This window comes from Megalobrama amblycephala, linkage group LG19, assembly GCF_018812025.1.
Source record: "Megalobrama amblycephala isolate DHTTF-2021 linkage group LG19, ASM1881202v1, whole genome shotgun sequence".
NCBI lineage: Eukaryota > Metazoa > Chordata > Actinopteri > Cypriniformes > Xenocyprididae > Megalobrama > Megalobrama amblycephala.
Genome location: NC_063062.1, coordinates 9,977,289 through 10,041,641, shown reverse-complemented (window position 1 = coordinate 10,041,641; position 64,353 = coordinate 9,977,289). Strand labels below are relative to the sequence as shown.

The 64,353-nt window shown below is 36.4% G+C and overlaps 4 protein-coding genes and 1 long non-coding RNA gene across 5 annotated transcripts; 2 read left to right on the top strand and 3 right to left on the bottom strand.

Moving 5' to 3' along the window:
- The first annotated feature begins 13,903 nt into the window (after positions 1-13,903).
- slc6a15 (solute carrier family 6 member 15) lies at positions 13,904-37,689 on the top strand. Its single transcript, XM_048169070.1, is given in 13 exon segments — positions 13,904-14,077; positions 15,470-15,953; positions 20,297-20,316; positions 20,318-20,455; positions 20,634-20,760; positions 20,897-21,078; positions 26,411-26,521; positions 28,556-28,797; positions 28,941-29,130; positions 30,389-30,581; positions 31,523-31,682; positions 32,821-32,983; positions 36,429-37,689. Coding segments are annotated over 12 exon segments (2,226 nt in total). The 5' UTR covers positions 13,904-14,077; positions 15,470-15,643; the 3' UTR covers positions 36,819-37,689.
- LOC125254450 lies at positions 20,040-30,508 on the bottom strand. The gene is made up of 5 exons (XR_007181666.1): positions 30,375-30,508; positions 21,182-21,360; positions 20,998-21,070; positions 20,607-20,735; positions 20,040-20,448 (listed from the first exon to the last, which is right to left on the bottom strand). It is a non-coding gene; the product is annotated as an uncharacterized LOC125254450 (long non-coding RNA).
- Positions 37,690-39,073: 1,384 nt separating the features above from the next.
- On the bottom strand, positions 39,074-49,778 carry ctsd (cathepsin D). Its single transcript, XM_048168690.1, has 9 exons — positions 49,599-49,778; positions 48,039-48,195; positions 46,974-47,097; positions 42,805-42,923; positions 42,520-42,719; positions 42,245-42,367; positions 40,820-40,964; positions 39,851-39,949; positions 39,074-39,615 (listed from the first exon to the last, which is right to left on the bottom strand). The coding sequence occupies exons 1-9, from the start codon at positions 49,658-49,660 to the stop codon at positions 39,448-39,450; spliced, it is 1,197 nt and encodes a 398-aa protein (XP_048024647.1). The 5' UTR covers positions 49,661-49,778; the 3' UTR covers positions 39,074-39,447.
- A 3,348-nt stretch (positions 49,779-53,126) lies between these two features.
- On the bottom strand, positions 53,127-56,964 carry bhlhe41 (basic helix-loop-helix family, member e41). Its single transcript, XM_048168397.1, has 5 exons — positions 56,729-56,964; positions 56,556-56,619; positions 56,317-56,424; positions 56,088-56,199; positions 53,127-55,889 (listed from the first exon to the last, which is right to left on the bottom strand). The coding sequence occupies exons 1-5, from the start codon at positions 56,788-56,790 to the stop codon at positions 54,964-54,966; spliced, it is 1,272 nt and encodes a 423-aa protein (XP_048024354.1). The 5' UTR covers positions 56,791-56,964; the 3' UTR covers positions 53,127-54,963.
- Positions 56,965-58,342: 1,378 nt separating this feature from the next.
- Positions 58,343-64,117, top strand: sspn (sarcospan (Kras oncogene-associated gene)). The gene is made up of 3 exons (XM_048168398.1): positions 58,343-58,853; positions 61,420-61,506; positions 63,358-64,117. The coding sequence occupies exons 1-3, from the start codon at positions 58,599-58,601 to the stop codon at positions 63,715-63,717; spliced, it is 702 nt and encodes a 233-aa protein (XP_048024355.1). The 5' UTR covers positions 58,343-58,598; the 3' UTR covers positions 63,718-64,117.
- Positions 64,118-64,353: the final 236 nt, after the last annotated feature.

Here is a 64,353-nt window from a genome sequence, read left to right as displayed (position 1 = left end):
TTAAAAGCAGGTCCTTCTGGTGGCCTGATTAAAGGTGCTAAAGAGGATGTTTTGTTTTATACATTTTTGCAATATTACTTGAAACTGTCTTTACTAACTGATAAAAGACTATTTATTAGGTGCACTGAAAGTAATAATATTAATATACATCATCTGTGCACGAGGTAGGGCCTTAAAAACATCAGCCAATCTGGCTTGTCAATCACTGCCGTGACGTTCCTTGTGAGAGACGTGCGCGGATTGGCCCTCTGGCTTGTCAATCACTGCCATGACGTTCCTTGTGAGAGACGAGCGCGGCTGCGCGCTCCAGTAACTTTCCACACTCCACAGGCACTGCATGCAATGTTTTTGTCAGGAGACAGGAGTAACAACTGCAGATTATGAGTTACCTGTGGTGAGTCCGACATAATGAATCCACTAACACAACACAACGAATGCCGGTGGTAAACACTCGTGTTCCATTACTCGTGCACGAGTTTTGGGAGGCGTTCCTTTGAAATTAGGGGGGCTGTTCTTACGCATGCGCTCATTTCAAAAACTCAGTAACAGTCTTTGGATTCTCAGTCATTGAAAAAATCCTCTCTATCACCTTTAATCAGTACAAACTGAATGAAACAAGACCAGTCATTAAATTGGAAAATAGTATTTTATAGTTAGCAACTATTTGAACAACCTCACCATACATCAGACACAAATTAATTACACAAGGAGGATGACATTAATCAATTGATTAATAAGAATCACTAGCAGAATCATTTCTGATCTCTAACAAAAATATGTTGCAGATTAACTAAAATGTTTTACAAGAACGTCCCATGAATGATGTATAAATAACATTTTTTGTGCTAATGTTTTGATAATGTTATTAAAGACCAGATAACTTTGAAACAACATTCTATTATCATTACAGGGAGAACTTGTTCATAACTTTGAGAGAAACTTGCCAGAACGTTAGAGAAGTTCTGAGAATGTTCCCTGTTAGCTGGGTCTGAACTGTACTTTTACAGGGTCGATTGACCAGCAAAGTCATGACAGATTGTGTTGTTTATTTACATTCATTCATTTGACATGCAGTTGTTTTATCCAGAGCATTCAAATACATATTTTATTCTCTAGAAACTGGACAAATTTTGATTATAGGTTCCTCTGAAGTGGCTGCAGGAGTCTGCTTTTGAAGTCAAACCAACTGTCTATGTTCCATCAGCATTCACCAAGTTCAATTTCTCAAAAAGGCCCCATCAGCAAGCCTTGTCCGCTTCAATTAACGAGGAGTGGCATTGACCCCTTTGTTAGTGGGCAAGTGTCCGGAGCTTTTGTCTGAGAGCTTGGAACCCAGACAGGGACTAGACAGGCAGTGGCTGCAGATTTACACTGCAGATTAGGACAGTCAAAGCCTGCTCAGCTCTGAACAGAGCTCAAGTTTGGATAGTGCCCCTGTGTTTATACTGTAAAGGGTTTTCTGTTACTGGTCTGTTGCTTTTATCTGGTCATTGCTCTTCAAGCTAATTGTTTCCATTCATTTTTTTTCAGAGTGGGTGAGAGAGAAAGAACTTGTTGAATAAAAGGCGGCTTCAGCTCTGGGCTGCTATCTGTGACTGTAGATTCTTCCTTATAGGCTACTATTATAAACCACATAAAATTACTGCAATCTAAAAAAGAGGGTCCTTTAAAGGTTCTTTACTCAAAAATTCTATTTAGAAACCATATCGTTGATTACAGTTTGTGGCTGTAATGAGCGCACAACATTGGAGAATAAACAAAGTCGTCATTTCACAATCTAATAATGAACATGCAAGAGAATCACTGAAAAACAACCACTTCCAACAAATGCAAATGAGACTGACCACAGAACTGAGGTAACTCAGGAACAGAGTGAAAACACAATGAAACTAAACAGATATAGAACGTTACATTAGTCCCCCCTCCCGGAAGGCGCATCCTGCGCTGTAACAAGTCCAACTGAGGAGGGAGGGGGCTCTGGAGAAGGACATGTAGCAGGCGAAGAGTAAGACACTGAAGGAGATAACAGAGGGAGAGACCAGGGCGGCAATGACGGTGGGAGGAGCCAGGAGCAGGATGAGCCAACTGGGGAAGGCCCACAGTGAAATCAATGGAGGGAGGAGCCATGGTGGAGATTTGGCAGGTATAACCAGGGGGGCGACAGACAGAGCTGTAGCCAATGGAGGTGGAGACCCAAGTGGAGACAGAGAGTTGATGGGACCACATGACACTGAAGGTTCAGGCAACCAAGGCAGAGCTGCAGTGACAAGCATCTGAGGTGCCAGAAGAGCCAGGGTGCCAGAAGACTGAGGTGGAGCTGGTGGGACAGAGGACCAAGGTGGAGCCGGAAGGAAGGTGGAGCCCAACAGAGCAAAAGGGGTTGAGGGTCAAGGAGCAGCCTGAGACTCAGAAGTCTGTGGTGAAGCCAGAGGGCCAAGGAAGCCCAGTGGAGCCGTAAGGGCGATGGTCCCAGGTGGAGCCGAGGGAGGGAAGAGTCAAGGTGGAGCCGACTGGTCGCCAATGGTCGCCTAGGTGGAGTGATAGGCTCGCCGGCTGAAGGCAGAGCCAGGGGATCCTTGTGTTGTGGCGGATCCGCAGAGCAGAGTGGAGTCAGAGGATGAGCCGAGGGACTGAAGCGAAACAGTGGAGGTGGGCTGAGGAACTGGCTGTTATGGGCAGAGGAGGTGGGAGAGGGAGGCTAGCCAGGATCTTTGGAGACATGGAGCTTGACGGGACCAGCGGAGACCCAGGTGACTTGAAGCTGGGCGGAACCAGCGGGGACAGGAGACACAGGGAAATATTGTCTTCCAATTTCTCATTGTAATTCCCAGAGGCCATATGCAGCTCACCCTCATCATCAGTAGTGTGGGCGGGGCTCCATTCCATGGCCTTGTACTCCAATAGCACACCTACTGGGATGCACAGTATTCCTAGCTCACGCACCTGGTTAGAGTCTCTGTGGGGCTCGGGCTCCGGGGCGATGGTGTGCTCAGTCTTCTTATCTGGCTCATGCATCGTGGCAGGCTCTTGCTCTCCATCTGTGGTGGGCTTTGACGTTAACTCCGTGCAGTGTGTGGGCGGTGGCTGGCTGGGCTCTGGGTCCAGAATGGGGCTAGTAATCAGTGGGGCAGATGGTGAAAGCCCATTGTTCACCAGCACCCACTCCTCAAACGGGGCAAAATCTCCCCGAAGACCATTCACTGGGAGGTGCGCCTTGGACCAGATAGTTTGTCGCCGCAAAAATAAATCCAATCTCAGTTCGGTCTTCTGTTACAGTTGTGTGGCTGTAATAAGTGCACAACATTGGAGAATAAACAGAAAGTCTTTATTTAACAATCTAATAATGAACTTGCAGGAGAATCATGGAAAAACACAATCACTACCAACTTAAACGCAAATGAGACTGAACACAGAACTGGGGAAACTCAGGGCTTACATGGGGAAAGTAATCAAGGTAAAACAGAATAGGTGTAGAGCCAGGTTCGTGGTCCGTGTACCTTCGGATAATTAGTTTTTTTCGTTTTTGTCTTCTAAACGGAAAAACGAAGAAAGCATTCATTTATCACATATTTGACCCTCCTCATGAGAATTAATAAACAAATCTCGAGTCGTATTTTCATATTTTTATTTTCGTTTTAATCACACTTTGTTCTAATCCGCCAAATGGAAAACAAAATAAAAACCAAAATGGATAAACGGCTTGAATATTCTATCTCTACATGGGCGGTGTACAGAAACCGATAAGTCCGCTTTAGCGAATCAGCACACAGTATTCAGGTCAGGTGACAAGGCTTCTAGTCACTTCAAAAAGACGCGATAGCTGAGAGAAGTTTTGTCAAAGCTGACTAAAAGTGAAGATACCTGGGAACAAGACCTTGGCATTACTATTACAGAGGATCTATGGCATAACATCTTGAACCAGGTACACTCTTCTTCTTTATGTGCCAGGCATGGCTTAATGCAATGTAAAATACTATTCAGAGCTCACTTAACCAATGCCAAACTGGCAAAAATCTTCCCAGACAAGAGTGCTGTCTGCAACCGTTACAAGCAGTCACCTGCCAACCATCTGCATATGTTTTGGACGTGTCCACAGCTAGTAACTTTTTGGACCAATGTATTTGAAACACTTAAAAAAGCTCTCAACACTAATATTGACCCTGACCCATTCATAGCCCTTTTTGGGGTCTCCCCTAGGCCTGATCTGGTGGCCCGAGATCGTAAAGTTATTGCTTTTACTACAATCTTGGCCAGGCGGGCTATCCTTCTTAAGTGGAAGCATGTTTCTCCTCCAACATATGACCGGTGGATACAGGACATTTTCTACTGCATTGGGCTTGAAAAGTTAAGATGCTCACTCTCTGGTTCACTTAAAACTTTTCACAAGACCTGGAATCCCTTCTTAAATTACATTAAGGGTTTACCTAGCACACCTGTAACTAGCAGTGATACATAATTTTCATTCATCAGAAGGATCTTTTTGGAAGGAACTTTAAGAAATGTATTTATTTTATTTTATTTTATTTTATATATGTATGTGTGTGTATATGTATGTATATGTGTGTATGTATGTATGTATGTATGTATATATACACACACGTATAATTTTTTTTCATGTTTACTTTTTTTTTTTTTTTTTTCTTTGACATTGATTTTGGGGAGGGGGATCATGTAAGAGGTTAATTTTGTTTACTGTTTTCATGATGTCCTATTCTGTACTGTCCCTAAAAACCAATAAAAAAGATTGGGAGTAAAGCTGACTAAAAGTGATCGAGGATTTATAATTTCGACTGCTGTAAGTTCTTGAACACCATACAGGACTTACATGCTGAAATCTTGGTTGTCCTTTTCCGTGTGCGTGTATGTGTATGTGTGCGCGCACGTGCATGGATGCGTGTGTGTGTGTGTGTGTGTGTGTGTGTGTGTGTGTGTGTGTGTGTGTGTGTGAGAGAGAGAGAGAGAGAGAGAGAGTGTGTACTTGTGTGCCGATCTGTGTGTGTGTGCACAGTGAGTGGATGGGTGTGTGTGTGTGTGTGTGTGTGGATCTGTTAGTGTGTGTGCACGTTTGTGTGCACATGTGAGTTTGAGTATGTTTTTAATGCAATAACAAAGCAATTACTTGGGTTTTGTTTAACTCTGAAACATGAAATGTGGAGTTATCTGCTTTTGCCAAAAAACGACTGTTGGAGTTATCTGCTTTTGCTAAAAAACAAACTTTTAATATATATAAAAACATACTTTCAATTAACTTTAATTTTTTAATTTACCTGTATTTTTTAGAGTTATTATTACTTAATCAAAACAACCCAACTGCAGTTTGATTGATGTTACTTGGAATGCACAATTAAAAAAACATGATTTGTGAGAATTAATAAAAATGGAGTTAACTGTTTTTGCAAATGAACTCTTCAACTAATCTTAGGTAATAACTAGATAATAACTAAGTAATAACCAATCTTAGATTATAACTAGGTAATAACTAGGTAATAACTAATCTTGGGTAATAACTAGATAATAACTAGGTAATAACCAAACTTAGGTAATAACTAGGTAATAACGAATCTTAGGTAATAACTAGGTAATAACTACTCTTAGGTAATAACTAGATAATAACTAGGTAATAACCAATCTTAAGTAATAACTAGGTAATAATTAATCTTTGGTTATTACCTAGTTATTATCTAGTTATTACCTAAGATTAGTTATTATTTAGCTATTACCTAGTTATTACCTAAGATTGGTTATTACCTAGTTATTATCTAGTTATTACCTAAGATTGGTTATTACCTAGTTATTATCTAGTTATTACCTACCTAGTTATTACCTAAGATTAGTTATTACTTAGTTATTACCTAGTTATTACCTAAGATTAGTTATTACTTAGCTATTACCTAGTTATTACCTAAGATTGGTTATTACCTAGTTATTATCTAGTTATTACCTAAGATTGGTTATTACCTAGTTATTATCTAGTTATTACCTACCTAGTTATTACCTAAGATTAGTTATTACTTAGTTATTACCTAGTTATTACCTAAGATTGGTTATTACATAGTTATTATCTAGTTATTACCTAAGATTAGTTATTACCTAGTTATTATCTAGTTATTACCAATTTTAGGTAATAACTAGATAATGACTAGGTAATAACAATCTTAGGTAATAACTAGGTAATAACTAGATAATAACTAGGTAATAACAATCTTAGGTAATAACTAGGTAATAACAATTTAGGTAATAACTAGGTAATAATCTAGGTAATAACTAGGTAATAACTAGATAATAACTAGGTAATAACAATCTTAGGTAATAACTAGGTAATAACAATTTAGGTAATAACTAGGTAATAATCTAGGTAATAACTAGGTAATAACTAGGTAATAACAATCTTAGGTAATAACTAGGTAAAAACAATCTTAGGTAATAACTAGGTAATAACAATCTTAGGTAATAACTAGGTAATAATTAGGTAATAGATAGGTAAATACTATAGGTATTAAATAGGTAAAAAAGATAGGCACTAACTATATAATAACTAGGTAATAACCAATCTTAGGTAATAACTATATAATAACTAGGTAATAACCAATCTTAGGTAATAATTAGGTAATAACCAATCTTAGGTAATAACTTGGTAATAACCAATCTTAGGTAATAACTAGGTAATAATTAGGTAATAGATAGGTAAATACTATAGGTATTAAATAGGTAAAAAAGATAGGCACTAACTATATAATAACTAGGTAATAACCAATCTTAGGTAATAACTATATAATAACTAGGTAATAACCAATCTTAGGTAATAATTAGGTAATAACTTGGTAATAACCAATCTTAGATAATAACTTGGTAATAACCAATCTTAGGTAATAAATAGGTAATAACAAATCTTAGGTAATAACTAGTTAATAACTAGGTCATAACTAATCTTAGGTAATAACTAGATAATATAGCTATTACCTAAGATTAGTTATTACCTAGTTATTAACTAGTTATTACCTAAGATTGGTTATTACCTAGTTATTGCCTAAGATTGATTATTACGTAGTTATTATATAGTTATTACCTAAGATTAGTTATTACCAAGTTATTATCTAGTTATTACCTAAGATTAGTTATTACCTAGTTATTACCTAAGATTGGTTATTACCAAGTTATTACCTAAGATTGGTTATTACCAAGTTATTATCTAGCTATTACCTAAGTTTAGTTATTACCTAGTTATTACCTAGTTATAAACTAAGATTAGTTATTACCTAGTTATTATCTAGTTATTACCTAAGATTAGTTATTACCAAGTTATTTTCTAGTTATTACCTAAGATTAGACATTACTTACCTAGTTATTACCTAAGATTGGTTATTACCTAGTTATTACCTAACATTGGTTATAACCTAGTTATTATATAGTTATACCTAAGATTAGTTATTACCTATGTATTACTAAGATTGGTTATACCCTAGTTATAACCTAAGAATGGTTATTACCTAGTTATTATCTGGTTATTACCTATCTTAAGTAATAACTAGGTAATAACCAATCTTAGGTAATAACTAGGTAATAACTAGGTAGGTAATAACTAGATAATAACTAGGTAATAACCAATCTTATGTAATAACTAGGTAATAGCTAAGTAATAACTAATCTTTGGTAATAACTAGATAATAACTAGGTAATAACCAAAGATTAGTTATTACCTAAGATTGGTTATTACATAGTTATTATCTAGTTATTACCTAAGATTAGTTATTACCTAGTTATTACCTAAGATTGGTTATTACATAAGTATTATCTAGTTATTACCTAAGATTAGTTATTACCTAGTTATTATCTAGTTATTACCTATCTTAGGTAATAACTATGTAATAACCAATCTTAGGTAATAACCAAAGATTAGTTATCACCTAGTTATTACCTAGTTATTACCTAAGATTGGTAATTACCTAACTAGGTAATAACCAATCTTAGGTAATAACTAGGTAATAAAAATCTTAGGTAATAACTAGGTAATAACTAAGAAATAACTAATCTTAGGTAATAACTAGATAATAACTAGGTAATAACCAATCTTAGGTAATAACTAGGTAATAACTAGATAATCACTAGGTAATAACCAATCTTAGGTAATAACTAGGCAATAACTAATCTTAGGTAATAACTAAGTAATAACCAATCTTAGGTAATAACTAGGTAATAACTAATAATAACTAGTTATTATCTAGTTATTACCTGAGATTAGTTATTACCTAAGATTAGTTATTGCAATCACCAACAAACTTCTATGTTCATAAACAAACAGTTGTTCATGCTATAAGCCACCTCATTCTTGATTTTCTGGAGCACAACCATCCAACTACACAAACTGTCAACACACTATCAACAGGTTCTTGATATCCTTCTTAAAATGGCCATACATTTTATAACTTTAACAGTATAAGTGTGAGCAGCCCTGTTCAGCTGAGGATACTTCACTTCTCTTCTCCACAAAGCAAGTGACAGATACACTGAATTTATGATTCATATTGTAGGAGTTTTCAATTAGACTTCAATGGGCATGTTTATGCATAAACATGCCCAGTCACAAAAACATTAAAGGTGCTCTAAGTGATCCTGGGTGGAGTAACTTCCTGTTGACGTTCGAAGTGTTGTCAAACAAAACAGAGGCTTTTATTTATTTTATTTTAAGCTTTAATCTGATGTAAAATATTTCCCACCTCCCTTTACACTGCGTGTAAAAACTGAAAAAAGAACTCTTTAACAAAATCACAAGTAAGTTGTGGCTAAACTCAGTTCATACAGTTCAATCTTGATGTCACGATTACCGTCAGTTCCTGGACTCCAATTCCCATAATCCTCCCTGCCAGTCACATGCACACACTCCACACCAATCACCAATTGCCACATACAGCTGATGCTCATTATCTGGACTATTTAAGACTCACACACACACACCACCTCATTGCGAAGTCTTGTTTCACCCTGTGTACAATTCCAAGCATTATTATCCTGTTTGCCTGTTGTTACCGATCCTGTCTGTTACTTGTTTACGATTCTCTGCCGCCTACCTTTGGACTGTGTATTGTTTCCTGACCTGTGAGTGATTTCTGCCTGCCCCGATCTACTGCCTGTATCCTGACCACGATTCTGCCTGTCCCTTGCTGTTCCTGTTTGCCCCTGCCTGTATACGACTACGCTCTTATCTAATAAAGCTTGCCATTGGATCCCTGCCTGAATCCCGCTTCGTTACACTTGATAAAATTTTATATGATTTTCTTCAGCTAATTTCTGTTCATGTTAACACTTGTTTACTTTGATGACTAACATTCATGTTGCTAGTAGTATCTATATATGTTAACCTTAATTGCCTTTTTTCTGGGTTTGCAGAGGTGCAAATACATGACACTGCCCTCTTGACCCAATATTCCATTTCATATGTGAACACTGCAGTTCACAAAGTGAACCTATTGATATAAAATCTTTTTTGTCTGTGGTATGTCTGTATTTCCCATAGGTTTCATCCCTTAAACGATTCCCATCCCTCTGAATATCCCATGACTTAGTTGAACCCAATGACACACGAAAAAAAAAAATGAAAAAGAAAACTTTTAAGACCACATTGAAATTAATCCTCTCATTGTCAAGCATCTCCAAGATCTTGTGAAGGCACCACTGTCCACTCCAATTCCCACATTAATTCCATTATCTTTGAACATGGACAGTTTAGATATGATAAAAGGGTACCGGACAGAAAGAGATAAAGATAAAGGAGAGTGAAAAAGCAGAGGGGAGAGAATTATCCATCTTTTTTCATCAGGATAAAGGTAACTGCAGCATGGGTGGGATTCAATGGTATGTGAATAGTGTCAGAGTACATTAAATGCTGATTCACTCAAGGTCTTGTGAAAAACCTCTTACTGTCCTGTGACTGCTGGACACTCATTCAGTACAGGACTCTTTAAAATGGATATTTTTGATTCAGATGCATATTTATTCACAATCCAATTACATGGCTGTTACATTATGTTCTTTTGAATATATAGGAAGTACCACTTATTTCAGTAAAGGAAATGAGGATCAAACTTGAGATTGGATGCATGAAATACTACAGGTATTTTTATCTCCAAGAAAGCAATTGTTTATGTATTGCATAGTGTCTACAGTTGTATACTTTTAGTTGTCATATAGATTAATTAAACTCTTTGACTCAAAATATTATAAGTTGGTTGTTCCTGCAAGTAACCAAAACAACCACAATTTTAAAATGGACATCTGGTATTGGGGTAAAAATGAACAGAGCAACTTGTGACAGCAGCATGCATCATGTTACTTGACTCATGGTGTAGTTAGGACATTAAATATTTAACAGGTAGATAGAACAACCTGCCATCTGTGACTGACTGTTTGTGTTTGTTATCATCACATGCAGGAAACATTTCCAATATAATGCCCTGGGAGATGTATAATGCACGTATATACATGTATAATGAATGATTCCTATGCAGTTATATTTCAATATTTTAAATAGTTCTACTAATTCTTATGAGATGTCTGTGGCATAATTAGCTTTATGTTTCATCTAATGATGTCATGGATTAAACCTTATCCAAAGGAAACTGCTCCTGTGGCTCATCACAATGTGCTGAGTGCAATGTAACAACACATAATGTTCCAGGACCATCTGACATTATTATCACTTCCAGCTATCAGCAGTACAGTCACATGTCACAAACAGATGATACTGCATGAGAACAAGAAAGCAATCAAAGTGCCCTTTTAAAGAACAAGTTATTACTTTAAAATCAATTACACATTTTTTCAATTAACAAGTAGCAGCATGTATCAGAGTCGCTTTCCAGAACCTTCACACTGACTATTCCTCAGTGGTGCGAGTCACTAAAATTCTAACACAAGCACATTCTAAAGTTTTCTCAAATTGTCTGTATTTTGCTTGTCTTTTACACATGTTCAAATTGACAAATTTTAGGAAAAAACATGAGGCATGAGCTTGCAAAGTAAAAAAGGGGGCTTGTATAAATGAAATCTATTTTATACCTATTTTTTATTATTATTATTTATTTATACTAAACTACAATAGTTGTATGTTTTACAGATAAATACTGTCCAGTCATGCCAATGGACCCTTTCACGGACTGTGATGATGCGTTTTAACGGTCATTAGCATCATAAATCTTGCAAAGTTTTTTATATTTTCTTTTTTTTTTGTACATTTATAACACTAGTATTGTATTACCTTTTCAAGAAATTACAAAAAAAAAACTAGTTAACAGTTAACACTGCTGTGAGGGTGTGTATCAGAGATTACGTGTTTTTGAAGGCCAACCCGAAAGTTAGCGGCACACGGGTTCCCTTGATCGAAAGCCTATGCATTTTTCCCATATATTTTTGGAAAATCGCAAAAAATAAGCTCTGTATTTAACAAAGGGTTATGACACTTACACGTTTTGTCTATCAAGATAATCTTTACAAGTTAACACAACATTTATACATTTTGAAGCCTAAATGAAGTCGTCAGATATAAAAAGCTAACAGTATACTGTTATAGGCTATAAACGGACTACAGCACACCATGGTCGCGGATCAACGTCACCACCACCAAGCTTCCTCAAACTTTATTTATTAACAACTTTATTTAAAAACATGCTCGCTGATTATGATCTGCGCTGTGTATGAATACTTACCCACTTTTTAATGAGAAATGCTGTCCAAATGTCCTGTTTGTCATGATGACGTCTAAAGTCCCCGCCAAAGGAAGTAGTCCCTTTTAGCAACTTGTTAGCAACACAATAAGGGTTTAAAAAATCACAAGCGGGTTATAACTGGTGTGTTTTATGTCATAGATCAAAACGTGAAAATATTTAAAGGGTTAGTTCACCCAAAAATGAAAATTCTGTCATTTATTACTTACCCTCATTCCGTTCCACACCTGCAAGACCTTCGTTAATCTTCGGAACACAAATTAAGATATTTTAGTTGAAATCCGATGGCTCCGTGAGGCCTTCATAGGGAGCAATGACATTTCCTCTCTCAAGATCCATTAATGTACTAAAAACATATTTAAATCAGTTCATGTGAGTACAGTGGTTCAATATTAATATTATAAAGTGACAAGAATATTTTTGGTGCGCCAAAAAAACAAAGTAACAACTTATATAGTGATGGGCGATTTCAAAACACTGCTTCAGGAAGCATCGGAGCAGAATGAATCAGCGTATCGAATCATGAATCCGATCATGTGTCAAACTGCCAAACAGGCTGAAATCACCTGACTTTAGCACTCCGAACAGAAGATTCGACACGCTGATTCATCTGTGCTCCGATGCTTCCTGAAGAATATTTTTGGCGCACCAAAAATATTTGCGTCGCTTTATAATATTAATATTGAACCACTGTATTCACATGAACTGATTTAGATGTGTTTTTAGTACATTTATGGATCTTGAGAGAGGAAATGTCATTGCTTCCTATGAAGGCCTCAGTGAGCCATCGGATTTCAACTAAAATATCTTAATTTGTGTTCCGAAGATTAACGAAGGTCTTACGGGTGTGGAACGGCATGAGGGTGAGTAATAAATTATAGAATTTTCATTTTTGAATGAACTAACCCTTTAAAGGCTTTGTTAACCACAGGCCTTATTTCAGGCGATTTAGCAAAAACCCATTCAAAAAACCCATAGACTTTAGGGCGATGGAACCAGAAGTCCTAAAATGCTAACTCGCTTACAAAAACACGTCATCTCTGAGGTACTCTATACAACGGCTGTGGGGGTGACGGCAAAGTTTACATCTTTCTCTCTTCTGACTGTTACCAATCTCTCTATATTTTCCCTCTTTTTGAAAGTTATGAAAACACTGTTGTCGAGTTTTTCTTTTGCTATTTGAGAAAATGGGGACACAAAAAATATATGTAATGTATTCAACAATGACGATGTCTGCTTCGAGAAACCCGAACATGTGAAAAGGATCTGTTTATTTACATTTAGAATGTAGGCCTACATTTTGGTCACTGTTAAAGTGCCAACCTTTGGCTAAACAGCATCACATTTTGCAGGCTTCCTCAAATTCATGATTAAAATAAGTATAAAGAGGTGGAAATGTGATATTTTGTTCAAGAGTTATTTTGTTTTAAATAAAATAGTTCACACTAATTTACTGAGGAGCCAAGTTGATCTCAAAATCTATTTTTGATAATTATTAACAAAAGAATTCTATAGGCTAAATCTGTCTGGACCAGTTTAGTTGAGCTCAGGTAAAAAGACTATTCCTGACTGGAAATAAATGGGTGTGATATGAAGAGCACGAGCCAAGGAATTGGTGCATATAAAACACTTATTACTATAATAAATTGTTCATAAATTATAATCAGTCTCAATATATTAATTTTGTTTTCTCTAAAGCGCCCCCAATTTACGCGCATTTCTTCATTTATCCCTGATTAGGAGCGCGCATTTTAGATCTTCAGTCCAAATTTCACGTTTTTATCATTTACAGATCCGTACATTCCGTTCTAAGACAAAGCAAAAATTACAATAATAATCCAGACAACAGCAGCGTTTCCAGCACGTCGTTAGTGGACCTTTAATCAAGTCCGTGTTAATCTGTGATTTCAGCCATTTTATTGTAAATCTGATGCAAGATTTCCAAGCACGAGGTTCCATACCGGTACACCCCTAAAAATCAGCTTGTGGGCGCTATAGTGGGTTGTACCACTCTGTTTTATTTAATGGGGGGGTTCGATTTAAAAATATTTTTCAAACGTAAAAAACACATTTTAAAGCAAAATTCTGTTGTCATATTATTTGATCTGTTTAAAGAAATTATATTAATAGCCTACATAAGACACGCCTATTTCAGTTCTTCAGGGAACACAAATCAGTTTCTCTCCCCCATCTCGTGTGGGACGGACGGCACTGATACAGTAGAAAGAGCATCTGCACCTCCTGCATCACATTTACATCAGATTGTATATGAGATGTCCAAACCATCGAATATAACCCGAATTTAGGTCGAAACAGCTAATTTCAAAACCTTTGCTCATTTCATTTTGATTCGTTATAAGGTAAGAATGTTTTTTTCTATTCGATTGTGCTTATTTAACATACAGAATGATGAGAGAACGGCTGCGCAATCACATCCAGTGTGTATGATGAAACCTCGCACATGGGTGACATAGTAAATTTGGGCGGGGGGGTAATAATTAAGCTCTTTACAAATATATATTGCATTTCATTCGTAAATAATAATTGTTATTCGCCTGAACGTAATTACAATTGCAAGTAATATTTTTTTCCTAAAATACGCGGAATTGAAATTAGATCCACACATATATACACAATGGGCTTTGCTAATAACAAATTATTTACTTTAGCATATATTATTGACACCCTATGCGCATGTGGATTTCATGACCTTATTTTAACGATGCTTTTTTGAATGAGCTCATTTTAAAAGAATTTAGCTAGTGTAATTTTAAAATAGATTTTACATTAACTTCAAAGACGAAGAGGCCAAAATGCGTTCTGCTGGAGGCTGATTATAGAAAAGAAAAAAAAAAAGGTGCAGCCTTGAAAGAAATCTATTAATCACATGAGCTGCGACCGAGAGCGGCCGCGCGCAGCATCATTCACATTTGGACACTCGTGGTTTAGTATACAATGTACAAAACCAGAGCTTTTGAGGCACAAAAGATTGATTTAGTAACGTAAAATTACTATTATTTTCTATTTTACTGTCCATCTATTGCGAATCCAGTCTTCAAACCTTTATTCTGGGGCGCTGCGGCCACGTGACTACAGAACGCGCGCTCTTGTCTGTTTGGGTTCGTATGCAAATGAACCGACCTCGTGCTCTGAAGAGGGGCTTAAATTATTTAGATGCGAAATATGATCGTGTTCCGAACGATTCAGTTGGTTTGAATGACATTTGATGTCAAATGGAAGCTGTTACTCACAGCCTCCTGCTATATTGAAAACACTGTATTGAACCTTATTTGCGTTTTGCAATAGCAAGTTTGCTGTTAATGAAGGCGAAATTAAAAGTACTCTCTATGGGTTTTTTCCTAAACATAATGCATTAATTATCCTAACTACATGAGATATTCTTCGAATTACACCTGTCTCGTATATGCAGTCGGTGAAGCAGTCGTTCTCTGCCTGTAAATCACCTTAGCTTTGGTTTGCTTAAATCTGGTTGTCTGATTTGTCTTTAGAGGGTGAAGAGATAGTGAAGGAGTCTAGCAAAAAAATCACAATTAGATAAATTATACTATAATAATATTATTAATAATAATAATTTGTGCCTGATGTTAACTCAGTCAAACAATAGTTTCTAAAATAATTCATATATATAAGTCATGTTTAAAAAAAAAAAAAAAAAAGGCATGCAAAATAATGTCATATTGCATCATTTTAGGGGAACTAAGCTGTCTAGTTTCTGTTCCTTGTTCTAATAGGAAGCCTGTACCGTGAAAATGAGAAGATAAACTTTTCATCAACCCACACTTTTTTTGTCTGTTGACTAAATCCTCCTCTCTGACCTACGCCTGCCCTTTTGAACTAAACCTACCCTGCCGAAAAGGATTTCCTAGAATCTCTCCTTCCCCATCGCCCAAAAAAGACATTTTCAAATGCCCAAAAACAGCAAAACCATCAAGAGAGAGATTGACGATGACGATGTTACGGAATCTGTCAAAGATTTGCTCTCCAATGAAGATACATGTGAGGACTCTTTCAAGAAGAGCTCTCTAATGGTAGGAGATGTTACTCAGAATAAGGAGAAGGATGTTGAGGGGGGCTCAGAGGAGGAGGAGGAGGAGGAAGAGGAGGAGAGACCCGCCTGGGGCAGCAAGCTCCAGTACATCCTCGCCCAAGTGGGCTTCTCAGTGGGCCTGGGCAACGTCTGGAGGTTCCCCTATTTGTGCCAGAAAAACGGCGGTGGTAGGTTAAGCATTAAAGCAAAACATATTCTTTATAAGAAGAGTGTAATTCCAAATTAATGTCTAAAAATGGCCATTATCAGTTTAATATCTAGTAGTCAACATTTGAAGTGGCTCAAAACCTTTCATTAAATTGTCCTAAAACCTTCTTCTTAGGACAATTTATATCTTAGGGCAACTTTGATTAACTTTTTTGATCCACTTCAAATGTTGACTACTGTATATGGATATATGATCAGCATTTTCCATAATATTCCATCAGTAGACCATCATACTGAATTGCAGTCCCTATTCACATTCTTTTGAAAGATACATTTGGTAATGCGCACACACACACACACACACACACACACACACGCACACACACGCACGACTGAATGAAGCATCTTCGAGAGTCTGTGGACCGAAGAATTGAAACTGAAACTGTGAGCTGTTTCAGTTCAGTAACACAAACTTCTGACAAAAACATAAATTTGCAGATTTTATTTTAATTGCGAGAACCCCTTTGATTCCTCTATAAATTGGATAAATAAACCATTGTTTTTATGCTTAAACACAAAGGAACCTCATTTCAAAAACTTGACAACCTAAAGTCAGACATATGCCTGACACCTCATTTGCAAGTTCTCAATATACATTTCCTGTAGACACATGTCTGCAGGAAACAGGTCTCAGTGCCAGTGTATTTTTCTTGTAAAATACACACAATCGAAAGAAGAGAATGGTATTTTGGAGCTTCAATTCTCCTGCATGTGTCTGCAGGAAACCAGACCTCAGTGCCAAAGGTCTTTCTTGTAAAATAGTTACAACTAAAGTTTAGTCAATACAAACAAAGATCCACCATAATAAAGTGATGCACCCGGGGTTTTCAAACCTGTCCTGGAGGCCCCCCAGCACTGCACATTTTGTAAGTCTCCCTGACACACACAATTCAGGTCTTGCAGTCTGTACTAATGAGCTGATGATGAGTTGAATCAGGCATGTTAGATGAAAGACACATACAACATTTGCAGTGCTGGTTTTAAAAACCCCTGCTCTAGCTAATGTGCTGTAACTTCTGTAGAGACCATAGAAAGTCACTTGAAATAAGAGTAGTAGCCTACCACAATTACAATCAACAAATACACTATATGGACAAAAGTATTGGGACACACCTCTTAATTACTGAATTCATCTGTTTCAATCAGACCCATTGCCAGAGATGTATACGATCAAGCTCCTAGCCATGCAGTCTGCATTTACAAACATCTATGAAAAATGGGTCATTCTGAAGAGCTCAGTGAATACTATTTAAAGTAAAGACGACGGAAGACGACAACGTCACAGAGTGTGTAAAAGACACCAACCTCTGCTGATTCCATAGCTGAAGAGTTCCAAACTTGCACTGGCATTAACATCAGCACAAAAACTGTGTGGCGGGAGCTTCATGGAATGGGTTTCCATGGCCATGCAGCTGCATGCAAGCCTTGTGTCACAAAGTACAATGCTAAGCTTCGGATGGAGTGGGGTTAAGCATGGACTGTGGATCAGTGGAAACATGTTCAGTGAAGTGATAAAACACGTTTCCCTGTTTGGCAGTTTGATGGGCGAGTTTGGGTTTTTGAAGATCCCAGGAGAACATTACCAGCTAGACTGCATTGTGCCAACTGTAAAAGTTGGTGGAGGAGGGATAATGGTATGGGGCTGTTTTTCAGGGGCTGGGCTAGGCCCCTTACTTTCATTGAAGGGAAATCTTAATGCTTCAGCATACATTTTGGACAATGCCATGCTTCCAACCTTGTGGGAACGAATGAGTTTCGTGTTGAAGAACTTGAATGGCTCACGCAGAGCCCTGACCTCAACCCCACTGAACACCTTTGGGATTAAATGGAACAGAGATTGTGAGCCAGGCCTTCTCATCCAACATCAGTGCCTGACCTCACAAATGCTCTACTGGATGAACAGACAAAAATTCCCACAGAAACACTCCAAAATCTTGTGGAAAGCCTTCCCAGAAAAGTGGAAACTGTTATAGCTGCAAAGGGGGGACTACCTCAGTATTGATATCTATGTTTTTAGAATGTGATGCCAATGCAGTCCCTGTTGGTGTAATGGTCAGGTCCCTATACTTTTGTTCATATAGTGTATATCAATCAATCAAAAAAAAAAAAAAAATTAGAAATAGTTGTTTCAATGAGAAATCTATGTTCCTACATTAGTCGGGCATGGCATTGAAATGAAACGTTTTGCATGTTGCAGGATAATCACAGGTTATATTACCCATCTGTGATTATACAAAGCTGTTTAATGTCAAGAGAAAGCAGATTACAGCTTCTTACCTTGGTCTCCCTGAGAGCAATGACATACAGTAGATAAGATTACCCATGTCTCTCTCCTTGTTCTCCTTATAACATTTGCAGAAGACACTTTCAGAGTAAGTGAATGATTTCTGTATTAGAAAGAAAAACAGAAGTGAAAGCAACCTATCCAAAAGTTATCATTTTTATAAGGAATGCTTCGGTTCTTCCATTTGGGTTTCATAAACTGTAGTATGACCACAACCCTGCCGTGTCTTCCTTTCCAGGTTATAATAAGTGAGTGTTGTGACCTGCTGTGCAGATCTGTAATTAGATTAAATAGGCCACTGTGTGTGGGCCGTCTCTGTCTTTGAGCAAGAGCAAGCACAGAGCAAGCACAACACCACACCATCTATAGTATGTGCCATCAATGACAGCATATTTTGTCCTCATAGAAACACACCTATGACGTTTTGCTGCCCCAGTCTGCCAGATGTCATTTTACGCACAACCTGTAGAGTCATACATTTTTAAACAAGTGTCTCACAGCGCACCAATCTGACCTACATTTCAAACCTTAAAAAAAAAGCAAAAATGCATCATTTTGGTGAAATTCTACTATTTTAAAGTTGCTTGGGCACAACACAAGATCTAAAGACCCCTATTGCTGGCTACAATAAGGTTGCTAAATAAATTTAATGTTAAAACATTGAAATCAGTGGCGGAGCTCAGCTTTTTCATTTTGGTAGAGCCTGGGTTAGGTGCTCCAGAAATTGGATTAAGCATATATGACAAAGGGAATCAATACAAAATGGCTTGAAATTGTTAATGGCATTTCACAATATCCCAAAGCCTGTACTGTATAGTTGCCACCCAACAAAATACACAGGTTGAAGACATAGATAGTACAAACCAAGCTGTTATGAAATAAAATGTAGCGCAGTTTACAGAATAGCTTGAGAAATACAGTACCTACTCTCTCATTTCATTTTTGTAAATGACACTGTAGTTTATGTTTCCAATTATTAGATTCATTTCTCTAAATATACCAGATGGTAGTGTCTAAAAAAATCCTACTTGTCTGTGAATCTCAGTAGGTTTCTGTGTGTTAAAGCACATGACTGCAACATGTTGAAAGAGCAACAGACCTACAGTACTATCAAAGCAATGCCATTGTATTAAAGTTGTTCCCCATAAGGCATTGGGAAAGAATGTTCTATCCTGTGCCATGGGCAATGCTTAAACAGTTTTAAAATGACAGTCTCGCCCTTATTTGGCTCTGTGTAATGATAGTTTAATTCAAGAGAGAAAATATTTGCAAAAAATTACAGTGAGTTAACCAATTCTTTCATATTTTACAAAAATTACAAGATGTTGTTATTGTTAACTAAAACTATTAAAATTTAAAAATAGTTTTTGTTAAAGCTGAAATAAAACAAACTAACTTACTAACTGTAATAAATGTTGAATTACTAAAAATAAAATAAAGATAACTTGAAGCTAAATAATAATAAAACAAAAGCACATAACTAAATTAGTAAAACTTAAATTAAAATGAAACCTGAAAATATTAAAATAAAAGTTCATTAAAAATAAGATATAAATAATGCCAAAATAAGAGTGGATTGGACTAAAAAAAATACAGAATTAGCATTATAAATAAACCAAGAACCAAGAAAATATATTAATAAATGTAATTAATCAATTAATAAGAATAAGTTAATAAATAAATAAAAACAAACAAACAAACTAATAATTGGACAAATAAATAAGCATAAAACCAAGGGGGAAAACATTCCCCTATCAGGGGGAAAACAATCAATACAGTGTAAAATATACAGTAACTGATTTAAAAATAAAATGTTGTGAGATATATGACACAAATAATCACAGTTCAAGAATTATCAAACATTGACCTTGAAGAATGGTTGATTACAATGGGTAATTGCTTTAATTGCATTTATATACCATCACTTGTGACATGAATACTGACATACTGTAAGTCCTGTGTATACCATTGTGGAAGTTTGGTTCCTAAATAAATAACCATAATTTCTCCTCTTTGTAGGAGCGTATCTGGTTCCCTATCCTCATTCTGCTGATAGCAATTGGGATTCCTCTCTTCTTCCTGGAGCTAGCAGTGGGCCAGCGCATCCGACGGGGCAGTATCGGGGTGTGGAACTACATCAGTCCACACCTGGGTGGCATCGGCTTCGCCAGCTGTTTGGTGAATAGCAGTGCTTTCATGTAGACATAGGTTATTTTAAGTGCACTATATAAAAATAACCAAAGACAGACACTGTCTTTGCTCAAGGGAGAGGTGACTAATTAAACCATTTAAAGACCTGGGTAGACTGAGTAAAGTGTGTAGCCCATACAGTTAACTGCATTCTCTCTTATTGCAGGTGTGCTTTTTTGTGGCGCTTTACTACAATGTCATCATCGGCTGGAGTCTCTTCTACTTCTCACAGTCCTTCCAGCACCCTCTTCCTTGGCACGAGTGTCCCCTGGTCAAAAACAAAACGAATACATGTAAGAAGACCATGAAATGATGCTTTTTATTTTTAAAATACATTTAGTATATGACATACTGTATGTAGACAGAAACAATACATTTTATGCATCTTATAATGCTTTACAAGATTATAAGTTTCATGTTATTGTGTAGATGTTGAACCAGAGTGTGAGAAAAGTTCAGCTACTACATTCTACTGGTATCGTGTGGCCCTGGATATCTCTGATTCCATCTCTGAGAGTGGAGGACTTAACTGGAAAATGACTTTGTGCCTGTTTGTTGCGTGGACCATGGTGTGTCTTGCTATGATCAAGGGTATCCAGTCTTCTGGAAAGGTAAGAAAAGTGTTTTGTATTTTGTTCTAGGAAAGTCTGCCTTTAGTCACACAATAAAGACCTCAAGGGATGTCTTAAAAGTAGCACAGAGAGAAACACTGACCCTTCCTATATCAATGAGAACCATCGGCCTCTCATGTGATTCATGTCTGCATAACTTTGTGAAATGCGATGCAGCGTCAAAACGGATAAGACCACATGTGGTACTCTGACATCAGTGTACTTCTGACCTGGTTCCCTTTAGACAGCTGATTTTCAAGTCATGTGGGTATTAAACCCCTCCTAAAGAAGTTAAAACAACAGATTGAGGGTTTTTCATTTTTTAAAGGCATCCATTATTATAGTGTATATGTAAAAAGAATACATATAATTATACTTACATTTAATTACATATACAACAACGTTTCAGTACCCACAAAAATTTGATAAAAGAGTGCTCTAAATAGATGTTTGATCATGATAAATCATCTATAGAGGTGTCTGATCAGCAGTTAATGTTGGTATGAAATGGAAGTTGCGATAGTCTTGTCTTCCCTATTGTGACATACAGTGGGTACGGAAAGTATTCAGACCCCCTTAAATTTTTCCCTCTTTGTTATATTGCAACCATTTGCTAAAATCATTTAAGTTCATTTTTTTTCCTCATTAATGTACACACAGCACCCCATATTGACAGAAAAACACACAATTGTTGACATTTTTGCAGATTTATTAAAAAGAAAAACTGAAATATCACATGGTCCTAAGTATTCAGACCCTTTGCTCAGTATTTAGTAGAAGCACCCCTTTGAAGAGCTTTCTCTGAGCTCTTCAGGCAGTTCCTTTGACCTCATGTTTCTCATTTGCTCTGACATGCACTGTGAGCTGTAAGGTCTTATATAGACAGGTGTGTGGCTTTCCTAATCAAGTCCAATCAGTATAATCAAACACAGCTGGACTCAAATGAAAGTGTAGAACCATCTCAAGGATGATCAGAAGAAATGGACAGCACCTGAGTTAAATATATGAGTGTCACAGCAAAGGGTCTGAATACTTAGAACCATGTGATATTTCAGTTTTTCTTTTTTACTAAATCTGCAAAAATGTCAACAATTCTGTTTTTCTGTCAATATGGGGTGCTGCGTGTACATTAATGAGGAAATAAATGAACTTAAATGATTTTAGCAAATGGCTGCAATATAACAAAGAGTGAAAAATTTAAGGGGTCTGAATACTTTCCGTACCCACTGTATGTCAGAGTGAAATGGCTTCAATATATTGCCAGTTAAAGGACAGCAATCTCTTCTACTGTAAGTGTGGCCCCTCAGTCAGTAAGGATATTATAGTATGGAATATATATGCTATACTCTGAAGGGGATAAAGACAGTCTTTGAAGCCTAATCTGGGATTTACCTCACAAAAGAATACCAATCTCTCATTCAAGATTCCCACAAAAGCGTATTTCACACACACACACACACACACAAAAAAAATCCCACACTGCCATTCTTTTTTTCTTCCTTTTTTGTCATTTTGTGTGCACAAAAGCATGGCAATGCTGGTTGCCATGGTTTTATGTGCACCATCCCCATTCACAGTTCTGTGGCACTGTAACCAGTAACCTTACTCAACTACAATTATTGGTGTTTGAGGATACTGTACTGTAGAATTAGAGCTGTGTCTGCAGGAAGAAGGGTAGATTTATTTAATGGATCTTTGTATAACCTTCTTGATGCTTCATTTTTGGGGAACCACAGAGAAGTTGTGGGATAGTTAAAGTTTAAAGTCCGGTCCGCCCTTGATGAATCAGAGATGAGTCAGTAGCCTTTTGAGCTTTGTGGTTATAAAGTAAAAGCAAGATTACAAGATAAACGTAAATATAAAATAGCGTCTATTGAGTGATCGGACACATGGTCCACACATTCTCAGGGAGGTTTTCATGATCATAAAAAATAAAATACACAGTAAAAATTAATAATATGAACCAATTTAAAACATGTCCATAAAATTAAATATATATATTATTTAAGGATTAAGTTAAGAATTAATCATTAAGTCCCCAAATTATCATTCTTGTAAAGTAGAACATTATGAAATTATGTTTGAGGTGTGACTTCATGACTGTACTGAACTCATAAAGAGAAGCAACTGTTCTCATTGCCGCAAGGTTCTGAGTCACACCAGTATTATTGTAAATACACCAATTAGGCATAACATTATGGCCACCTTCCTAATATTGTTTTGGACCCCTTTTGCTGCCAAAACAGCCCTGACCCGTCGAGGCACGGACTCCACTAGACCCCTGAAGGTGTGCTGTGGTATCTGGCACCAAGGTGTTAGCAGCAGATCCTTTAAGACCTGTAAGTTGCGAGGTGGGGCCTCCATAGATCGGACTTGTTTGTTCAGCACATCCCACGGATGCTCGACTGGATTGAGATCTGGGGAATTTGGAGGCCAAGTCAACACCTCAAACTCGTCGTTGTGCTCCTCAAACCATTCCTGAACCATTTTTGCTTTGTGGCAGGGTGCTTTATCCTGCTGAAAGAGGCCACAGCCACCAGGGAATACCGTTTCCATGAAAGGGTGTATATGGTCTGCACCAATGCTTAGGTAGGTGGTATGTGTCAAAGTAACATGCACATGGATGGCAGGACCCAAGGTTTCCCAGCAGAACATTGCCCAAAGCATCACACTGCCTCCACCGGCTTGCCTTCTTCCCATAGTGCAACCTGGTGTCATGTGTTCCCACACGCACCCGGCCACCCACGTGATGTAAAAGAAAATGTTATCCATCAGACCAGGCCACCTTCTTCCATTGCTGTGTGGTCCAGTTCTGATGCTCACGTGCCCACTGTTGGCGCTTTCGGCGGTGGACAGGGGTCAACATGGGCACCCTGACTGGTCTGCGGCTAGCCCCAAACTGCGATGCACTGTGTATTCTGACACCTTTCTATCAGAACCAGCATTAACTTTTTGAGCAATTTGAGCTACAGTAGCTCATCTGTTGGATCTGACCACATGGGCCAGCCTTCGCTCCCCACGTGCATCAGTGAGCCTCAGCCACCCATGACCCTGTCACAGGTTCACCACTGTTCCTTCCTCGGACCACTTTTGATACATCCTAACCACTGCAGACCGGGAACACCCCACAAGAACTGCAGTTTTGGAGATGCTCTGACCCAGTCGTCTAGCCATCACAATTTGGCTCCTTGATAAACTCGCTCAAATCCTTACGCTTGCCCATTTTTCCTGCTTCTAACACATCAACTTTGAGGACAAAATGTTCACTTGCTGCCTAATATATCCAACCCACTAACAGGTGCCATGATGAAGAGATAATCAGTGTTATTCACTTCACTTGTCAATGATGTTATGCCTTATCGGTGTATATAATCAATATACTTTTATAGTATTTAAAAGTATTTTGAATGAGCTTTTATTTTTATATTTTAAGATTTCAATTATAGTTTGTTTTTGTTCTAGTATCATTTTTATTAGTTTTTAACATATTTCTATATAGCTTTATTTTTTATTTCATTTACTTTTAGTAATTGTAATACTTCAACTTAATTGTGTTTGTATCAGTTAGTTGCCAAGGCAACGTTTTTAATTTTCATTTAAGTTTTATACATTTAAATTTTTTATCAACTATTTAAATTTTATATTATTTAAGCTTTGTTTCAATTTTCGCAAACTATTTGTAATCATTTTATTTTTCATTATCAATAACAGCACTGAGTCACACATGATCTCACTATCTGCAACAAACAAACATACAGCGATTGTTTCCTGCTCCTGAAGCAGATTTATATTCTTTCACATGGATTTAACACCGACTTAATCCAGACTGAAAGCAACTGGCTCTGACTGGACGCGTTTGAGCGAATTTACATTCATAATCGGCCTTACAATTGTTAAGCCGCGCACACACTTAGTTGATTCATTATGTCGGACTCACCGCAGGTAACTCATAATCTGCAGTTGTTACTCCTGAAACAAAACATTGCATGCGGAGTGTGGAAAGTTACTAGAGCGCGCAGCCGCGCGTCTCTCACAAGGAATGTCATGGCAGTGACTGACAAGCTAGAGGGCCAATCCGCGCACGCCTCTCACAATGGCAGTGATTGACAAGCCAGAGGGCCAATCGTTTACGCGATGATCGCGTAAACGATTGGCTGATGTTTTTAGGCCCTACCTCTGCACAGATAGTATATTAATAATATTCCTTTCAGTGCACCTAATAAATAGTCTTTTATCAGTTAGTAAAGACAGTTTCAAGTAATATTGCAAAAATGTATAAAACAAAACATCCTCTGTACCACCTTTAACAGTTCCATCTCTTTTGATGTACGTTTAGAGGAATAAGCCTTTAGTTACAACATTCCTCGACTATCGGCAATCAGCATTATCATCTTAGTTCTGTAGATAACTATCCTTGTATTGTCAAATCCATATGTCAGATTTTTGGAAATATGATTTAGTCGAATTTTAAGTAGTTTTTTAAATCATTTTGGATGTGGCGTGCATATAGCATCACACACAAAGTGTCTGCAGCTGTGTCTCATTCAGTCATTTATAGTCACATGTTGTAGATGCCTTAACTACACCATCTGGCTTAAAACATCTTTCTTCATTAATGTTCATTCAAAATTAGCTGTGTATTGTAATAAAATGCATTTTTCACTGTAATGTTTGAACAAACATATCTGATTTCTTTTGTAAAATGATGGACTGTCTATGTTTGAAAATGTGAAAGGTTTGGAAAATAAACCAGAATTGAGAGCAATATGAAAAAAGCCTTACAGTCGACTCATAGTTTGTCAGCAAAGTCAGCAAGTGAGGGCATATTCTGTGCAGAAAATGATTTTGCAGCTTAAAGGGTTAGTTCACACAAAAACGAAAATTCTGTCATCATTTGCACACCCTTGTGTCGTTCCAAACCCGTAAGACTTTGGTTCATCTTTGGAACACAAATGAAGATCTTTTTGGTGAAATCTGACAGCATTCTGTCCCTCCACAGACTGCCTTCACAATTGGAAAGACTCAGAAAATGTGGACTAAACCACTCAACTCATATGGATTAGTTTTACAGTCTCTTTATGAACTTTTTGAAGCGTCAAAGTGTCAGTCTATGGAGGGACAGAAAGCTCTCAGATTTCATCAAAAATGTCATAATTTGTGTTCCGAAGATGGATGAAAGACCTACAGGTTTGGAACGACATGAGGCTGAGTAATTAATGACAGAATTTTCATTTTGGGTGAACTAACCCTTTAAGAAACGCTAGCATGGGAAAAGAGATGCAATTTTACACTGACATTATTTGATAATCTGTTTGGCTATGTCTGACTGCAGGTGATGTACTTCAGCTCTCTGTTCCCCTATGTGGTGCTGATTTGTTTCCTGGCTCGTGCTTTCCTGCTCAAGGGTTCTGTAGACGGCATCATCCACATGTTCACCCCGAAGGTAAGACGCTGTGTATATGTGAGCAGATGACACATTATCACAATGGTTTGACCAATTTACTCTACATGCTCTGGTTCACACAGCAGCAATTAATCCAATTTATTGAGAATTACGGTAATCATCCATTACTAATTCCCACGTGTATCACTCGTCTCAGTTCGGTGAAGTCCAGTAGATGTATCTATGGAAACAATACCCTAGCCAGATTTCCCAGCATGCATTTGTGATGTGACTCGGCAGAAGTGAATTAACTCCTCCATCAGCACAGACTGAAATGCAGCAGACCGTCTCATTGTGCCAGCTACTTTACATAATACAACACAACACAGACACAAGATGTGGTCGCATTTCTCCTCAGTGCAAGGGGCTGTCAATGTGTCCCTTGTTGAGTTATATGTCACTTCAGAGTCTTATTAGAGGGTGGTTTGTATAACACACAATTAATTGCCTCTGCTTTAGAATGCTGCTTCTGCTTAACACACAAATGGTAATTAGTACAGAGCGATTACAATCACTGCACTGCTGAAATGGGGGGGGAAGATATTTGGTAATGAAATGTTTTTGATTTTTCTTATTAAAAAAAATCCTAAGAAGCTTTTTAGAGCTGATTTTACATCTATGTTATCAAGGGTGCAATTCAGTAGCTAAAAAAGCTGATTAAGTATGTTTCTATTTATATTTAAAGGGATAGTTCACTCTAAAAATGAGAATTTTGTCATAATTTACTTTCCAGAATTTTACTCACTTATAAACATTGATTATACCAGCATTGTATTTTGCTCCAGACCTCCAGTCCAAATATCTATTATCTATTCAGTTTTAGTTTTAGTTAGATGAAAACCCTGATAAGTCATACAGTTTTACAACGTGTGAGTTCCAAGTTTTAAGTGTGAGTAAATGATGAAAGAGTTAGAGAGTTACTGAGTGTATAAGACAAGGTATTTCTTTAATATGTTCATATGTTAAAATATGTGGTGCAACCCAATGTTTAAAGAAGCAATCGAAGGATGATTAAAAAAAATATTTATCCATTTTGAGATTATTGACTTCTGACTTTAACCATAGGCAAATTAATATATTTTCAGATGTTTTCAGATATAAGACATGTTAAAGGGTTTGTTCACCCAAAAATGAAAATTATCATTAATTACTCACCATCATCGTTCCACACCCGTAAGACCTTCATTCATCTTCGGAATACAAATTCAGTGAGTCACTGGTCAGTGAGGACTCCACTGACAGCAAGATAATTAACACTTTCAAAGCCCAGAAAGCTACTAAAAACATATTTAAAACAGTTCATGTCACTACAGTGGTTCAACCTTAATGTTATGAAGTGACGAGAATACTTTTTGTGCACCAAAAAAACCCAAAATAACGACTTTATTCAACAGTATCTAGTGATGGGCAATTTCAAAACACTGCTTCATGAAGATTCTAAGCTTTACAAATCTTTTGTTTCAAATCAGTGGTTCGGAGCGAGTATCAAACTGCCAAAGTCACGTGAACCATTGAAATTTCAAAACGTTTTGAAACACTTATGTAGTAACAAAGCCTAATTTACTGAAATCACGTGGCTTTGGCAGTTTGATACACGCTCCGAACCAATTTGAATCAAAAGATTTGTAAAGCTTCGAAGCTTCATGAAGCAGTGTTTTGAAATCGCCCATTACTAGATATTGTTGAATAAAGTCATTTTGTTTTTTTGGCACACAAAAAGTATTCTCGTCGCTTCATAACATTAAGGTTGAACCACTGTAGTCACATGAACTGTTTTAAATATATGTCTTTAGTACCTTTTGAAAGTGTTAATTATCTTGCTGTCAATGGAGGCCTCACTGAGCCATCGGATTTTATCAAAAATATCTTAATTTGTGTTCCGAAGCTGAACAAAGGTCTTACGGGTGTGGAACGACATGAGGGTGAGTAATTAATGACAGAATTTTCATTTTTGGGTGAACTAACCCTTTAAAAGCATACCACTGTGCCCGATTGAGCATGTGACAAATAATAAACTACAGTATCTTCTTACAGCTGGAAATCATGTTGGAGCCCAAAGTGTGGCGTGAAGCTGCCACGCAGGTCTTTTTTGCCCTGGGTCTTGGTTTCGGTGGTGTTATTGCCTTCTCCAGCTACAACAAGCGAGACAACAACTGCCACTTCGATGCTGTGCTGGTCTCCTTCATTAACTTCTTCACCTCAGTGTTGGCCACTCTAGTCGTGTTTGCTGTGCTGGGCTTCAAAGCCAACGTCGTGATTGACAAATGTGTAGAAATGTAAGTTCAAAGCAAATTAACCATGAGAAGCAGTTTAGTAGCAAGTTCAAAATATTAATAAAAAAACGTAGTCCGTAAATGATATAAAACTGCATAAAGACCCAATGACCTATCGTTGAATTTCTTCCTTTAATATATCTTAGGAACACAAAGAAGATCATTGATTTCCTTGGCAAAGAGATCAATCCAAGCTTGATCCCACATCACATTAACTTCAGTCATGTTAGCCCAGAGGACTACCAGCAAATTACCAACATTATCCGGGGCGTGATGGAAAACGATTACCCACGCCTAGGCTTAGACAACTGCGACATCAAAGAGGAGCTGAACAAGGTGAGGAGGAGCTTAAAGCGAACCGATACACCACGGGGAAACCTTAGAGACAACTGATATACACAAACTTTCCATGGAATTTAACCCTGGTGGTTACGCTCTCTCTCCAGTCATTTGTTTTGAAAGTTAATACAACACAAGTGAGCACTCTCTATCAAGACGTGACATTTTAAAACCCATAACCCATATGGTCCATGATGAGCAGTGTTGGGGAAAATTACTTTTAAAAGTAATAATAACAAGAACTAAAAAAGTAACTACTTAGTTACTTTTTATGGAAAGTAATGTGTTACGTTACTTTTGTGTTACTTTTTCTCACCTGGGCTGGGCTTACTTGTTTGTATAGAAATAAAACTCAACTGTTAGCAATGTAAAGCCCCTTTAGGCTGAAGGAAATGCAAATTCACACTCTACAATAGAGGGCACAGCTCAAACAAACCTTTCAGCTGTCAAATATTTAATATAAGTATATTTCAAATACATTGTAGAAAAATAATGTTTTTTAAAAAATATTCTTAAAAAATTCTTTAAAAAAAGTGTATGTTTTCTAAAAATTAATTTATTTAAAATAGAATTTTTCTTTTCTCAGAAATCCTTATTTGTAATTGACCCATAAACAGAGGATACATAAATGCTTAAAAGTTTATGACCAAAATAAAGGAAGCTGCAAAGGAAATACTTTAGTGTTGTTATGGAAGGAGGTGTGTAGGAGATCAAGAGGCACTGCATGATGAAACAAACGGAAATAAATGCGGTACATGTTGGTTGAGGTGATGCCATAATCAGATTAAACAACAAACACACTTTCAAGTACCGTCATAGGCTGCAGCCTTCTAGAAATGAGGCTCTTTCTTTACACATGCATCTTTGATGTGTTTTGTTTAACCCAAATCTATTTTTGTAAGTTCCTGCTTGCTTCAAGGTAAACCCTCACCCTAAAACATTCATGCTGAGGCAAAATACAGCATTTTAACAGTACAGATTAAACAGATGTATGTACATTATCACTATAGCAGTAATCTAATGTTAATACCTTGACATTAAAAATGGAAAAAAATATGATTAAGTATACTTTACTCTTTTTGCCTGTGCAAAACAAGCTGTCATGATACAAGTCAAGCCTAATCTTACACTTACTCTTAGTAGTACTCATCCATGTTGTTACTGATCACATAATGTCTTTGCATTTATATGTGCTTTTATATGTTCATGTTTTTGAATGCATGTTAGAATCCTACCCTTACCTTTTCTCTCACAGGCAGTGCAGGGCACAGGCTTGGCCTTCATCGCCTTCACTGAAGCCATGACCCATTTCCCAGCCTCGCCTTTTTGGTCTGTCATGTTCTTCCTTATGTTGGTCAATCTGGGACTGGGCAGCATGTTCGGGACTATCCAGGGCATCCTCACCCCCATTGTGGACACCTTCAAAGTACGAAAGGAATACCTCACAGGTCAGCCAAAGCCAAAAACTCATGACTCTGCAATATCTGAAGTCATATTAGATTGTAACTATTCCCGTAATCACAACAAGGCTTCATAAACAAGGTCTACATAATTCAAGTCATGCTATAGTAACTAATAACAATAATCAAATACTGTGATGTGCAAGTCAAGACAAGAACAGACATTCTCAAAGAAAAATAATCATTTTAATATATTTTAAAATGTAAATTAGTCTGATTGCATAGCTTAATATTTAAACAGAAATCATTCATATTCAGAAATCAATCTAATATGCTGTTTTGGTGCTCAAGAAACATTTCTTAACCATTTTAAACAGTAATACTGCATGGCTGTTGTTTACATTTAATCAGATTAAACCTAAATCATTTCACTTATGCGCACTACATTTATGATCATAATAACTCTTAAGGGGTTTCGTAAACTACTGAGTGGATAAGATCAAAACCCCTCCCATTTCCACCCACATGAAAAATTACTATAGTAATTTATAGTAAATACTTTAGTTTTTTTTAACCATACTATAGTAAAGTACTTGAATTAATTTGTTTTGGTAATTCAATAGTTGCTGTAGGTAACATAACAACTATAGTAATATAAACAAATTACTTTACCTAATACTGTACTAAGTTTTCTACTTATGGTATATTATACTACAGTACACACTACAGTAAAAACTAAAGTATACTACAGTATTTATTACAGTTTATCAGTTCCCTGTAGTTAATACTACAGTATGCTGTAGCATTCATTAACAAAGTGCTGTAAACACTATAATATATACAGTATACTACAATTAACTATAGTATGGTTCAAAAATACTATAGTATTTACTATAAATTACTATAGTATTTTTTCATGTGGGCAGTTCAACTTATTGATTTCTAATACGCTAAATCTCTCACATTGTTGCGCTCTGCTTTCTTTACAGTTGGTTGCTGTGTACTTGCCTTCTGTATTGGTTTAATATTTGTCCAGCGATCTGGGAACTACTTTGTGGCCATGTTTGACGACTATTCTGCCACTCTTCCTCTGCTCATCGTGGTTCTTCTGGAGAACATTGCTGTGGCCTGGGTCTACGGCACCGACAAGTACGTTACCTCCTCAGCCTCCATTAGAGAGCTTACAGCGCCCTCTGGTGGCATGAGCTTCGTAATGATATGAAGAGTTTTTGTTATCAACTGCATACATTATATTAAAATTCAAGTTTGTTACGGGCTTTTACTACCCAAAGAAAAATGTAATTATAATCATGTAATCTTAAAAAGTAAAAAAATACGTAATTACAAAACCCCATAGATTGTTTTCAATCACATAAATCAGAAGCAAATACTAATCTACTTTGAATTGATTGTGGCATTGGCACATTTCTGATTTTTTTCAGAGAAAAAAAAAAAGATATCTGAAAAAGATATCTTAAAATATTTGAAAAAAATGTTTGAGTTTAAAATATGGACATGTATTTGTGGTTTTGCTCAGAGAACATAATGTACAGACTTTATTCATACTTTATTTTGTTCATTTTATTTTATTTCTTTTTACATAAAACCATTTAAAATATTTAAGATAACTCATTGATTTAAGACATTTATATACTAAATACTGAGCTTCATATTGATATGAAAAGTATTTGTTGTCATCTATATATTTATTGAAATTCAAGTTTGTAATGGTTACAAACTAACCAATGAAAAATAAATGCAGTTATAATTATAATTAAATTACATATTGTAGTGGGCAAACTAAAAAGGGCAAACTACAGCTACAGGTTTTATTTTGCTATGCAAAAATAAAAGCATAGAAAAACAAAAAGCTCACAGGAAAAAGCATACATTGAATAAACAATCAGTTATTAATATGTCATTGGTTCTCTCTTGTTTTGTATGTGTTCATAAATTCTTGGTAATGTCTGCACAATTTTGCATGTTTCATTGTGTTATCACAAATAAAACTATTGACAACAAGCACAACTACGCCTTGTGCTTAAAAAATCACATTTTTAATAATTTAAATAAAGGGTGAAGATGTAAATTTTCTCTCAGCCGGACATCACTTTTGGCCACTACTTTATAATTACATGTAATTATAATTAAGTAATCATAAAAAATAAGTAATTACAAAAGCGTAATATATTGCTTTCACAAGACACAAGTTAGCTAGCAGCAGCTCTAAGCTAATTTGTAGTGATTGTGGAACTGATGCCTCTCTGTCTTCTATGGGTTCATTCAGGTTCTTTGAGGATCTGAAAGACATGCTTGGTTTCACTCCATACCGCTTCTATTACTATATGTGGAAGTTTGTCACACCAGTGCTGCTGCTGGGTCTTCTGGCCGCAAGTATCATTCAGCTGGGACTGTCGCCACCTAGTTACAGCGCATGGAACCAGCAACTGGTGGGTAAACTTTAATGTTTAAGATACAATAATGTTTTGAAGTTACAATATGGCCATAATTTTATTCAGAACATTTTTATTCAGAGGTTTTATTCAGAGAGGATTGTACATATTCCACACAGACTTGGTTATGTTAATTATTTTACCTATAGGTGCTCTATCTATTTTGTTTTTGTAAACATGAAACATTAATGTTTAATATATTTAAGACTGACGTTTAAAAATCACTCAATTTAAGATGTAAGATAGATACCAATTTCGGTAATAAATTGGTCTTTTGTCCATCTATTCGCATACTGAATATATACTTAACATTTATTGAGCACTACAGTGATGGCATATTTTTGCAGGCCAAACCTGAAGTTAGCATCACCCTGGTTCCCTCAACAAAAAATCCCAATAGGATTTTTCCATTGGCTTATTAAGGTGGCCCAGTAGTGCACAACACAACGAAATTAAAAAGCAAACATAAGTTCACAACACAACAAAATTGAGCCACAACACCACGGAATAAAGCCACAACACAACGAAATAAAGCCACAACACAACTAAATAAAGCCACAACACAACGAAATCAAGCCACAACACGATGGAAATGCTCCCGACCACTAGGGGGCTCTCAGAGCTCGTTAATATTAGTATTCCTTGCCAATGTTCTATAAAGTCGACAGTCTTACATAGATATCAATACCATGATTAGTTTTAAGTATGTAAACGTTGTACATCGACGTGAAATATTAATTCAAAATCACTTGAGTGCACAATAGCTTCATATTTATACATGTGAATGATTTGACTCGCTACCAAGGATGAAGGGAACGTCTGACAATTCCACCAAGTGGTTAAAACGTATAATTTGTATCCATTAAAATGACTTTGTTTAACTTTTAAAAACAGACATGTTCAAATTCCAAAGCTTGTTACTTCCTGTTGGTAAGACTGACAAGCTTTGTAATTTGAACATGTCTGTTTATACATGTTAAAAGTAATTTTAATGAATACAAATTATACGTTTTAACCACTTGGTGGAGTTGTCAGACGTTCCCTTCATCATTCGCAGCGGTAGGGCGTCAAATCCATAGACAGTAAAAGAAATGGACACAGCGACCCCATTGGAACTCAATTGAGACAAGTGAAGCCCATTTTTAGCGATTTTTAGCACTTCCGTTTCTGACGCGCAGACTCAAACTAAGCTTGATGACGTCCGCAACCTGTCTGACAGATGTAAATCTTCTAGTGCTGTGCGTGCAAACTCATCGTTAATCTTGCAGAGACGGCGAGCTGAGCGGGGAGTTTTGGCGTGAGTAAGCAGGAGTAAGTATTCTGATATTTTTTGTATAGTATTTTAAAATGTAACTCCATACGCCATCTCTCTTGACATCTCCCCGATTGCCTGCGACTTCTCCTCCTGTCTGTAGTAATTTCTCTACTGGCGACAGAGAGTCGAGTGGTTATACGCAATCGTTACTATTTTTACAAAAACTGTTCTACGGGGCCAAATGTAACTAAAGGTAATGGAGCCCTTTATACATTGTGGTATTTTAGAAATAAATAATGGACAAATGGATCTTTAAACGCCTCAGATGTAAAGTTATTCACTGTCAAAGTGACGCCAAAATGAATGGGAGTCAATGGGGATGCTAACGCAAGTGAAGTTCTGCTACAAGATGGCGGCACCCGGCCGACTTCAACTTCCGGCACTTCCTTGGGCACTGGTCAATATTCACAGGTAAAATATGAAGAAATTGTGCACTCAAGTGATTTTGAATTAATATTTCATGTCGATATACAGTGGTTATATACTGTTGAAACTAATCGTGGTATTCATATCACTGCCGACTCTATAAAACATTGGCAAGGAATACTAACAACACCGAGCTCTGAGAGCCCTCTAGTGGTCGGGAGCATTTCCATTGTGTTGTGGCTTTATTCCGTTGTGTTTATGTTTGCTTTTTTAATTTCGTTGTGTTGTGCACTACTGGGCCACCGTAGCTTTTGGATTATTGCAGAAAAATATGCTCTGTGACCAAGAAAAATGTATGATTCTTACATGTTTTGTTCATCATGATAATCTTCACAAATGAATGCAATTTATGAACTTTGAAGACTAAATAAAATCACCAAGAGAAGTAAAAAGCTAAACGTGAACTATAAATGAACTACACCACGGTTGCATGATTTCAGCTTCTGACAACTCTTTCAGTCTTTATTTCAAAAACATTTTCCCTGAAAGTTTGAGTTAGAATAGTTTGCCAGAGCATGATTATAAACACAATGAGGCTGTAAAAGCGGATGCATTTCGGTAGTTCCATTTAGCCACTTATTAAAGGAATAGTTCACCCAAAAATTAAAATTTTGTCATCATTTGCTCACCCTCATGTTGCTCCAAACCTATATGAGTTTCTTTCTTCTGCTGAACACAAAATAAGTTATTTTAAAAAATGTTGGTAATCAAACATTTGATGGTGGCCATTGACTTCAATAGTAAAAATACTATGAAAGTTGATGGCTACAGTCAACTGCATGGTTACCAAAATTCTTTAAAATATCTTCTTTTGTGTTCAACAGAAGAAAGAAATTCAAGTTTGGAACAACTTGAGGGTGGGCAAATGATGACATGATTTTAATTTTTGGGTGAACTATCCCTTTAACAACTGCCTTTTTTAAAAGGCACTTAAAAGGGGGGGTTGGGGGAGAGGGTATTGATGTATTTTATGCCATAGAATAAAACATGATAATATTTTGAGCTTGTGTTAACCACAGACATTATTACAGACATTTTAATGAGAAAAAAAACAAAACAAAAAAATATTAGCTGTGCCTGAAATCAAATTAGATACTTATTTTGAATAAGTACTTTACGGCTGCTAAAAAAGTAAGTTCTATATAGTATGAGTGTGTGTAGTATGAAAGTACTCCGGACGAACTACATTCATTATGTTGTCATTATCATGTGACCTACCAGCGTCGCTACCATTCACAAATCCTCTCCTGTGGCCTCATGGGATAGTAAAGTGTCCAGAGTATGCACACTTCAGAATCTCACTGGAAGTAGTAGGTCATCCGGGTACGCTTTTATGAGTACTGTGAATTTGGTCATACTACTCTGGCACATACTTTTTTTCGCCTACTATATAGTAGGGAAGCACTTATAGCAAACCTGTAACAGTGATAAAGTGCATCTTATTACAGTAATTGTCAGTTTTAAAATGCTTAGGGTAAAAACATTTAATGGTGTGACTGTGACTTGTGCAATTATGATCACTAATCTATATGTGACTTTTGATCTAAATTAATGCCATTACACAGAAATTTGACTGAAAAGAAATGCTGTGGTTCTTTAAGCCCAGGGTCATTCTTAGGCCTTCGACGCACAGTTTCACCACAGGATTAAAGTGGAATTATTCCTTTGCCGGAATAATCCAATTGCTGTGTCTGTTCTCAGGCTCAAGAACAGTCTCTCAGCTATCCGCCCTGGGGCCTAGCGGTCTGCATCTCACTGGTGGTCACCGCCATCCTCCCTGTGCCTGTGGTTTTCGTTCTGCGCTGTCTGAACATCATCGACGAGAACGCAGGAGGCCTGTCCACCGTCTCCTATAAAAAGGGCCGCATTATAAAAGACACCGCTTGTAGGACCAGAGAAGACGATGAAGATGACACAAGTCTTCTCAACACGAAGTCACCGAGCGAAGCCCCGTCGCCCATGCCGGCCAACTACCGTAAGCAGAGCGGCCCTCCTTCAAGTGCAGACATCACGCTCAACGGCAGCTGCAGCACTGGATACGTAATGCCGAATATTACAGATATTCCGGACATGCCCGAATCTGATTTGTGAGGACCTGTCCAGTGTAATCTGTAACTGTGAGGAACAGCGTCATTTCATTTGCCCTATAAGAACCAGCGCTTCAAATGTCAGTCATCTGAGTAACCAATCACAATCTCCCTCTCGTCGAGATGAACAGGAATGCTAACAGACAGCATTCTCTTATTCTCTTTCTAACAGCCATCTTCATTCCACACATGTCCAGAAGAAAAGTTTCAACATTTCTAATTGTATTATATGTGTAGCTAGCACTAACGCACCCTACCCCCATCCCGACCCATTGCCCCAACTGTTTGCACGCACTTACCCTACTCTGTAGGGGCCTGTAGACCCCTGGTTTATGCTCTACTGTAGAATGGCTATTTGTAAAAACAGATTATGTTGCAAGTCAGGGCAGTTACTGTCCTCAAAAAAACGAGATTAGAGGCAGCTTAGCAGCTGTGGAAAAGTCTAGAATGTAAATGTATGCGTAAAACGTGGAAAACATGCAATACTTTTCTTTTGGATGTAATTAAATCATTGTGCATCAGTGTATGGATTGCATTTAATACAACCCCTAACTCATCGTTCGAAAAAAAAGTGTGCCTAATTAATTCTAAAAATGTTAATAGAATACAAAGAGTGAATGTTGTACATTTAAGGTATTCTGTAAATATATTATGAATAAATTTATTCTAATATAGTTTGGAATACAGATCATGTTTTTGGTAAGAAATGCTTAAAAATCCAGTGCGCTGACTTTTTTTGTTTGTTTGTATTTTTGCTGATGTGCTTTCATTGTAAGGAGTGTTGATACTCCTCCCTCTTCCTGTAAATATTTTTCATGAATTTGCCCAATGACGCAGTATTCTCAGTATTGAGATTAAATGATAATGGATTCAGACACACTTTTTTGCTTTACTACTTTGTTGCGCTTCACAACAACATGACCTAGAATGAAATACGAATTGGAAGGGGAGAACTGTACATGGACAAATATCAAGGATGCACCAATATTAAAATTCTGGCTGATATATACAGTGCTTAAAATTAATTAGACTACTTGTCAAATTTAAATTGTCATTTATTAGGCAAATAAACTGAAACAGCCAAATAGGCTTTATTTACACACAATAACCAAAAAATAAATTATAAATTAATATATATTATATATAAATGTATGTATACATACATATATACACACACATGTATGCATATATATATATATATATATATATATACACACACACATACATGTGTGTGTGTATATGTATACATTTTATATATATATATATATATATATATATATATATATATATATATATATACATATTTATTTATACATGTGTGTGTTATACATGCATGCATACATACATACGTGTGTATATATGTATAAATACATTTATATATATATTTATTTATTTATATATATAAAGCATTTATTTATACATATATACACATGTATTTATTTAAAATTATAAAATGTATATATGTATAAATACATTTATATATATATATATTTATTATTTATAGTATTTATACATATATACAAACATGTATGTGCATGTATGAATTTATATATATATATATATATATATATATATACATATTTATTTATACGTGTTTTATGCATGCATGCATACATACATACATACGTGTGTATATATGTATACATTTAATATATACATGTGTATGAGTTTATGTATATATAAAGCATTTATTTATACATATATACACATGTATTTATTTAAAATTATAAAATGTATATATGTATGTATAAATACATTTATATATTTATTTATTTATAGCATTTATTTATACATATATACACACATGTGTGCATGTATGAATTTATATATATATATATATATATATACATATTTATTTATACATGTGTGTGTGTTATACATGCATGCATACATACATACGTGTGTATATATGTATAAATACATTTAATATATACATGTGTATGAGTGTATATATGTATGTATATAAAAAGCATTTATTTATACATATATACACATGTATTTATTTAAATTTATAAAATGTATATATGTATGTATAAATACATTTATATATATTTATTTATTTATACATATATACACACACATGTATGTGTGCATGTATGAATATATATATATATATATATATATATATATATATATATATATATATATATATATATATATATATGAATGAGAGGGAGAGAGAGAGAGAGATTAATCAAATATCCAGACCTGTGGAAAAACCTGCACCCTTATTTACATAAAAAGGTTTAACAAAATAAGTGGGTTTAAAACATCTTTATTGTCCATTTTGATTTGTTCTGTCATTGGAAGGTCATTTTCAACAATAAAAATCGTAAAACAGGTAGTGTTTTAAATCAATGACATAACAATTATAAAATAAATGTTAAAACGTGGTGTTCAATCACAGATATTCAAATAAGCCTCTGCTAAAAACAAACGAGTGTAACTTGTCATCTTTTTGACTTATCCCTGAATCATTTCATCTCCACATGCCTCTTTAAAAACGAAAACATCTGAAAGCTAAGAGCAGTGCAAACACAACAATCATACCGCTACTCTGTCATTTAAGCAGAGATGATATTGAAAGATTCCTAGATTTCTTATTACTCATGACACATCTGAAGCGTTAAGGTCTACTGCTGGGTGGCCTTAGCAAAGCCCACTCGGTTATTCTCTCGATCAAACACTGTGTAGTACTGCCCTATGAACACATCACCCAGAATCCACAGTGGTCCAGCAGGGGGTGGGATATCCAGACCCATGAATCCACTCAGACAGATTTCCTTTCCAGCCTGGCTTTCCTGTAAACACACACGATAAAGAGGGATATAATCTTTAGAATGTCATTGTCACAAGAAAGAACCACTTGCAGTGTTTACAAGCTGCATATGATTTACGAGAAATAAAACACCAGGCACATGATTTTATTCTGACTCATGCATGACCTTTTCTCTAACAACACCTCAACTTCACAGTTCTGCTGATGCAAAGTACCACATCTAAACAGCAGCACTGAAGTGATAAAACAAGACTAACCTTGAGTATGTACTGTTCTCCAGTCAGTGAGTAAGTCTTTCCACCCAGGACGAATGAGATGGTGGGAAGTGTGGGCACTTTCTTACAGTCAACCATATACTAGAGAGGACACATGATTAATAAGAGAACATTATCAAAATGTTATATTTTCAAACATAAGTGACTATGGAAAACAACACATTAAGCATGCATGCTTTGTAATCTTGTAAAAAAAAAAAAAAAAAAAAAAAAAAAAAAAATGAATAATTCAAGTAAATAAAAATTGTGTTCAAATATTTGGGGTCAGTATGATTTTCCTTTTCTTTTTTTGAAAGAAATTAATACTTTTATTCAGCAATGATGCATTACATTGGTCAAAAGTGACAGTAAAGAAATGTGTAATTTTACAGACGATTTGCATTCAAACAAATGCTGTTCTTTTGATCTTTCTAGTAATTAAAAATCATGTATTCTACATGACGGGTGATGTTGATGTCCTGTTTCGATGTTCTGTCGTCTATTTTGTGATTCTGTCGTTTTTATTTTGTACAGCACATTGGTCAACAGCAGTTGTGTTTAATTGTGCTTTATAAATAAATTGAAATTGAAATTGAAATTAAAAATCATGAAAAAAAAATTTCCACAAAAAATATTAAGCAGCACAACCATTTTCAACTGTGATTTTCACCAAATCAGCATATTAGAATGAATTCTGAAGGATCATGTGACTGAAGACTGGAGTAATTATGCCATTTTTAGATTCAGATTTACTGTACCATCACAGGAATTTTAAAATAGAAAACAGTCATTTTAAAATGTAATATTTCACAATAACATGCTCACTGTATTTTTGATCAAATAAATGCAGCCTTAGTGAGCATAAGAGACTTCTTACTGACCTCAAACTTTTGAATAGTAGTCTATATTTGTATTAAATTTAAATAAATAAGATAAGTAAAAAATAAGTATAAGTATTTAAAGTTGCAGTACCTCTCCCTGGATCAGAGGGATTGCTCCAATAGCCTTCTGCAGGGCTTTGACCTCAGCTGCTGGGCCGGTGATCAGAGACGTCCCAGTGTCCACGATGGCTTCACATCCTCCTTTACACAGAGTCAGCTCGCTGCCAATGCTCATGCTACACACACACACAAACAGAGAGCTGTTAACACTAGCTTATTGTTTTAGGGATCTTCCGCATTGGCGGTTTAGTGGTAGAATTCTTGCCTCTCACATGACAGACCAGTATATTACATAACATATTACATATGCATGCATGCTATTTTTCATATGACATATTTGCAAACTCAAGTTTGAACATAAATGAACAAACAGTGCTTCAAAGGCACTGGATTTTTCTGATAAAGGGAAAATTAATATAAAGTTAAGGTTACCATATTTAAAACAGATAGAGCTTTCAAGCACTTAAAGGGATAGTTCACCCAAAAATGAAAATTTGATGTTTATCTGCTTACCCCCAGTGCATCCAAGATGTAGGTGACTTTTTTTCTTCAGTCGAACGCAAATTATGATTTTTAACTGCAACCGCTGCCGTCTGTCAGTCAAATAATAGCAGTAGATGGGAACTTCAACTATAACAGTAAATAAAACTTGCATAGACAAATCAAAATTAAAACCTGCGGCTCGTGACGACACATTAATGTCCTAAGACACGAAACGATCGGTTTGTGCGAGAAACCGAACGTTATTTATATAATTTTTACCTCTAATACACCACTATGTCCAACTTCGTTCAGCTTCCTGTTAGTGAGGTCAAAAAACGCGTTCTGAAGACGGATGTGATGTCTCGCCCATATACTTCAATGAGCGCGAGACATCACTTCCGTTGTCAGAGCGCGATCAGACCTCACTAGCCGGAAGCTGAACGAAGTTGGATATAGTGGTGTATTAGAGGTAAAAAATGATATAAATACTGTTCGGTTTCTCGCACAAACCGATCGTTTCGTGTCTTAGGACATCAATGTGCCGTCACGAGCCGCAGGGTTTAATTTGGATTTGTCTATGGAAGTTTTTTCGACTCTTATTGTTCAAGTTCCCAATCACTGCTATTATTTGACTGACAGACGGCAGCGGTTGCAGTTAAAAATCATAATTTGCGTTCGACTGAAGAAAAAAAGTCATCTACATCTTGGATGCCCTGGGGGTAAGCAGATAAACATCAAATTTTCATTTTTGGGTGAACTATCCCTTTAACAGTGGACAGTTTGTGCACTTAAAATGTGATTCCCACCCAAGGCAATGCATGCTGGAAAAGCTTAAACAGCCAGAATCGATTGACAGTTTGCAATGAGATACTTTCTTGCCTAAAAATAAACCATTTCCTAACTCTGCTTTCTGTATAAATCAACAAAATGTTAAGATGACCACTACATTTCACAGAACCCAAAAATCTCTCACCCATCCATGTGAATCTGCCAATAGGCCTGTCTGCTGATGTCCACATAATTAAAGTCTCCAGTGTAATATTTGGGGTCTGTGCCTCCAAGGAGCAACTCACCACCAGGTTGGGTGTCAGGGTTTCTGTCGGACAAATAAACGGGGACATCCAAAACAATCAGGCCCAAATGTTTTAACTGCATTTAATACATAATTATTACAGACTGACATGTAAATATTTGCTTATTTTATAAACATCTGGGATAACCCAGGATAGCCTAAATAAATTAATTTACCTGTTCAGGTAGAATGAGAAAATATTTTTTTCCACTTTCTTCTGGCTCATCATCATGTCAAAAACAGGAGGAACACCATCCACAGCGATGCGAGGGTAGGCCATGCCGAGAATACCATCAAACTTGGCGGCGATGAAGGCCACTCCTGGCTGTTTGATAGCTTCTCCAAATATCTGCTTCTCAACTGTAATATCCCCAACCTAAATGAGAAGTAACAGATCGGTTTCTTGCTTTCACCATTTCTGGTGACAAAAATGTTCAGACTTGTTACTCGTTCATTCCTACCGTGCATGTGTCCTGGCTGAGATACCCAGACAAGCTTCCGGATCCATACTGTATGGCAAATTCAGTCCCGTTCTTCACATAGGTGCTTGACTTGGCTCCGTTGTACTTGTGATGAAGCACTACATGGTTAAAAAAAAAAAAAAAAAAAATGAAATACTATAGTTAGAACAATCTTGTTCTCTATTAGTGTTGTCAAAAGTACCGGTACTTCGGTACCAAGTCGGTACTGAAATTTTGAAAATGTGACGATACCAGCATTTCTGTAGTACCGGTAGTACCGAGAATCCGGGTATTCGGTACCCACTGATAGGACTGTGGCAGTATTTACGTGAATATGATACGAGTGAAGCACAAAGCTTTGTTTACAGAAGAAATAATAGGTTAGAAATTAAATGTGACATCGCAGCCATGGAAACATTTTGGTTCATGCTGAATGAGAGAGAGAGACGTGAGTCCATTTAAGCTTTGTGTTCTGTTTTGCAAATCGCGATCTGGTCACCTGATTATCAGAGAATTAAACAATATTCCATTAGTTATTCCACTGAACATGGAATCTCTGTTTATTTTCCCAAATCTTCACTCATGCAGGGGATTATAAACGTTTCTTTCTTTCGTTCGCATTTAGGCCTATTATAGGCTATTCGCATTATTTACTGTGGTAAAGTAGAAAAAACACCGTAGGACAGAAACCTTTTTGCTTGCACGTCAATTTCTATTTAACACAGTTTGCGCTTGTTATTAGACTTTATAAGGCGCGTCAAGTTTATTTGTATAGCGCGTTTCACACACCAGTGATTTTTACTTTCGTTTTCTCTGACAGCGCAAAATCAAACATAGCCTGAATGTCTGAAGATAAAACTCGCTCTTCAGACCTTTTATAACAAGTGTCAGTTGCTTGTAACATCAGGAGATAACATGAAGATATTATTAAAGAGAAATGGTCTCTTTAGGCTGTAGTGTGTTGTTTCACTGACGATATAGCTAAAATAAACACGCACGTCTGTTACCCCTGTTGAAAAAACGAGCATATGCTGGTAAGGTAGGTTTTGAAGCTGGTATGGTGGTTTGAGCTGGTTTATGCTGGTCCAGGACCAGCTTAGGACTAGCATGGACCAGCAGGACCAGTTTAGGACCAGCACTTGACCAGCATACAGCTTCAAAACCTACCTTACCAGCATATGCTGGTTTTTTCAACAGTACAAAATGGATGTTTGAGCATTTATTTATTTATTTATTTATTTTATATTTCAAAATTTATTTCATTGAGGTAGCCTATATATATAAAACATTAAATATGATTTGGAGTGTGTGTGTTTGTGTGTGTATATATTATATATATATATATATATATATATTATATTATATTATATTATATTATATTATATTATATATATATATATATATATATATTATATTATATTATATATATATATATATATATACACACACAAACACACACACTCCAAATCATATTTAATGTTTTTTAAATAGGCTATATAAAATGGATGTTTGAGCATTTATTTATTTATTTATTTATTTTATATTTCAAAATGTATTTCATTGAGGTAGCCTATATATATAAAACATTAAATATGATTTGGAGTGTGTGTGTTTGTGTGTGTATATATATATATATATATATATATATATATATATATATATATATATTATATATATTATATTATATTATATATATATATATATTATATTATATATATATATATATATATACACACACACACAAACACACACACTCCAAATCATATTTAATGTTTTTTAAATAGGCTATATAAAATAGTAAAATAGATTTTGCTGTGGTACCGAAATTGGTACCGAGAACCGTAAAATTTTCATGGTATCGGTACCGACTACTGGAATTTTGGTACCGTGACAACACTATTCTCTATTGTAACATATCTGAGTGAAACGGCTTCTTGAACAAGAAAAACTATAGGGTGGAGCTTGATTTTGTCCATCAGGAATTGATTGGCTCGTTGGATGGTTGTGTTTGTAAAAGAGTGCAACAGAGAGGTTCCAGAAGTAAACTCCATTCATTTTCTGCACAGGGAACTGAATTTTTAACACTAACTTAAAAACCTTTAAAGACATCCTTACTGTGAGCTACGAGGTTGTTAATCGATAGCATTTGCTTCTGTTGAAGTCTGTATTATTTCAACTTAATTTTAAAATATTTGTGCTTAACAGTGGAATTCATGATAAAAAAACTACATTACCCATAATGCTGTACAGAAAATTCCACCAATCAGTCAAAACAAGAAAAACAAGCCAAAAGATCTCTTTAGCCCTTCCCACTCCCATGAAGCACTGTGAATGATGTAATCGAGTCGATTTCCCTACAATCTCAAAATACTTAAATGTTTGTATACTTATGCATGTTCTGCAATAAACATACATATATATATATATATATATATATATATATATATATATATATATATATATATATATATATATATATATATATATACACACACATTTTTAAATGCATAGTTTTATATTTCTCCATCGTTTTTAATTAGATTATGCTATTTGCAATGCTTTGTGGGATTGTAGTTCTTTATCTCACTAAAGCCGTTAAAGGGTTAGTTCACCCAAAAATGAAAATTCTGTCATTTATTACTCACCCTCATGCCGTTCCACACCCGTAAGACCTTCGTTAATCTTCAGAACACAAATTAAGATATTTTAGTTGAAATCCGATGGCTCCGTGAGGCCTCCATAGGGAGCAATGACACTTCCTTTCTCAAGATCCATAAAGGTACTAAACATATTTAAATCAGTTCATGTGAGTACAGTGGTTCAATATTAATATTATAAAGCAACAAGAATATTTTTGCTGCGCCAAAAAAACAAAATAACGACTTATTTAGTGATGGTCGATTTCAAAACACTGCATCGGAGCATAAATGAATCAGTGTGTCGAATCATGATTCAGATCGCGTGTCAAACTGCCAACGGCTGAAATCACGTGACTTTGGCGCTCCGAACAGCAGATTCGGCACACCGATTCATAACGCTCCGATGCTTCCTGAAGCAGTGTTTTGAAATCGGCCATCACTAAATAAGTCGTTATTTTAGTTTTTTGGCGCTCCAAAAGTATTCTCATCGCTTTATAATATTAAAATTGAACCACTGTACTCACATGAACTGATTTAAATATGTTTTTAGTACCATTTATGGATCTTGAGAGAGGAAGTGTCATTGCTCCCTATGGAGGCCTCACAGAGCCATCGGATTTCAACTAAAATATCTTAATTTGTGTTCTGAAGATTAACGAAGGACTTACGGGTGTGGAACGGCATGAGGGTGAGTAATAAAAGACAGAATTTTCATTTTTGGGTGAACTAACCCTTTAAGTACACAGTCTTGTATCTTTATATTTTTTTGCTTTAAATCAAAGTTTGTAATGTTATGATTTGTTGCTGGTTGACTTGGTTCATGGCTTATAACGTTTTAATGAAGACTTTTTTGAAATCCCTATGGGAGAAATGAATGGAAAAAATACTTCCGGAACCAAGGCCGCTGAAAAAGTGGGCGAACACTGTTGCTCTCTACTGCTGTGATCTCATGTGAGTGACAGGTTGTCCCGCCCTCATGCCAGTAAACATGTCATTAGAGAAGAAAAGTAATGTCTTGCAAGAGGGAGAGGAAGTTATTTTGATTAAAGATTATTAAGGCCACATGAACTTAGAAAAAAAATGATGTGCACAGATAAATCATTTATAATAAATACTGCAATATTACATAAAACATGAATTGTCAATTTAGATTTCATGGTAACCTTATCTCTTACATATAAAATTTAACTGCAGATACAGAACTTTGCTCACATCATAAAACACCCAAACATTCACACCAAAACCACACCAAGTAAAGTTGTCACTAAGGCTGATCTGCAAGAGTTAAACGCACTCAACTATGTTGAAAGTTAGTGATACAATCTCTCAAAAGTTCTTTTGCAGATTACAGGAACAAACTTGCTACCACTAAAGAGAGGTATCTGACAAACTTGAGCAACATTTGGCCACACCGAAATAACTTCTTGTTTCTTAAAGAATTCATTTAAAATGTACAGTTAATAATTTAAGGACAACACTGATCTGAGAATACTGTATGAGATAAAATTCCAAGGATCTGTGTGGACTTACAGCAAGCGATATCCATGAGGGAACAGTGGACCGAGGGCACCCACAGGTTGGAAGATCCGGTATCAAACACTACAGTGAAAGACTGGACAGGAGTGCCAAGGCCGATCTCTCCATAGTACTGAGCCTGTAAACAAAAACCCTCAATTCATTCAAAATTCAGCACCACAACAGACTATAGTACTAAAAAAAATAACATCACTTTCACACAGGTTTAAAATTACTAGGTTCTCAGGGGGGAATTTTTACAAAATCACTGATCGTTTCGCTAGATAAGACCCTTATTCCTTGTCTGGGATCATGTAGAGCACTTTGAAGCTGCACTGAAACTGCAATTTGGACCTTCAACCCATTGGTAACTGTTGGAAATCCATTATATGGAGAATAATCCTGGAATGTTTTCCTCAAACCTTAATTTCTTTTCGACTGAAGAAAGAACAAACATCTTGGATGGCATGGGGGTGAGTAAATTATCAGGAAACTTTAATTCTGAAGTGAACTAATCCTTTAAGATCTTGCATCAATTACCTAAGCCTGTTTACAAAACTGTTTACTGGCAATAATATCAGCTGTTTACTGGCAAAGAGGATTGTTGTGGCTTACTGTGGTAAAGGCATTGTCAATGCATGACAAACAAACTCATGACCAGCTGACTGAAACAGTCAATCACACCATCATGCTGTCCATTACAACTTATGACAGGAAACAGGGTAGCACATTTAACTGAATAAAGATGACAGAACAAGTTTCAAGTTCTCTTTTCCCCACCGTTAGTCACGTTCCAACATGTCAACATAGCGGTATTAATAATCATATGACATGACTAAGCAAAAAGGACTGCATGTTAAACTAGAACAACTGCTTGTCCTGCTACTTCCTGGATGTACAGTTTGTGCAACCTCTGCAGTTAAAAAGAGACATTCACATGCCTCTGACGTCAAATTAATTAATTAGTGATCTTCCGAAAAAAACAAATAGGGAGGTTTGGTAAATGATTAGAGTGCTTTTACATTAAGAAGAGCCAATTGATTAATGAGCAGGAAATAATGTAAACAAGCCAATACTCACATCCAGGTAGTTCTTGAGGGTTTCTGGAGTAGGGCCATTACTAGCTGGGAAGCCTAGGTTGTATTTCAGGGGCACAGAACCAGCCACAAGCTCCTCTACAGCTCGACCAGAGTCACTCAGCGTCCGTCTGATGGAACGAAACTTCTTTAGAGGAATCCTGGAGAGAAACAGAAACATTTGGGCTTACTAAACTGCACATGGTTATCTTGCGGTCAAACCAAATCACCTGCAGCAAACTACAAACATTCCCATGATAAATGCAAGTCAAGGCTCCTTTCCAGTTTCCACCCACTTCATCATGATGAAATCAAGTTATAATTTGTATTTGTAAGTAGTGCCGTCAAATCAATTAATCGTGATTAATCGGTACACAAGCTTTTATGTTAGATGCGATTAATCATGATTGATCACAGCACTCATTTGTAGACAATGCATGTAATTTGTTTTGAAATGGGCTGAAGAAGGTCAACCCATTAAAGGCATAGTTCACCCAAAAATTTAAATTCTGTCATTTACTCACCCTCAAGCTGTTCCAAACCTTTATAAATTTCTTTCTTCTGCTGAACACAAAAAAGATATTTTGATGAATATGGGTGACCAAACAGCTGATGAGTGACTTCCATAGTATGGGGGGGGAAAAAATACCATGGAAGTCAATGGAGACCATCAACTGTTTGGTTACCAACATTCTTCAAAATATCATCTTTTAAGTTCAGCAAAAGAAAGAAATTAATATAGGTTTGGAACTTGAGGTTGAGTAAATGATGACAATTTTTGGGTGAACTGTCCCTTTAAGTTGGGTAAGAACCTTGCCAATTGCTTACTATAAACATACAATCAATCATGCAAAGTTCAATAAGTGCTTTAAAATGAATTAGTTACATCAATTATGGTTAACAAATATAATATTTTCTCTTTGCATGTTTAACAATATGTGATGCAGTAAAAGCAGCAGTGTTTTGGACTTTGATATGTGAGTCAAACTAAACCTCTTTATGTGTGTCACTGATAAATTAGGTCAATTTATAACATTCAAGTCAAATGTAAGAACAAAACAATGGCATTCCACCATACGGACAAAAAGTCATTAATGATCACGTGTAGTTAAACATATTATTCACGTGTTTTTGAGCCATTTGGGTGAGATCTATCAGCTTCAGTGCATTAAACGAGGTTTCTAAAGGCTGAACCTTAAAGGGCCCTTCATACTGATCTATAAACAGCTCTTATTAGTTTCTGCTGAATCACAAACGATCAGCCTCTTTGTCTAGTGGGAGACCCGTAACGACCTCTGGGTGCTTTAAAATCGTTTTCACAAAGGACTGTCCCTTTAAACCTGGCGAGCTGCCTACCTTAACAGCATTTTTAAACATTTAAAATTATATAGAGGTTAAGAGACACATATAATCGTTTTAATTAACTGGATAAAATAATATTAAAACAAACTAGTAAGTGCAAATAACGTGAATGAACTACAATGACCACGCTGCGAGGTTTACAAGTCACACCGAGCGGATTGTGTTGTTGTTGTTATTGTTAAGTTTGTTTGTTAAACCTTACCGAACAATCGCGTCGGACGTCCACACAAAGGCAGCAGCTAGCAGCAGACAGGCGATTCTCATGTTGGCGAATCCTCTGGACCTGTTAACGCATCTGAGGAGTAGTATTTGTCTGTTAAGAGTGTTGTTGTGTGATCTGATATGTAGGACAAACGGCTGCAGTCAGCTGACGTGATGGTGCTGCTGAGCAACTTTTGCTCACCATCATGTGACGGAGCATTGAAGAACGTCAAGGCTGCGCTCGATTCTGCGCAATTAGTGTTTGAACAAAGGCAGTTTTTTTTGCAGTTTCTCTCTCTTTTTTTATTAACCAGAAATATATAATAATAAACAAAAATTTACATATTAATGTACAGAAAATACATGACAGAGCGTACAAACCATTGATTCATTAATCCAAAACTCTTTAAAAATATGACAAGTCTTCCTTGCTTTTTTATTTATAATGTTCTCCAAACTGGTGCAGTAGTCTTTTGTCTCCTGAAAAAAATTAATAAAATTTGGCTTGGATCCTGACCATTTCTTTTTGTGTATATGAAATTTCCCCAAAATAATAAACAGTTGTACAATACAGTTAAAATTATTATTGTTATTATTTTCATTGGAATAATACATACATATATCAAAATTATTTAATTTAAATATGACATTTGTTTTCCTTCTAATTAAATTTTCCACATCCACCCAAAAAATCGTTGTGTAGGCCTATATACAATTACAAAACAGATGGACAATAGATTCTTTTTCCATTGAGCAAAAATCACATGAATAATCAATCTCTAACTTAAACCTCTCTAACACACTTTTAGCTGTAAAATTTTAAATGTAACCTCTTTTACTTTATTATTTAAACAGTATGCTTCACAAATACACCAAGCTTTTTTCCAGTTTATATTCCTAAATACATTGGTCCACAATTGAATAAAGGCTCTGAGGAAATGTTTATTAGATACGGACGTGAGAAGATTAAACTACTGGTGATTAATCTGACAACTCTTTGACCGAAATAATTAAATCAAACTAATCACATTTTAATTTGATTGAATATGTTAAATATATTTACCTAAATATAGTAGGCTATATTAACTAAATATAACCGAATATATGTATATTAGCAGGCTATGGTGAATACTTCATTTCATTTATACAATTTACATAGGCTACATATTTGCATAGGCTAAAACCATGGCTAAAACTAGGGAGGACTAAAAGTGACACTTATGTAATAATGGAATAATCCATGAAATAATTCAAATTTAAAAAAAATAAAAAAATAAAATGGAAATAAATCACTTTTAAACGGACAAATTGACAAAACTGTTTATTGTTATTTAAAATGTAGTTATTATTTATTTTTACTGGAATTTAAAATGTACATTTAAAATGTATTTACTATTTAACTGAACTACATTTTAAAACATGAAGTAAATAAACCACTTTAAAGGATTAGTTCACTTTCAAATTAAAATTTCCTGATAATTTACTCACCCCCATGTCATCCAAGATGTTCATGTCTTTCTTTCGTCAGTCGAAAAGAAATTAAGATTTTTGATGAAAACTTTCCAGGATTTTTTCTCCATATAGTGGACTACAATGGAGCCCAAACGGTTGAAGGTCAAAATTACACTGCTAAGTGTATTACTGCCCTCCACAGGTTAAAGTTTGAACTAATTGTTATATACTTGCACTAGCATATTGTATATGACAATTTAGTTCAAACTTTGATCTGTGGAGGGCAGTAATACACTTAGCAGCGTCTACACTGCTGGAATTCAAATAGAGAAGAAGAAGAAGAAGAAGAAGAAGAGAGCTAGTTCAAGATGAGCATTTATGGTTAAAACGTATACATTTTTTAATTTTATTTTTTTTTAGAAAATGAGCGATGGTTTCTCTAGATAAGACCCTTATTTCTTGTCTGAGATCACTGTAAACTGTAATTTTGACCTTCAACCATTTGGGCTCCATTGAAGTCCACTATAAGGAGAAAATCCTGGAATGTTTTCATCAAAAACTTTAATTTCTTTGAATGAAGAAAGAAAGACATGAACATCTTGGATGACATGGGGGTGAGTAAATTATCAGGAAATTTTAATTTGAAAGTGAACTAATCCTTTAAATGTCAATTTATTGTTCAATTAAAAATGATTTATTAAAATATTATTTTATTTAACTTAATTTTAAAACATTTGTTAAATAAAAGTTTTAAATGTCTATTAATTTGTCCAAACGTGATTTATTTATTTCCATATTCATGTTTGAATTATTATATTAATAAATCTCAATTACATTTTCAAATAAAACCCTCACAAATAAAAACTAAGATATTTTAGTTTAGTTACACACTTTAAAACCCTATTGAAAATACACTTCTAATCGATGTAGGCTACACACATGATTGCGGAGAATAATACTTTCGTTTCCTCGACCTCGTACATCCCTAAAACGCTAAACCGTGAAATACTTGTGTGCTTTATCACGATTTCCCTTTTCCGTTTTTTTCAATAAAACGATACATAAGGTGAATTCAGCTTGACAGGGACACTTTTCAGCAATGTGTGTCTTCGCAGTTTCACCACTAGAGGTCAGTGTGATCTCGATAATGTTCTCGCTCCAGTCTGAGAACGTGCTAAAGGGCAATCCCGACACTGACATGAGATTCCACAAATTTGCTAGAGTTTTTGTTTTTTTAACTTGTTCAGCATAACAGAATGCTGAAATATAAAAGCGAAAGCCCTCTTATCACTTCTCACATCTAAACATGGGTGTCCTGAAGTAAATATGTAGCACATTTCCCGGTTCAGTACCACCACTGAAATCGCAACTCTATTACATAAGACTTCCAGATATCTATAGCTAAATGTTAATTTAAGCATTTAGTACGTGGGTCCTTGCTGTTGGTATATCCTTTTTATGCAGATTTTTCTGTGTAAAAATTGAATGTACTCTATGTCTGTGGTTACATTCTTTATTTTACAGATTCATATCACATGGGTTAACTTTGGTTGTTTTTACATTCCAACATTATGAAACTCATGTCAGCTGATTTTCAAGCTGACTCATTCTTTGATTCTCAACTAAAACACAAACATTTGCAACACGGAACCCATTATTTAATGTAAAAAAGAGGTCATTTTATAGGTTTTGTTTGTTGGGCCCATCAGACACTTGATTTTAATGACATTTTGATTAATGATAATTATAAATGGGCACATTTTAGTTCATAACAGGATACTTTATAAAGTTATGGGCGACTCTAACTGCAAGTATCCAGTTTCAGACTAAACACTGATTTTTTACTGGTTGATCTGTTTACATGTAGCCTAGCTAGGGTTAGCAGATCTCTTGATGTCAGCTGTAGGTAAGTGGGTGTTTCTGGGTGATTCACATTGAAAATAACACTCGAATTGACTGTCACATGCATACTTTGACTGCAGTGAAGCATGAATGATTCCATCAGTCTGTTTTAGTGTTATACTGTATGAATATCATGTGCATTTCGGTGCTGAAATAAATGAGCGAAGTGATAGCATTTTGTTCACATGAGCTTATGTTTATTTGACAACTGAGCTGCATAATTTCAAACAGCAAATGTGTAAAGCATTAAGGAAATGTGCAGCAGTCGCTCAGTTTATCCTTTAAAAAAATCCATAGATTTCTTCTACAACATGAACATTAAACATACAGCATATTCACAAACTATATACATCCACATGCCACTGTTTAGGCAAATGACAGTTGAGGCAAAGACACTATAGGGCCTATGAAATGTGTTACAATGCAGAAATAAATGGCAGCTGGTACATCACTGTTCCTATGCATTCATAAACCCAGGCCTAGAAAAATAAACACATTCAATGAAACTCCCACGATCTCCTGATCTATCCAATCTAAAAGGTCCGTTTACATGTTTATTCATGTCATGTTACAGTGCTCCACAACATTTGTACAATACACAGCATGACCCGTATGCATTTAGCTTTTACAAGGTCATGAATAGTGACAATGTTTCAGAAAAGGCAAAACACGTTTGATATAATCACATTTCTCTTACCTTACTTTTCAACAGACTAAAATGAGCCAGCTCACATGTTTGAATATGCTAGCTCAAGAGTATGATGTCATACATTTATAGATACATATATTCCAACACTTGCCTTTGTATTTATGAAGATTTCCTTAAGAAAAACATACATCATAGTTTGAGTTCAAAGGGCATTGGCTTAAAAACGAAGAGTGAGGATTGTGTTATAGGAAACTGAGAAGGCAAGAAAAAGTGCACTTTACCTCTGGATTAAATAACTACTTTTATCAGAATATATACAGTACAAATCTACCAAAAGAACACAGATTACATTCAATATCAAAGTTCCATAAGGTGCTATAATACCTTGTACATTTTTGCTAGAGGTGACACAGGACAATGATGTCAGATTGTTGGCGAAGCACTCTCAGTGATGATTGACAGGTGATTGGTCCTGCCATTTTCATTTGGAGTGCTGATTTCCTTCACAAGTGATTCAGACTAATTGTTCGGGAGAGAGAGAGAGAGAGACGGGGGCTGCTGTAACATTACATCAGAGGATTGTTGCTCACACCATTTGTCCAATTAAAATCGCTCAAAACATTTCGTCACCAGCCCTACCAGAGGAGCATCTCTGAAAAAATGAGTCCTGGCCCAAACTCTATGGTATGTTGAGGTATGTAGGTAACTCTTTAAAGCACTGAACACTGAAAAGAGCGAAATAGGACTGAAATCCAGTCATACTATAATAGAAAGTTATATCTGACAAATACTGCAGCAGTCACACCAGCCTGCTTGAGGTCAATATCAAACATTACATCCAAGAGTCCAATATGTGACTTCCATATCTTAAAAAAAAAAAAAAACGCTCTGCTAGGATAAGTGCCGTACTTTAGCTTAAAGAAGATTTATATGTATTGCACTAAACTATATTTCTTCATCAGAAATTAAAAAAAGACAACTACAACAACAACAAAAAAACCCAGAGCATAGTCTAAGATTTCACACATTTTCAGTCAATACTAATATGCCATTGGATGGCGAAACATAAAGGACTTAAAAGTCGCTGATGTCAATTGGATTTTCATTCAAATATCTCAAGGAATCAGTGCAAAAGGCACTGGCTGTTACAACGTCCCCCATTCTCCCCTAAAAAAATGATTTGTCGTAAAATTTTGAGTCCTAATAAGAATTATATAACGCAAACAAAAAAACAGAACAGCCTTTGCTTGGAAATCCATAGAAACACTATACTAAATACTCAATGACAATTAAATTAAGATAAACAGATAAATAGCAATTTTACAAGCAAACTAGTGTGCACTCAAAGGTCAAAAGATCAGCTTTATGTACCATCATTTTCATTTCTTTGGGGCTGATGACCAGCATCATTCTCCGAGCCATGGTCCCCAGACATAGGAGAGGCCAGGTCGGCCTCGTTGGACAGGTCACCATCAGGAGACGGCGGCTCGTTATCTTTTGAGGATGCTGCATCAAATCCGGAGGTTTTATCACCGGACGCACTGGGGAAAGCGATGGCAGCGGCGGCCGCAGCTGCAGTGGAGGCGTGCGTGGGAATCCCGGGGTAAAACCACGGGAACGGCGTGGTCAGCGCCGCCGCCGCCGCTGCTGGATACACCAACTTCTCCAAATGACTTTTATCAAACAAAGGCATGTACGACGCTGCTGCGGACGGGTTTATGAAGTAAAACGGCATGCAAAAGGGAGTTTGTTGTCCACCAACACCCGTCATTCCCATTAAAGAGTTCATAAGCGCCACGTCCGGTCGGGTGTTGGCGGAATCAGACGCGCCGTTCGCAGACCAGTTCAGTTTGGCTTTTTTGGTGACACGTTCGTCTCCGAACTCCTGCTTGATCTTAACTCCTTTCGCCGTGTCGCATCCTTTCTCGCATTTGCCATCGCCTTTCTCTGCCTCTCCTCCGTATCCGCTGTCAGTGTCTGTGTCGTTCTCGTTAAGCTCGAGGTTCTGAGTCCTCTGGATGACAGGGACGCAGTTGGCTTGTGTATCTCTCTGCGCGTCCCGCTCTGGAGCGTCGTCGCCTGGCAACTGCTGCTGCAGGATCCCTGCGCCCGGCTGGAACTGTGCGGAAACTTTGTGCAAGTGGTTGATGAGTCGCGTGCACCTCTGCTCACGCGCCGTCCAGTTCTCCACCTTGTTCAGATACTGCAGGACTTCTTTGGCACATGCTTGAAAGCCAGAGTGGAACGCGTCTAAGTCAGCCTGGAGGGAGGACTTTAATGATCGCTCTCCTGTCATAAAACAAAGACAAAGTCCTGTCATGTACCACAGAAAAATGACAGATAGATAGAAATATACTGTACATAGATTAAAAAGGATAGATACATAGATAGATAGATAGATAGATACATAGATACATAGATAGATAGATAGATACATAGATAGATTTCTCAAATTGCATTGTGTGGGTTGCATATTATGTAATTTACCATTCTGCAAAGCGATGATCTTCTGGTGCTGTTGCTCTGTGACAGCTGTCAAAGCGTTCAAATGCTTCAGCGTCAGTTCAAGAACTACTGCTTTTTCCAAGTGACCTAGAGTCTGTAAGACAATACGAACATTTATAGGATTTCCCTTCTTTCTTGCTTTCCTTATGTGGGTAATATACATTTACGAAACACATTTTAACAAGACTAAACAAAATTCAGGTGACTTTACCGTAAGTTTGAGATGTTCGGGTAATAAATCTTTCAGCTGCCCGATACATTCATTTATTCGGTCCCTCCTCTTTTTCTCGATCAGTCTGTGTGGTAACTTGTACGCGTCCTGCGAATGGGAAGTAGCAGCCATTTCAAAAAGTTCTTAAAGTAATAATTCTCACTCAAATCCTTAAATACGAGGTGTTACGTGAACTTGACGGACATCACGTTTCCATCACGGGTCCACAGTTTGCTTACCTTTCCTTCCTCTCTCTTCATCCCTCTTTTGGATTTGCACATGTAGAGAGACGAATATTCAACCCTATTAAAAAAAAACACATTTTAACCTCAATACACATTTAAAAAAAAACAAAAAAACAATAACAATACTTGCGTTAATTTTAAAACAAAACATCCGAGCATAAAATTACCCCAAGAAATCCGCGTGATCCAGGAACTGTCTGCCCTGCATTCTCGGTATTCTTTCATCCATAACTTTGTCCCACTTTCTTGTGTGCTTCTTTTACAATCAGGTTTCGTTAATCCAGTATCAGCGGAGCGGCAGTGCGTTGTGTCCGGTATCGCGCAGCACCTCTGAATGATGATGTGTGTGCGCGCTCGCCTGAGCTGCCACTTTGCCCAGCACTCTCGCGCACTCATTCTGCTCGTGGCGACTACCGCGCACGCGCGCCTCCACCAGGCAGGAACCGCGCGCATACTCACGTGTAAACTGCACCAGCTCGAGAGTCTGGGAATTAAATGGGTTTGAAAGTTGTCAGTTCATTGCTGAATAGACTCTGAAAAATAAACCACAGCATATCGCTCCAAACTCAAAGCATTAAAATATTAGTATTTTAAGTCTCAAAAATAATATCTACACATCTAAATATGAAATAGGCTACCAGGATATTTCATATATGCTATTATTTAAATGAATACATAGGCTTAAGCATTTATTGTTTCTTTCTATGCCTATATAAAATGATTAACTTTAAGTAAACAAACACTTAAAGGCACATTTATTTACTTGGCTAAATGCCTTCATATAGGCTGTTTATCAGGTTTGCCAAAATATAATTAGCACTATTTTGTCTTTTTTTTTTTTTTTTTAAATACATAATTAAATCAACAAATTCTTCTTCTTCTCCTCAGTAAGTATATTTATTAGTAATCTTTTAAATACATATTTTTAAAGATTTGCAAATAGACAGTTAAGATCGTCTGGTATATTTTACATTAAATAAACGGTATCAATTTGTTTGTTTTTTTATAATAACAAACTGCTATGGAAATATTTGTAGATAATCATTTATCATAAATATTTCCAACTTTATAATGGGAACTTTTCTAGAGTTCTGTGCATCATGTTTACCTTGAATTGACATCTACTGAGATTGCTTTGCTTAAAGGCCTACATGCTATCTGAGACGAGGTGTGACATAACACAACAACACATATATTGAATAAGCTCTCAATATAGTGTGGCTGAAAATAGACTACATTCTGTCAATAACCAGCCTTCAGAACATTTCAGCGGATGAACCCATAAGGTTATAAATCAGAACATGAAATATAAAACAAAGAGGTGAATTCAGACATATTCACTATAAGAAACGTGTCCTGCATGTAGTTAATGAATCTCCATAATTAACACAAAGTGAAATGAACACGTAGCATATCTGCAGTCTCTCATAATATTCATAAGAGATTAACTGTAACCCGCTCACATGCCCGCGGGTCACGTAACTTCATCAAAATCATGTGACTGACTCCAGGCTGTTATGAATAGATTTACACAGTGTGTTGCAGGAGGCTGGCAGGACTCAAACACTCGCCCACATGTTTGCCAGTGACAAGAATTGTTTCTGCTCTGTGAGATCCCTGTTTCCTGTTTAGTTTCAGGGAGACTGGCAGTTGTCGTGTGTTGGAGTCCCCCCTTTATGTCTCCCCTCTCCTTTCCTACCCTCCCTCCTTTCCGTCTCCTTTCCTGTGCTCTATATGTGGCTCTTGTGGAATCTGCTCCAAATGTTTTCCATATTAGTTCAGAGCCCTTTCTGATTCCGAATAGCGGCACCCGAGCAGGGATCGCGTAGGAAGAGAAGCCTCCAGTGAGGAGGGAGGGGAAGGGAAGGGCAGGGCAAGCGGGCGGCATGCAGTGTGAAGGAACAGTCTAGCTATAGAGAGCAAAAGAAACGACAGGCGAGAAAGAAAAAGAAGGACAAACAGCTAGAGGGCGAGAGCAAGAACATCCAGTCGGCCACAAAGGAAGATTAAGAATCTCAGCACGAGACAGGAGGAATTATGGGGTCGGGGACGAGTCCGAAGGGGTCAGCTGGAGGAAGCAATGCAACCTCTGGCAATGAGAAGAAGGGACAAGCAAAACCTGGAGGCCCAGTGCTGGAGGAAGCCCAAACATGTTGTGGCTGCCGCTTTCCTTTGGTGGTCGCTCTGTTACAGCTTCTGCTGGGCATCGCAGTAGCAGGCGTGGCCTTCCTCATGATCACCATTAGCCCCTCTCTGCTGGCCAGGGAGACGCCCCATTGGGCCGGCATCATTGTAAGCTTCCTTTTGCTCTTCATCAACCTCTCCCTCAACTCCCAGCATGCCTTGTTTACTCTTTCATGCATGAGGCCGTCACATCGGATTCATTGGCCACACAGCCTTATATACTGTACATAAGCATAGCATACCATACAATAAGCATGCTGTTACAGAGAGCATGTATGCATCTAAGTACAAAAATAACATACTAATAATTACACTCACACCGCAAGCCTTTTTGTGTCTAAAACGCTTTTGAGACATCATGCAATAACGGAAATAATAGAAATAGGTAAACAGCAGAATAGATAGATACTATTTTTGACATGGAAAAAAAGAAAATAATCACACTGGCTATGGCCTCCTCCGCCATGTTGCCATCAAATTAAACAGTTGCCATGCCAACTCGCTACTGTAAACAGAAGCTCGCAATGCTTGCCCCGCCTCTGAGTTCTTCTGATTGAGCCTCTGTTTTGGAACTGACATTGATGAGCGTGTAAAAGTTGAAATTCTTGACACGGCGTCTTAAAAACGTGGCATGCTGGCCAAACAATGGAAAAGTAGCGCATTGGAATGGAAAAAACGCCTTCTATGTGTGAACGGCCCCTTAGTGTTCAATTTAGAGTTATTGCTCAGATCTGATTTGTTTTGTTTGGCTGTTCACATTGTTTTCTAAAATGTGTTCAAGTGTGAACTGATCCTGATCCTGAATTGAATCGCATGCGCAAAAGACCAGATACTGCACTCTGTCATACAGGAAGGCCAATGAACTCAGTGTTATGCTTTCATTTCTCAAGTTGATGCACAGGCGACAAAGGGGACAAAGACAAGCATGAGGAAATGATATTTCAATATTTATGACACAACCCCTAAAGTTTTGTTTGTGTAAAGCTGACACCGTAATACTTACAAAAAAGATGTTATATATGACTGTTCAGACTGACGTCGCATTGTAAATCTGATTTAGGACCACATATGGAAGTGGCTCAAATCAGAATCGCTTTGTGCTGTTCACACTGTTATGAAAAAAAGTCACATATTTTACACAAAATTGGAAAGTTTGAATGTAATCCTGAGTTATAAAGCTGATTTGAGATTCACCACTGAGAGATTTTCATGAAATTTTGCTTGTTCAGCAGTGATTTACAAAGTATTCATGCTTCTTACCTTTGAGTAAGAGAAGTATTCAGTCGCAGAAGCCTATAATGAAAAATAGATTTAAATTTAAGAACAACTCGGGTTCCTCAGCTAAATGAATCTAAAAATACTACAGTTTGTTTGAGAATCACAAGAGAGTAAGTTCAAACTGTACCTTTATAAATAGCAAACAGTTCTTCAAAAGATTCAAGTCAGCTCAAAGAAATCCTTTAGATCAGATATAGTGAGTTCACGTAGACCATATGACAACATAACAGGACAATAACATTGCATGCATCAGTTCTGAGATGACATTAATATTATAGAACTTTTTTTTTCTAATTTAACTAAGTTTATTGTGTAATTTCAGTAAGCAATGCATTTGCTACAGTATTAATCTTTGTTCAATGTAAAAATACAAGTGTTCCTTTTTAGTTCATGTTAGGTCAGGTCCAAAATTAACATTAAATAAGATTAATGAATGCTTTAGACATGTTAACTAATGTGTTTAACTTATGTTAACAATAGAACCTTATTGTAAAGTGTTACCAACTTTGCTTTTTGTTGATAAAAATGACTCGATAAATTTCTATTCAAATTGCAATTTTACATTCTGTTTGCTACCTCAATTCAAATAAAGGAATCGAAATGAAAATTAAAAAGCATTCTCTGTTCAATTCTGAATGCCACACAACCCCCACGTACAACTCTTTTATCGCGTAAAACATTAGCTAACGTGGCAATAAAACATAAATCGATGTCTTTATGAGACGGCTATGTTGAATACACAAATTCAGAATCACAAACGCACGTGCTTTTATTGGAGCAATATAGATCAGAGAACTTCTCTGGCATCTCGAGTTTAGGCCTCACGAGACCAGCGCTGCTGTTCCAGGAGAAAAACGCTGAGGTCACCAAGACCTCTCTGCCTCAGAACCCGGGAAAAACAATCAAATTAGATACCACACGTTAGTCACAAGACTCCAATCACGCTGAGAAAAAATGGGGAAAACACAGAGAGAGAAAGAGAGACAGAGAAGAAAAGAGTGAGATAAAAAGCGTGAGAGATAAAGATATCTCGGAGGGTGGGGAGGGGTCAAGCTATTCAATTTGCAGCAGCAGTCAATATATTATCAGATGACAGCTCAATGCTGAGTTGCACAATGCTGATTACAATAAGGGTTATGGTTGGCTCATGACAAGCCTGGCACACACAGAAAACTTAGGAGCTCTGCTGCACTGCAAATAAGATTAGATCAATCCAGTAGACTGGTATGTGTTCATGGCAACAATGACAACGTTTTTCAGCAACAGACTGTGAGATGCACGTGATAACGGTGATCCACACTCCAACTCACTTAGCGTGTTTGATGGTTTATACTGTATATGGTACATGAGTGACAAATCTATTAAAAATTCTCTACTGTATTTTCGTGTTTTGCAGATGTGTGTGGTGTCTCTGCTGGGATTCATCCTCTTCTGCATCACCAGAGTGCCTGATGAGAGAGCATCAGTTCAATTTATCATAAAGGTGAAAAATAAATGCAGTTTTTGGATAAATTACAATTTCCCCTCATATGTAAATACATTTCAAATGAACTTTAAAACCCACAAAGGTGCATTCTTGCTCTGAGAGCAAGGGACTTCTATGATAAAATGTACTGGCTATCTAGCAACAGGTCTAGAAATAAAAAATAAAAATCTACATATTTTAACTGAAAAATTATTTCATCATATAATGATCATTTACTTACCACCATGTCGTTCCAACACACTATTATTGTATTTCTTCCATGAAACTGTCCAAGTAGCTCTTTGCCATTCACTCTTAAATAAAATAAATAAAGGTTCTTTATTGGTATTGATGATTCCATGAAGAACATCTAACAACCATGGAACCTTTAATGCACAAAAAGGTTCCTTATAGTGGAAAAAGGTTCTTTGGGTTGTTAAAATGTGACCACAAAACCAGTCATAAGGGTCAATTTTTTGAAATTGAGATTTATACATCACCTGAAAGCTGAATAAATAAGCTTTCCATTGATGTATGATTATATATTTGGCCGAGATACAACTATTTGAAAATCTGGAATCTGACGGTGAAAGAGAAAATCGCCTTTAAAGTTGTCCAAATGAAGTCCTTAGCAATGCATATCCACTCACAAAAAGAATTTTTTGATATATTTACGGTAGGAAATTTACAAAATATCTTCATGGAACATGATCTTTATTTAATATCCTAATGATTTTTGGCATAAAAGAAAAAAAATCGATAATTTTGTCCCATACAATGTATTGTTGGCTATTGCTACAAATATACCTGTGCAACCTATGACTGGTTTTGTGGTCCAGGGTAACAAATGTTCTTCATACGAACAAAAAAAAAAAAGTTCTTTTAAGATCTGATCACTGAAAGGTTCTTCTATGCATCACAAAAAAACCCTTTTGGAACCTTTATTTGTGGAAAGTGATTTTAAATGTCTCAAAAGACAAAAAAACACCATAATAGTATTATAAAAGCAGACCATATTACTTATAAAGCTCTATATAAGTCTTTGAATTATGAATTAGCAATCTTTGAGTCAGTTGTTTTTACGATTTTGTCTTTACGATTTCAGTTGTTATTTACGACTTACGCTGAGTCATGACTTGATAATAATAAAATGGATAAAAATGATTAAAAAATGGAAGCCGAGTTAAGGCGGCTCTGTGCCTCCTCAAATAAAGTCAGTCGTGTATGCCACATAGAAGCTAAACTAAATTGTGCCTGCTCTGACTCACCTCAGCCCCTTGTTTCAAAGTATACAGTTATATTTTCTGAGTAAAGCATATATGGCACCTCTGAGCAGCATTAAACAGTGTGTAAAGACACCTTCAGAAGTACCTCTGTGCCACCTTTGCAGTGTAAATTTGGCATTGGAAATGAGTTGGATTTCTCATCACAATTCTGAACAATTTACCTTGGTTGTTGCTTAAATACACTCTTAAAAATGAAAGATTCTTCATTAGCCTATGTGGTTCCTTTAACATTCTATTGAACCTTCAGATTGTTCAGATTTTCTTTACCCTAAGAAAAGATGGTTCACTTAGGGTGAACTGTTCACTGAATAACATCTTTTGTGTTTAAGAAATACGAAAGTATGGCATGAGTGTGTTAATGACAAAATCAAAATTTTGAGGTGAACTGTTCCTTTAGTTAGGCATATTTTTAATATTTAATGGACCATTGACATTGGCAGTAACATTCCTGAGTCATCAAGACAGAGCACTGAGCTGGTTTTAAATGAACAAGTACTGGCATTTTAGTCTATTAAAATCTTATTTCCATCGCCCGGCCTTAATCGTCACAAATGACTGCAATTGCTCTCCCACTTCCACCCAGCTCCTGTACTTCTTCCTGTGCACGATGGGGCTGGTCATTTCCGTAGTGGTCATCGCCTTCCAGTGCTACCATTATGCCCTGACTAACAGCTACCACTGCACGGAAATGATGGAGGATTGTATGTGCACCCTGGACCCCGATGACCCCATCGCCCGCACTTTCACCTACAGAGGTGTGACAGACTGCAGTGCCATCATCAGCACTCTACCCATGTATTACCTTCTGCAGATGGTGCTGAACCTGGCTCAAGCCATCATCTGCCTGGTGGGGGCCTTCCTGATATGGAAGCACAGGTACCAGGTGTTTTTTGCTGGGCTACAGACGGGATCTCCTTCTGCACAGGATTGGCAGAAAGTTTAGAGCACCGAGAGATTTCTGTCGAGAAGTAAACATGTGGAGCGTGGGAGTGTTTGTGCCTTTAGGGAAGAAACTGTTTGCTGCAATATCTTTCCCAATGGGAGTTTTCTGTCATGTGACCTTTTATCAAAGCAGTTGAATGAGTCTGTGTTTGTATTGCCATATTATAACATTTTGGAAAGTTTTATGCAATTTTTAGAGTTATTGTATTTTTCTACATTGGCTGTTTGAAAAAAAAAGTTTACCACTGCCAAGGAGAGTATTTTTATCTATGACGCAAAATGAGACATGTTGTTTAAAAAAAAAAAAAAAAAACGAGTGACACAAACTGCTGTTGTTGTTACTATTGTGGTAATGCCATGGATAAGAATTCATTTAATTGCCAGTATTAAATTTGGCTTAGTCAAAAAACAAAACACCTTGAAATGCAATCATTTGCACAAGCTTCACCTTTCACATGCATTTTCTAATTTTACACTTTTCTAAGTTTCGCTCATTGTTTCTGAGACAAAAATCCAGGTTGTTCCATCCCCATTGGCAGAACAATATTTTAAAAAAAATCTATGCAAAACAGATTTTAAATTAAATAATATTTTGTATTTTTACATTTAAAAATTATGCCAAACAATATATATAAAT

What these genes read in the sequence shown, in the direction of transcription:
- ctsd (XM_048168690.1), bottom strand. Translation starts at nt 49,660, where the DNA reads ATGAGAATCGCCTGTCTGCTGCTAGCTGCTGCCTTTGTGTGGACGTCC. An exon ending in ACGTCCGACGCGATTGTTCG is followed by an intron (nt 48,196 to 49,598) that starts GTAAGGTTTAAC and finishes GTTTCTCTCCAG; the next exon opens with GATTCCTCTAAAGAAGTTTC. An exon ending in TCAGCCAGGACACATGCACG is followed by an intron (nt 42,720 to 42,804) that starts GTAGGAATGAAC and finishes CTTCTCATTTAG; the next exon opens with GTTGGGGATATTACAGTTGA.
- bhlhe41 (XM_048168397.1), bottom strand. Translation starts at nt 56,790, where the DNA reads ATGGATGAAAGAATACCGAGAATGCAGGGCAGACAGTTCCTGGATCAC. An exon ending in CCGAACATCTCAAACTTACG is followed by an intron (nt 56,200 to 56,316) that starts GTAAAGTCACCT and finishes ATTGTCTTACAG; the next exon opens with ACTCTAGGTCACTTGGAAAA. An exon ending in GATCATCGCTTTGCAGAATG is followed by an intron (nt 55,890 to 56,087) that starts GTAAATTACATA and finishes GTTTTATGACAG; the next exon opens with GAGAGCGATCATTAAAGTCC.
- sspn (XM_048168398.1), top strand. Translation starts at nt 58,599, where the DNA reads ATGGGGTCGGGGACGAGTCCGAAGGGGTCAGCTGGAGGAAGCAATGCA. An exon ending in CCCATTGGGCCGGCATCATT is followed by an intron (nt 58,854 to 61,419) that starts GTAAGCTTCCTT and finishes CGTGTTTTGCAG; the next exon opens with ATGTGTGTGGTGTCTCTGCT. An exon ending in CAGTTCAATTTATCATAAAG is followed by an intron (nt 61,507 to 63,357) that starts GTGAAAAATAAA and finishes ACTTCCACCCAG; the next exon opens with CTCCTGTACTTCTTCCTGTG.